The sequence below is a fragment of the Micromesistius poutassou genome (genome assembly GCF_964030765.1).
Source record: "Micromesistius poutassou genome assembly, chromosome: 1".
Lineage (NCBI taxonomy): Eukaryota > Metazoa > Chordata > Actinopteri > Gadiformes > Gadidae > Micromesistius > Micromesistius poutassou.
Genome location: NC_140271.1, coordinates 14,784,841 through 14,853,746, shown reverse-complemented (window position 1 = coordinate 14,853,746; position 68,906 = coordinate 14,784,841). Strand labels below are relative to the sequence as shown.

At 44.9% G+C, this 68,906-nt stretch overlaps 4 protein-coding genes across 7 annotated transcripts; 2 read left to right on the top strand and 2 right to left on the bottom strand.

The window, feature by feature from the left end:
* The first annotated feature begins 10,094 nt into the window (after window positions 1-10,094).
* LOC311378156 (somatostatin receptor type 2-like) lies at window positions 10,095-15,688 on the top strand. The gene is made up of 2 exons (XM_084488218.1): window positions 10,095-10,323; window positions 11,972-15,688. The coding sequence occupies exon 2, from the start codon at window positions 12,037-12,039 to the stop codon at window positions 13,147-13,149; it is 1,113 nt and encodes a 370-aa protein (XP_084344344.1). The 5' UTR covers window positions 10,095-10,323; window positions 11,972-12,036; the 3' UTR covers window positions 13,150-15,688.
* A 3,968-nt stretch (window positions 15,689-19,656) lies between these two features.
* Window positions 19,657-49,649, bottom strand: LOC311379481 (ubiquitin carboxyl-terminal hydrolase 22). 4 transcript variants are annotated; one of them, XM_084488320.1, is made up of 14 exons: window positions 49,250-49,649; window positions 48,322-48,354; window positions 33,233-33,365; window positions 31,245-31,358; window positions 30,308-30,412; window positions 29,360-29,526; window positions 27,561-27,720; window positions 26,663-26,768; window positions 25,376-25,534; window positions 23,438-23,564; window positions 21,186-21,277; window positions 20,500-20,562; window positions 19,893-20,042; window positions 19,657-19,788 (listed from the first exon to the last, which is right to left on the bottom strand). In XM_084488320.1, the coding sequence occupies exons 1-14, from the start codon at window positions 49,367-49,369 to the stop codon at window positions 19,746-19,748; spliced, it is 1,572 nt and encodes a 523-aa protein (XP_084344446.1). In that variant the 5' UTR covers window positions 49,370-49,649; the 3' UTR covers window positions 19,657-19,745. The 4 variants fall into 4 exon arrangements, with proteins under 4 accessions (XP_084344446.1, XP_084344447.1, XP_084344448.1 ...); XM_084488321.1 differs by having other exon boundaries at window positions 30,308-30,409; XM_084488322.1 differs by lacking the exon at window positions 48,322-48,354.
* A 4,463-nt stretch (window positions 49,650-54,112) lies between these two features.
* Window positions 54,113-54,826, top strand: med9 (mediator complex subunit 9). Its single transcript, XM_084487372.1, has 2 exons — window positions 54,113-54,212; window positions 54,408-54,826. The coding sequence occupies exons 1-2, from the start codon at window positions 54,133-54,135 to the stop codon at window positions 54,625-54,627; spliced, it is 300 nt and encodes a 99-aa protein (XP_084343498.1). The 5' UTR covers window positions 54,113-54,132; the 3' UTR covers window positions 54,628-54,826.
* Window positions 54,827-56,922: 2,096 nt separating this feature from the next.
* Window positions 56,923-57,854, bottom strand: LOC311408778 (dexamethasone-induced Ras-related protein 1-like; the record flags this gene model as incomplete). The annotated part of the gene is made up of 2 exons (XM_084488865.1): window positions 56,923-57,446; window positions 57,584-57,854. 2 exons carry the CDS (start codon window positions 57,852-57,854, stop codon window positions 56,923-56,925), a joined length of 795 nt encoding a protein of 264 aa, XP_084344991.1.
* Window positions 57,855-68,906: the final 11,052 nt, after the last annotated feature.

Sequence of the window (68,906 nt, the reverse complement as noted above, 5' to 3'; positions counted from 1 at the left end):
TCATGAAATGCATGTGGGTGTATGAATGAGAAGATCCATCATATCTATCATGCATACTTGGTTGTTTTTGTGATGAGAAATGCTTGTTCGTTCAAGTGCTCATAGTGACGAGAAAATGTAAAGAGGGGGAGGCAGAATGGACTTCATGCGTGGCATGCATTTTCCATCAAAGCTTTCTCTTTGACCTTACGAAATGACACGAAATCGGTGAAATTGACCTTACCTGCCGAGATGACGGATTTAGTAGGTTGTGTCCGCCATGTTCTCTGGTCAGCGTTTTATTATCATCTTTCTTCACTCCATCTCAGTGACATTTCTAGTGTTAGACAGAGTGAAGACTAGAACTTGGATTACAAAGAGTGCAATAAGGGAAATTATATATAAACATTAACTACACCACAACACTTAAAAAAAAAAATATATATATATTCCCATCAGAATTAACCCAAAAGGAGGACTTGTCAACTCACCAATTTTTGTATTTGTCACCGTGTCTCGGTTTGGACGTTATCTGAACACCAGGTTGGCGAATGGATGTTTCACACACTCCCCGAGATATTTCTGTTAGATTGAAACCCTCTCCAGCAAAACTCCTCAGAGAGCTTCAGGAGGATTTAATGAAGCCATAAAATCGAAGGCTTTTTAAGTGAACAGTGTCATCGTAGGGAGCTACAGTCAAAACAACGTTCTCCGGTTTCCGGTTTTAGTTTAGCATTCAAATCTACAAATCTACAGAATACAAATCTATGGGTAATAGAAGAAACGATGTTGTAAACAATGGAACGCACCCGGTCCACAGTGTGTGTGTGTGTGTGTGTGTGTGTGTGTGTTGGGGGGGGGGGTTGTTCCATTTGTGTATTATGTATTAATACTTTTAAATGTTTATGTGATAAAGTAAGAGTGTGGTTTTCGACTAAGAACACATTGCAGACAGAGGGGACACCAGCCTTTTGTGTGAGTCCTTGGTACGCTGTTAAGCCTGATTAACTTTTCTATTCACAGTCTGGCTTACAAATCAATGTTGAGATACAGAATATTGCAATAGGATTCCTAGTCGTGTCGTGCTGGCCTTGTGTTTATTATACAGGCTTTTTGTGTTGTGGCAGACATTGTATTGTAATTTAAACAATGAGCCAGACAATAAGCCAAATATGAATATAAACAACACTACTTAATGCACGTCACGTTTTGCGTGGAATGCTACAACATACATACAGACATACACACATCACATTGTGAATTCATGTATTTGGTTATGTTTTTCTCGATGAACAGCAGGCTCTCCACTTTAATTCAAATTGCAGGGAAGGGAAGCTGTTAACCTGGAGGTGTTTGCACAAATTAAATGTACACAGGCTGTCGAATTTCCTACACCAATTTGGCCACACAACTGAAAAATCCATTGTCTAGGGAAAGGATGTATGTTTGTTTGCATTTTGATTAAGTTGCAGCTGGAGACCAAAATGCCATTTGATCATTTAAAGGTCTCATTCCACCGTTTTTTTTATTAATTTTGCGGTGGTCACTAGTAGCAATAATGCCCTGTGAGTCGGTTTTGATGAAAATAATGCTGTGGTGCTCCTGTTTCACACTGTTCTAGTGTGGTAGTGGAGGTGGGCGGGGAAGAACGACCCGATTTTGGCTCTTATTCATGAGATGCAAATGTATCGCCTCTGATTGGCTAACAGCACTGTCCGTCACAGTAATAATACCAATTCAACTTACAGAGAGAGAAAGGGAGAACGAGAGAGAGACAGAGAGAGAGGGAGAAGGAGAGAGAGAGGGAGAAGGAGAACCACTGAGCTCTTTGTGGGTTTCTGGTTGATTGAATGCAGAGAGAAGCGCCGTCTCAGGGCACCGCGTCCGGGGGCTGGTCCCCGCGGTCGCCGTGCCCTGGTCGAGCTCCCGGACTCCGGCGGTGCACTCGCGCGGGCACGGGGATTGAATACAATACAACCGCCGCGGTGCCCCGAGGCGGCTTTTCTTTCTGTATTCAATCGCCGTGCCCGAGCCTCGTAAATGTTGAAATAGTGGTAATATCCGATCCAACCATTTGTTCCCCGACTCTTGTTTCTTGGTCAAGAGACGCAACGTTGCGTCTTGTTATAGCCACAAGTAGCACAGGCACAAAATCAATGCTGTCTTCCCGTGGGCCGTCGCAAGCAAGGGTTGTGCGAGGCCATGAACACTAATTCACGAACTGACGTCAGTTGGTGAGGCTTTTCGAATCCGCTCGTTTGTGCGTCTATTTTCTTACATTTGCTAATGCAGGCAATCGAGGTAGGAGAACGTTTTTACGTTCAGCATGCATATCTAACTCTGAGTGACCTATCGTATTTCAAAAGGAGAAACGGTTTTCGGTGGAATGAGACCTGCAGCAACTACGTAGCACTACATTAGCACTAGCTCAATCTCGACTCCTTCAGAATTTCTGTGGGTGGTTACGAACCAACCAAGTGGGCAGGCCCATGAATAACAATTTGACAAAGCTACGTAGCAGTGTCACCTTATCCAGATTGGCTCATTTTTTCTGCCTTTTTCCTTTCATTGGCTATTGCATACAGCAGACAAACTGCATAGATTTCAAACTTACCACAGGTCACAAAATTATTCTGACCTATGTTATTTAACAAACAATAGGAAAAATGGGATTTTAATGGCATGGGATCTTTAAAATAGTGTTCACTCTAAAACACGTCAATTAACGTGTACCAAAAACGTGGTACCGCCAAAAAAAAGGACAAAGAACCAGAAGAAAGGACAAAAATAAAAGGCAATGAAATTAAAAGCCCACTTAAAATAGAAGCGGTAATGGAAGGTTTTGCAGTATTCCGTGCCCTTTGAAGTGTCCTTACAACCAGGCATTGAGGTGCCATTTGTCCTCAAAGGTTTGTTATTGTAAGTGAGTTATTAACATGCAACCGACAATACTAGACTGCCAAGAATAGCCTGAGGGAAGGGCAGTAGTATCAGTCAGTATTTGAAAACAAAATAAACTTTTTATGATTCAATGTCTATTGGAAATGTGGTCAAATATGCATCTTATACACCCTGATAATTTTTCCTATGATTCATATTTAAAGGATTGTATATTTATGATGATACGATAGATACGTGGCCATCTGAAAATCAAAATAGTTCCCTGCAATTTGAACAAGAGTAAGTAGATTCAAGATTTTATAAAAAATGTACGATTTAAAAATACGATTTCAGCACGTGTGCGTCAATGCTTTGGTCCACAGTGTCAAAACGGGTTGGGGCTTTAAATGAAGCATGGTTTTCTTGAGGGGATTGTCAAAGCCAGTTACCAGACCTGAAACCATGCGTCCACTGACCCTGTTCCCCCTAATAAGCACACAGTCTACTGCAGACGTGTTGTGAGAGAGCTTATAAATGACTTGTGACAAGGTACAGTCCAGCGAGAGAGATTCCAGCCCCTCTCGGTCGAGACCAGCTGTCAACAATTATGCACCAACGAGCTTGGGTGATAGAGAGTGAAACGGTTGGCTGTGTGGCTCTCGGATTGTGTGTTTGTGACTGTTGTGTGTCTGTTTGTGTGTGTGTGTGTGTGTGTGTGTGTGTGTGTGTGTGCCTGTTTGTCTGTCTGTCTGTGTGTCTGGGTGTCTGTGTGCAAGTGTGTGCGCAAGTATCTGTGTGTGTGTGTGTGTGTGTGTGTGTGTAGATGTGAGAAATGTAAAGATTTTAGCGCTGCTCACACAAACAAAAAAAATTGACTTATTTTTGCAATAAACACAGAAAAATTGAATGACCACATCACTAATGTATGTGTTATGTATGCAACTAAATGGAGTACTGGAGTGGAGAAGCCTCAAGGCAATGTAATGTCTTTTAAAGAGCTCCCCTCAAAGGGCATTCGGAGTGCTTTGCATTGGCAGGAATCATATTTTCTACTTGATGCTGAGTGGGTACGATTAAAGATGTGTAAAGAGATAGCAGAGAAGAGATCAAGATTAAAAACTAAACATCAACAAAAAAATGTCTCTCCCGAGATGGATTAACCTGACCGATCCCACGATCCAGGAGCGGTCTAAAATCCAAATGGTCACACACAGAGGCAAGCCCACACAAACAGATGTTCTCACAGTACCACTTCACTCACTAGACCTGACAGATGGCGATGCAATTTGTAACAAATTACACAGTAAATTACAGTATATTTCTCAAATCTTTCCCACGGTACCTTTAAAGGAAGATATTATAAAAGACAATCTTTTAAAAAGAAAAAAAGTCAAATTAAATAAGTATAAGAATGCAAAAGTGGAATTCTCGAAGATCTGAGTTTCGTTCAAAACAGCAACGCGCTACACGCTGAAGAGCGAATCTGTGAGTCGAACGCAAGGAAGGAAAGTCGCCACCGGCACCCAGTTTGTAACATTCATAATACTGCGTAAGCAAGGGCTTTGTGGGGCCATTAGGCTTTAAAGGCATCAGTGGGCCATAGGCTCCAGCCCCATTCTGTCAACTCATTTGGCAATAGATAAGTCTTAACTGAAATTTATTAACAAGAAAACCTTTGAGCTAAGCACTTACTGCTTAGCTCAAATGTGCCAGTAGAAACATATATTTGAATAAAAAGCCGTGGCAAACAGACCGTTTGGAGCCCTGATTTGAAGGTATCGAGTGTTGAGGTGGGCCTCGGACGTTGTGGAAGGGTATTCTGTGACGTGTGGTGCATAACAACGGACCACTGGTTCACCGCGCACCACTGCGTCATCAGATAAACCCTGAGAACAGCGGGCAGGCCGGCCCCTGCTGTACTGGGCTCATGACGCAGAGGCAGAACAGAGATGTATTCTGGTCCTTAACTCTTAAGTGCTTTACATACAATTAGCCATATTTAGAACGAAACTCTCCGTCCAACAGGAAGCCGGTGCAGTGGTCCCAGCCTGAAAGCTAAACAAATATGACAAAGACAAAACTGTAGTCAACGATCCTGCCCGTGAACTGGATTAAGTTATGTCCGCGTATCAAACTGAAACGGACAGTTCATATCAACCCCCAATGGTTATCCCATTGCTCACCAGGGCCGCATTTGATGGAGCACAGCTGCATCGCATTCATTGCTTTATTTAATTTCACAGGGGACACGTCCTCAATATGTCACACTCGCTGGTGTGGTTCGACTGCGCTGAGTTCCCTTGGTGGAATGACACATATCATCCAGGGTCGCCACAGCCACTTCACAACTTTCCACCACAAACTCTTGTCGACCTGCTGTGAATATTTTCACCTGCAGCCAAAACATGTCAAAGCACTGCGGCACTTTTGATTTCAATATTACATCCTCCCCCCACAAGCTCACTCTAAGACATAATCCTGTTTTAATCAACTGGCAAAGTCATCTTTATTAATGCTTCATTAATTACCATCGTGTAAGCTGCTTTGCAGCATGTCATGGGTAAGGGATTTTTTTTTGTGTGTTTTTTTGTTATTAAGAAATATGTTCTTAATATGTTGTTATTGTACTTTATGTTGTTAAGGATCCCCTTGAAAACAAGATGGGTTCATCTCAAGGGGTTATTCCTAATAAAGAAACTTGAACAAATTTGGTAGTGCAGATTATCATTATTATTATCATTATCATATTATAGTTTTATTGATTGGCCAACTCTGATTGTCGGACCCCCAATGGTTATCCCATTCCTCATCAAGGGCCGCATTTGACAGAGCGCTGCTGTATCTCATTCATTGCTTTATTTCATCTCACAGGGGACACATCCTCAATATGTCACACTTGTTGGAGGGAGGCTGGTGTGATTCACCTGCGCTGAGTTGCCTTCGTGGAATGACACATATCATGCAGAGTCTCCCCGTCCACTTCACACTCTTGTTTCAGATGTGTCACTCAACAGGGCAGACACTCCACTACACTAGAGCCTAGGTTGGAGGGTATGACATGTCAAATGAACAGCTTTTGCTCTTGATAGAATTAATGTGTTTGATTTAATGTGTCGACCTCTCTCAAACATAATCACACGGTGCAGACAACAACTCACACCGCATGGGAAATAACATTGCTGTAAATGGGAAAGGGGAAAATTAAGTGTGATCATGCACTCAGAAAATTAGGATGGGTTATCCAGCGTTCATCACTTACAGAACTACTCAGGACTCCGGAGACACATTAACACCCCTGGCACGTTCAGACTGGCATCACAGAAAGACACACGGCACACACCACGGTCAGCCAGTGCGTTCCAGATGCAAAAATGAGCCCATCCGCTGTGTGTTTCCTTCTACCCTTCTCGGGAAGAGGTAGGCGCGCGATCAAAAGCTCGGTGCGCAGAATTATTTCACAGTTAAACACACAGCATTTGTCTCCACTAGAACAACACGAGGACTTCTGCAAACCCTCGGCAGACCCCAGCAACAGTTGAAGCATTTCAGGGCTTGCAAGCGCGTGGATTAGTGGCTTCACACAAGTCATTACACGATTGCCATAATAAAAGGCCAATGGGGGAAATAGGCAGTGGCTGGAGCAGCATATATCAAACGTGCACCCAAGGGAAACTTATTGATTAATTGTTTGTCAGTTCATCAGAGCCAGAAATAATCAATGCCCTCCATACCGGAGCCGGCAGTAGAAAGAGGTGCTCGATCACGGCCCCGTAATTAGAAAGCAGATGAAGGGGCATGGGCTTGCAGCTCCCAGCTGTCTCTCATGTGGGACGGCCTCATCAACTTAGAGGGCCCCTCCTGGTTGCCCCCCCCCCCCGGCCTTGAGGCCTGATTGCACGTTTCTATCGCCAGGCTTGTTTCACAACAGGATATTGATCACACCCCAAACCACGGGGTCCACGGGGGGTCCATGCCCTTGTATCCAAAATCATGAGCATTTAATGGAGAGATATGATCGTCATTAACGACGGTGTCAACGGTATTGATTTAGTAATCAGTTAGCTTAAAATAATGAAGTTATCGGCTAGATGATTTGTTGTGAGGCCATTTAATATTTAGTTATCGGCAACTTGAATGTCGATGATAACCTGGTAATGGGTGCCACGTGTGCCCGTTATGGACTCGGCGTCACTGAGTTCTTCATTATTATATTTATTAGCAGCAACTCAATTAGAAGCTGCCTGCTACCCACACAAAGACGTATGAGCTTACTGTTTGTGGTGGACTACATTACTGACCATGCATCATCAATATTTTCTATTTGCTGGACAGTGTTCACTCGAGGCCAGAAGTCATGATGATCCATGGAGATTAATACAATGTGGAGAAGATTTCACCAGACCCAGATAAAAATGTAATTAATTTTATTCCTTTATCGAAGTTATCGCAATTGCCATCGTCATTCACAGAGCAAAAACATTTTTGACAGGCAGACAGGATATAGTATGAAAGGTTTTTGAAAATGCCAAACCCCTATGCTCAATAAAGATTTCATAGCTGTAGATGTATCTGAATTCACCATGAGTTGCTTTGAATAAACCCTTCTGCTAAATAGTAAATAGCGAAGACAGCTTTACTTCACTTATCCATTTAGCTTCAGGCCTGGTGTGCTCCTTTAGTGCACTTAGGATTTAGCTGTCCAGTTTAGATTTAGCTGTCCAATTTAAAATCTTGCCTGAATGTAAACAACAATCCTTCTATTAAGGTTTTCACAAGTTAGGTGTGGAAGGAAACAGCTATGAATAAATTCTTCATGCAACCATAACTGTTTTGTGATTGGGCCGATCACGATAATATGTTTAAGAGTTTGACCCAAAGTGGGGAAATTTTGATGAAATTCTGCCGACTTACAATTAAAAACTTGGAGCCTTATTACATCACACATCACAATTATATATGTTAAGCACATTACACGTTACAATTTTGATCTTGTTAAAGCAGTAGGCCATAAGTGCATTTTGAAAGATAACTTTTTTTTGTAGATATTTAAGTAGTAGATATTTAATGTTGATACGACATTTCCATCTAAATAGATGCCATTGCCTGGGCCAAATTGTGTTCTTGTTTGCGTTTGCATCCAAAAACCTGTGTGTTTCAGACTCCTGGCCGACTGTAGACTGGGCTGCCGGTGATTTGAATTCGCCCTGCAGCGGGGTCTGGAGAGGAGCAATACATTTCTTTCTGCTTCCGATCCACTTTTACGGGAGCCAATCACCAAGCTGGCTTTTCCCCCTGGCGCGCTATTGGCTAGTTTTCCTATCACTCTAGTACGTCATTCGGATCGTTGGTCTGATTGGTTGAAGGACTATCCAATTGCGTACAGAGTCATTTGAACTACGCCCGTTGATCGCGCCTCTTGTGCTGAAGAAAATGACCGCAGCCTCCCCTAGGCCAACGTGCAATTCTATGAGTGAGCTTGGTCTGGCAATAGCCAAGCTAGGCCAACTGGGTTTTGTCCACGGCGTTTGCAGTCTGCCTGTAGTGCTGCTGGAGCAAGATGCCTTCCCCCTCACTACTGGTTGATGTATCAGACGTTACCAGGGCTCTCAAGTTTTGAAGACAGGCAAGAGTCCATCCCCCTACATGGCACTGACAATTCAACCAAATACAGTATTTATTCAATTTCTGCACATACGCACATGTTTGTGCGTATGTGTGTGTGAGATTGCGTTTGTGTTATAGCAGTCACAAACCCATATACTTTATTTTCATTGGTTGCTGCGTTAAACCGTACCCAGATACAATAGTGCTATTTTCTGATTGGCTATTGTGTAGCCCCTTTCTTTTTTTTTTTGGGCTGATAAGTGGCAGGCTCGACTAAGAAATCCTGGGAAGACGTGCTTGATTCCTCCATCGTGAGAGAAGCGCGGCCAGAGACATTTTCGGCGCTGCGGCATATTAAATATAGCCTGGCGAGAAATACAACGTGTGGCGGGAGTGCGCGACAAAAGAGCGAAATGAGTGACTGTCACGCTCAATGCGTGACACTCGAGAGCCCTGCGTCACCCCGATGCCCTGGATAAAACTCTGCTGAATGACATCGAAAATAAAAACGACGCGGCCTCCGTTCCCCTACCTTCATTCGGTAGCCTCTTCCGACGCAACATCTTCAGCTGACGCTTCCGCTGGCCCTAGAAGGAACAAGCTGTCTCGTTAGCCTCGGCTAACAGCGTGGCGGCGCTCGCTTGACCGGCGGCGCCGTGCCACCGCCGCCGGTGCCATCTGTTACCCCTGGCAGCCTGCACCTCCAACCCCCCCCCCCCCCCCCCCCACACCTACCTCCGCACCTCCGTCTGCCCGGCCGCGGTGCACCTCCACCTGGGGCTCGGCGAAGCGTTTAGGCTGAGTGCCCGCCGCACCGCGGGGAGCTCAAGAACACTGTGACAAAATGGTGGGCGGAGATGTGTGGTGGTTTTTTTTTGGAAGCAGGGATCTTGGTGTTCCTTGTTCAGACACTGATTACGGTATTTACAGCGCCTCTTGAAGTAAACGTTTCCAGGAGGCTCTGAGGAGTATTGGTGGCGGGTTTCCACACCTTTCTATCCAAATATGTTTGACGGCTTGTTAGTGAACATGGATGGCTGGAATAGGGAGTGTATGGGAGGATGTTGAATAAAGTCCCACTGAATAAACATTTGACATCAATAAAGGCCTTATTGTATTTTTTTGTTTGTGGGAATACGCCATTCATTTCAGGGTTATATTGTATTAAATAGCCGGTGGAAAGTACTTCCAACGTTTAAAAATAACCACCCGGTAACCACTATTTGATAGATACATTTGATAGGCTATAGGAGTAAATGACATTCTGAAGGTCCAACACTGTCCTATTTGTGGGGTTAATACGTCTTGTCAACGTTTTTTCCTAAATAAAGAACACTTTTTTGTATTCATTTGCAACATTTCGAGTACTTTTTATCTCCTTGTTTGTAGGGTTAGGGTTAGGGTAGGAGATGGTTGTCAAAACGAGGCAGACTGGGTGTATGTAGCCTAGTAGGATAGAAACTGTTGAGAGCCAGCCTCGCCCCACAGCCTCCCCCAACAGTCTCCCCCCACAGTCTCCCCTCACAGCCTCCCCTCACAGCCTCTCCATGCTGCGCGCTCACCTTTCATTCCACTGGGCTTTTGATCGCGCGCGTCACAGCAGCGCAGCAACGAGACGCACGCGACCCCCTCTTTGCATTTGAACCCGCGCGGTCGGCATGGTCTTTGGTCGTTCCATTGATGTCCATTGATGGAACGCAGTAACAGTCTATGGTTTTGGCGCAAAAAGTGAAAAACCCGCACTTAAGTTTAACTTGTGGATAAGGATGCTTTTTGGCGACGATGCGTTTCTCCTCAAGATTCGTGGTTCTTCTTCGTGGCAGACGCGTTTTACCGAATTAACACTTCGTCGTGTGAGAGGTAAGCAGCAACTGGTGTCTTCACAGTAGTACGTCTTTTTCAACCTAAATCTACATCTTCTTAGATCATTTATTGGATTAACTGTCGTGCAGATTCAGACATGTCAACTTTTACTTGATGAAATGCGTAATAACTCCATCCAGTCACCGTAGAATTGCGCGTAACGTTACTCACTTTTCCTGATGTCTTAGTTATCGCCTTACGTCGACTCATGAAGAACGGGCGATTATATCTTTAGGAGTCAAACAATCGGCATAATCATCTCCACATAGGTTTATTTGCGTTGCTAAAACTATTGGCAAGAGCAAATAATTGCATTCCTTACCTGACCTGCATGGATTTCCTTCTGTCAATAAGTCTGGTTTTGCGTGATCGACCAGAACAGCCCTAACCCTTTTTTTTGTTATCTTATGCGCCTTTGCTCCTCCGTTGTGCTGATCTTTACCCAATATAGCCATAATTATTTATTCAACTCTTTTAGGAAGGCAATAATAAAGTGTTAGTGTTACAATTATATTGTTCTGATGGACATTGGATTTGCTAACAAAGTGTTACCATATTCAATCTAATTATGGGAGAGAGAAAATGGAACTTGTTACATATAAAGCAATATAATATACGACTTAATGCTAAAGGCAAAGAATAAGTGTTCATCATATTGTATAATACCTCTTAATGTAGTTTTTGTAGACTGGTGAGATCAACATTTTTACAAAGCACAGTATTGTACCGATTCCCTGAAGATAATATTGATTCTGACCGTTACAAAGGTTGCACTGTGTTTGTTTATAGCATTCCTAGTTTTTCAGCGATGACAAGGTGCATTTGTACTGTAAAGCGCCCCGCACACTCAGTCAATAAATACCCTATATATACCACTATATTGAAAACCATTAAACTAAGACAGACTTTCAGACCACTCACAACACAAATGTAGGATCCAACCGTTCCAGTAAGGCTCATCACCTTGCTGTCACGGAGGAAATGACAAAGTGGCTTAATAAAACCTCTCTTGATATTAGACTGCTGGGCTGCCACTGTCAGCTTCCCGGGAGGGAATACAGTGATTTTCCTCATTCAATTACTTAGTCGTGCTTAATTTACATCACTGCCCACCCCCTAATAAACGTGTGGGGGCCGGGTTGGGTTGGGTTGGCTGTTGTTTATATTAATTATTCCTCCCCCCACCTCCCCCCTCCCCCTCTCCCACAGGAGGGATGCGTGTGAGTGATTACCAGCGGTCGGGATTCAGGGGAGAGATTTCCCTAGGTAGCCATGCAGCATCATGAAACTGGCCACGTATTCAGTGCAAATAAACTGAGAGTATGTATGTATAGACTGATCTGATCCAAGGAAATGGATAAATGTTAAGACTGACCGCACAGAAATGACTCCAATGCACATGGTCGATTTGTATTGCAAAGATTCATTACATAAAGGTCAATCATATGGACACCCTGACGTTAATGCGTCAGTGGCATCTCGACGGAGCGAGGAAGGGAAATAGAACAATCCTCGATCGATATGGACCGTTCGTTTGTCTCTCCTTAGGAACCTTATCACCGCTGCTTTTAGAAGGACTTCAGAGCAGGACCCTCAATGTAGCATATCAATATACATTATAAATCAATGTATCCCATGATTGCAGGTGGAATGCCTTAGTCCCTGCCAAACGGTTTCCCCAAGACAGCGACAGCGAGCCGCCGGTGAACCATGGACGCCTGGATCTTCCCGTCGTCGCCCCTCAACCTGACGGAGCCCCTGATGTACGAGAGCTTCATGCAGAGCAACGACTCGGAGGGCCGCGGCAACTACACGGACCCCAGCTTCGACCGCACCAGCACGGTGGTCCTCACCTGCCTGTACTTCCTGGTGTGCACGGTGGGCCTCTGTGGCAACGCGCTGGTCATCTACGTCATCCTGCGCTACGCCAAGATGAAGACCGTCACCAACATCTACATCCTCAACCTGGCCGTGGCCGACGTCCTGTTCATGCTGGGCCTGCCCTTCATCGCCATCCAGCTGGCGCTGGTCCACTGGCCCTTTGGCCTCGTGCTGTGCCGGGTGGTGATGACCGTGGACTCTCTGAACCAGTTCACCTCCATCTTCTGCCTGATGGTGATGAGCATCGACCGCTACCTGGCCGTGGTGCACCCCATCCGCTCCACCAAGTGGCGCAAGCCCCGCATGGCCAAGACCATCAACCTGACGGTGTGGGGCGTGTCGCTGCTGGTCAACCTGCCCATCGTCGTCTACAGCGGCCTGATCACCAAGCACGACGGCTGCTTCTGCAGCATCGTGTGGCCCGAGCCGCAGGAGGCGTACTACACGGCCTTCATGTTCTACACCTTCATCCTGGGCTTCTTCCTGCCGCTGATGGTCATCTGCATGTGCTACCTGCTCATCATCGTCAAGCTCAAGTCCTCGGGCCTCCGGGTGGGCTCCACCAAGAGGAAGCGGTCCGAGCGGAAGGTGACCCGCATGGTGTCCATCGTGGTGGCCGTGTTCGTCTTCTGCTGGCTGCCGTTCTACGTATTCAACGTCACCTCGGTGACGGGCACCATCAGCACCACGCCGGTGCTGCGGAGCACCTTTGCCTTCGTGGTGGTGCTGGGCTACGCCAACAGCTGCGCCAACCCCATCCTGTACGCCTTCCTGTCGGAGAACTTCAAGAAGAGCTTCCAGAACGTGCTGTGTCTGAAGAAGGTGGGCGGGCTGGACGAGATCGACCGCAGCGACAGCCGGCAGGACAAGTCGCGCATCATCAACGAGCCCACGGAGACCCAGAGCACGCTGCTCAACGGGGACCTGCAGACCAGCATCTGAGGAGACCACCGCCGCCAACGCCGCCGCCGCCGCCGCGGGGGGGAGAGGTGTTAGCAGTAGCATTAGCAACCGCATATGTCAAAAACAAATCGAATTGGGCCTGTGAACCACCCGGTTTGCATGTGTTGCACAAAGCCGCAGTTCGCATTTTGTTCAACACAAGCGTGTACAAAGTCACCCTCCGCTCCTCATCACAACACTACAGAGGATCTAGTGCTGGCACAATAACAGAGAGAAACAAGGGTGGTGGGTGTGTGTGGGGGGGTGGTGGTAGAAGAGAAACATGCCACATTATCAAAGTCATAGCCTGATTGAACATCAAATATGCCTAACAGAACAAATGTATCTTTTGTCCCCCCCCCTGCACTGCAAACACATTTCATTGAACCATGAAAGCCTCACCTCCCACGAATGTGTTTGCCCAACGTGTTTCTGCTGGGATCGTCCAGATTGCGTTATCGATAGAAAGCGCAGCCGACGACGGGTGAAAGTGCACCAAATCAGATGGTCAACAGGTCCCGGAGAGATATGGATTTTCCAACATGTGCCCATTTTGACTTCCCTTTAATGGAATAAGGATATGTGCTTAGCCTTTCAGCTGGGTGTGTGTGTGTGTGTGTGTGTGTGTGTGAGGGGGGGGGGGGATAAGGACTTTTACATACAGTATAACTGCCCCCCCTGCCCCTCTGTTGCAGGGCAGAGCGACGACCGACCAGGAAGATATTGGCTTTGTGTAATGTCTTCTTTCGCAGCATGTCGTTTCACAGGCCCGACGCAGTGCAGGGATTTGCTGGTGGGCGTATGAGAATCATCAATCAGTGGTTTGATGGCACACAACCGGAGGGAACAATTACACGGTCAACAAGTCCTACGCTGTTGGGGTAATGCCGTCTGGCTGGAATGAATTTAGGTGGCATCGCATTAGGATGTATTACCTGGAACTATAAACGACAGGTTCAATAATAGGGATTTCTCTTTGGGGGGTATGATTTTCATTCTGTGAGCGATATATGTTCTTGCATTTCTGTGGTATTATTGTATATATATATATATAAAGAATGATAGAAAGTGTCAATTATTATATACTATAGATTATATGTTTCCAGGTGACTCTATTTCATCTTGTAAGAGGGGTACGTACTCTTTAGTAATGGTAATAGATTGGTATTTACTTGTCCATCAACTAACCAAGTGCTGCTAAAGTGTAAAAAGTACGTTCATAATAATTCATTTGAAATTGTTGCTATTCAACCAATTTTTTTGTGATATACAGCTTGTCCCTATCTGCTTCTTGGTGGTCGATTGTTCAGTCAAACCACTTATGTTGCTGCTTGAAATTCAGCGTTGGGCTTTATAACCATCTGTGTCTACTATTTTTAGATCTGTGTCTCTTACAGAAACAAGAGACACTCCAAGTGTGTCTGTGCAGCGATTCTATGTGTTTTTCCTAGAAAAAAACCTAATACAAAATACTTAAAAAAAATACACAATCCAGTTGTTGCAGATGCTCTACCACACGTTTGGTTCGTCTGACGACCAGAACACAGGTAGGTATTATAATAAAGCTGTTTATTTGAGAGCGAGCTGGATGTTACAAGTCAGAGCAGGAGTTCAATGCTGACTGCTCTCTCTGAGTGTGTTGGCTGATCGCTGGCTTATCCTGTATGCCTTGATTACTCAATGCACCACAGGTGGGCAGCCCCACCCAGCCCAAGTTACCCTGACTCGCCCTGGGTGAGGCTGCTTAAGCCAGCCTTCAGCCACCAACTGTGTTTTGACAAACAATGACATCATTCCAGGTTTTTTAACCATGGAATTCACGTGAGCAGGTGGTGGGCCTAAGTCTCATTACCAGACCTGAACGTGTGCCACATGTGCGTGTGCGTATGTGTGTGTGTACGTGCGTGTGTGTGTGTGTGTGCTTGAATAGAGTGGAAACCAAAGGTCAGGTCTTGGGGTTGAGGTAGGTTGGAGGCGCCCCTGCTTTCTGAAACTTGAGAAGGGCTAGAACACAGACCCTGGACCGGTCTGTTGTTCCTTCGAACCATCGACCATGGTTTTACTGACAAACTTCGTCATCATTCTCTGATATCTTGTGCAGGCTCTGTCGTCAACAGTAAGTTGTTGCAACCTCTGTCTGTTTGCTATGTAAAACGTGTGTTTATTTAAGATTCAAGCCAGTGGGTACACTCATATCTAGCAGAGGATCAATTCTGACTCACTTCATGAATACGTATATATATATATATATAGAGAGTAAATCTATTTATTTGAAATGTTGCTTTTTAATGTAGATTGCACGTGCAAGACACTGTGGAGAATTAAATATTAACAAATAATTTGATTTCTAATAACTGGCCACAAAAGTGTACTGATTGTGACGTGCATGGTATGTGCTGCTTGGGCAAATATTGTAGACATTTGTTGATACATTAATTTGTATTATTACCAATGGATTGTCTGAGTCAAACTCTGTATGTAAGCCTATGTTTTGATTTGGATTTAACACAGCTGTATAACACCTAAATAAACCATTACAATACCCGGCCATATCGAATGTATCACACCCTACAACGTGAGACACAAAATACACATATAGCCTACAATTCTTAAAAGATGGGTTACCACCATGATAACGATTGAGAAGTGAGCATTGGAAAGGTAGGACATGTTATTATGGAACATATTTCTAAGTTTTGTAACTAAATGCAACTGATGCAATGTTCACCGTTTAACCGCAATGTCCACTATTATACTGTTCCGACCAAGTTATTTAATCGGATAAGAGGCATTTTATGAGTACTGATATAGAGTATAACATCACTAGAACTTTTAACTACACATGTAGGCTACATTTAAAAAAAAGGCTTCATTAAAAATAATAATAAAAATTATTATTATTATTATTATTAGTCCAGAACGTATTTCACTGGTTTCACAATAAATTGACAGAGACAAATACATCATAGGCCTACAATGCAGCTGACCCGCGGTAGTCCGACTCCAGACCTACACAAAGTAGAAGATGGAGAGCAGGAAGATGTGTGTTGCTTGGCAACAGTCCATACCCGGCTTAGTTGCTGTTTGAACTGTTTGTGTTGGCGGTACAAAATTAATGATTCAATAAACAAACAAATCATAATTGGTTGCGGCTTATTACCTCTAACCAACTACTAACACGGCGCTTGTAGAACCGTTAAAGTAATAACGCAGTCGAGGTCGTGCTGTAGGCTACTGAAGATCAGCATCGGCTGTGATTATCTTCTGTAGGCCTACTCGTACCTACGGACCACAGCTATTTAGAGAGCTATTTCTCAATGCATGTTTCTGCTACAGACGGATCACAGCCGTGCCGATATTCAGTATTACACTCACTCCCTCTCGTGTGATATTCTACTTGGCGTCGTCAACATGTGCTGCTGGGTTTCGACGCCTACTTTGTCCCCTTCTAGCACCAAACAACTTGATGGCAGAGGTTAAACACACGTAGGCCTATTTTGAAAAAAAGCTTGGATGAATTACATTTTTTTTCCTCAGACCATAGGTATGACCAGAGCCGTATAAAGAAATCTTATCTTATCTTTATACGGCTCTGGGTATGACTATATAGTCCTAGTACGTGGTTGGTTATTCACAAATAAATAGTAATATTCTCAACCTTTCCTATGTAGATGTATCAGAGATCATATCGCTTATTTTCCCAAAATACGTTTAATGCTAAATAGCCTCCGTTTGTAACGTTTTGTCCCTGCCAATAAAACCTACAATTATAATTTATATTCAGTGAAAAAAAAAACGGTAGCAGTTTACCATTCAGTAATACGTAGTTTACCCTCAAGGTGGCGCCAAATACAAAGTCCTGAATGGTATTAAACGCAGCAGAACGCAGCAGGTACCCTAGCTCGACAGAACTCGGGATCAGGTGAGCTAGAGCTGCCCTAGCTCGACAGAACTGACCCGGGATCAGGTGAGCTAGAGCTGCCCTAGCTCGACAGAACTGACCCGGGATCAGGTGATCTAGAGCTGCCCTAGCTCGACAGAACTGACCCGGGATCAGGTGAGCTAGAGCTGCCCTAGCTCGACAGAACTGACCCGGGATCAGGTGAGCTAGAGCTGCCCTAGCTCGACAGAACTGACCCGGGATCAGGTGAGCTAGTGCAGCCCTCAATTTATCATGCGGTATGGACTCGGATCAGTCCAAATATATTTGTAAACGGTCAACCCTTACATTTTCACCATTAATGTCTACATTTAGTTACCTATAACTCATGCCACATTATTTATCTTAAGTTGTGGCACCGGGGATTCGCCAGCAATTACGATTAAGGCCACTGACAAATAAAACACAATGCATTGCAGTTTTGTTCTGAGTTTAATCACTGAAACGGACAATGAAGCTATTTCTCTTCCTTTTTCGTTTCAGCCGCATCCCTGAATGTCCATTGTGCGGCATGATCTGTGCCGTGATACATCAACACTTTGGTGCAACCATTTAGCAAGTCCGTGATCACACTCCTCCCTCCTTTTGGCTCAGGGTTTGAGAGGTTCTGCAGCACACCAAAGATATGCACTTTGTTTTAATTACAGAGCAGCGAAACAACCCGAGTGGGCTGTGGCAATAACGTGATATTACTTTGTGATGGAGGGGAGGGGGGGGGGGGGCTCCTTTATATGCAAGTGATTTTTTTTTTCATCCTTTTACTTTTTCTTTTGTACATACACAATCTGTGAATATTTCAACATGAATACACCACAACAGCCTGGCGTGTATGTGCATCACCTCAAAAACAATCGGACTCCAAAGACAGCGTATTGATTGAGTAGAGGGCGAGGTTTACTGCACTGCGGAGGCGGAGACCGACACCACACCGCCAGCCTCACGGTTGCCATGGAGAAGGGACCACTGATAGATTCAGAGTCGGGCGTGTGGCCTGAGTGGTGGTGCCTATGTACGTGCAATTAGTTTTTGCCCTTCTGAATAGGCCTACATCCCCCCCTCCCTTCTTTATACAGTACGATAATCACGGAAACAGAGCCTCAAGACAGAACGCATCACCGCAGGGAGGCCGTCGAGGCGCTTGCAGGGCCCGCCTCCTCCCCGTCACATGCGGTGTTGAATGGGGCTTATTTATTTTTTTTAATTTTGGTGCGCAACAGCGATCGCTGCTGATCCAATGAGGACCACAGCATTCTCGAAAATACAAGGAGTCCCCGACCGAGGACAATGCATACAGTATCTTCACACCAGAATTGCCGCCCCCCACCCCCCACAGCTAACACATAACATACAATTAATCAACAGTTAACGTGAGCCAATTTAATCACCGTCGTCGTCATCATACCAACTATTCCACATGAAAAGTATACGTCCCAATTTTTTTTTCTTCAGTACCAGGACAGCAAAGGGACACTGCAACAAAAAATAAAAAAAATAAAAATAAAAATGAATATATTCACCGAAAGGAACAGTAAACAAAAACTCAAAATTCAATGAGTTGCTTATAAAAAGGGTATATTTCCTGCCCTCAACCAGAGTGAAAAACAGAACAAATAAAAAAAAAAACACAGAACAAGTGAGTATTAGGTATGCTTGCGTCCAAGTCCGTTTGGTTTCCATGGCAGCACTGCACCAGCAACTGGTATCTCATAAAAGATCGCCAACATAATTTCAATTCTCTTCAAAAATAGATATTTACTAGATTCATACAGTATTGGATAACTAAATTCACAAATGATACGAATCATAACCATACCTTTAAAACTGTTCTCACAAAACAGTTGATAATACCGTGATTTTGTGTAGTTTACGATAGTTTTTTTGTTAACATTTTTTTTTTCTTTTGCATTCCAAGTTCCATATGCATACAACAAAACAGTTTTTTTTTTTTGTAATCCACCGTGACTGACTCAGTTAAATGCTTGGTCGTTTGAAACAAGAGCACCATGGGAAGAGAAATGAGAGGGAAAGAAAAAAAAATAACATTTAGAATACAACACTGTAATAAATCGGTCCTTGTGTCCTCGTGCGCCCGGTCCACGTGGCTGACCTCTGACCTGCTTCCCGCCCCACCCCTGCAGCAGAGGGAGGGGGGTATGGAGGGGGAGGGGGGGTGAGGGGGAGTGAAAGTGTAAGGAGGGGGGGGGGAGGGGGGGAAACAAGACAACCATCAACCCTTCCTGTGCGTCCTATCCCTCATCTCCTCCGCTTGCGTTCGTCAAGTAGCTGGCGAGAAGTAGCTCAGTGCGTTGTTTTTTTTTTTTTGTAGTTTTTTTTTGTGTTTGTGTGTTTGTTTGTTTGTTTGTGGAGAGGTTGCATGATTTCAGAAGTCTTTGATTCTTTTATTGTATTTTTTTTTCTCGTCGACTCTCACTCTCTCGAGGTGAGCCGTGCGGGAGAGTAGAGAAGCGCTTCAGGTAGGTTTGTGTGTTTCCGACTCGTCCGTCTGGCCGTCCGTCCGTCCATCCGTCCGTCCGTCCGTCCTCTCTTTACCCCCCCCCCCCCCCCCCCCCCCCCCCGCGCCTCCGCCCCGGGATTCAGCAGCCATAAAGAGACGTCGTGTTCTCCACGCTGGGCAGCGTGACCCCGCGATAAGGCCCTACTCGTACTCCAGGAACTGCTTGTGGTAGAACAACAAATACCTGCAGAACCAAAAAGGAAAGAAAAAAAAAAACACAGACCCTTAATATACACACAAGAGGGGAAAGTCACGTTACCGCCGTGCGTCCATTGTGCGTCTCTCTACCCTTCGCTGTCCAGGACGTCCTTGATGGTCGCCTTTGTGATGATGGCGTCGTCACATTTGAACCACTGGTCCTTGTGTTGGCGGATGAAGCTCGTGTAGTGTCCGCTCTCTAGCGTCCCCTGGTGGTTGACCACCGCAAACAAGGCATACCTGTCCGCCACACACACACACACACACACACACACACACACACACACACAGAGAGAGAGAGAGAAGGCATACATCAGTCACGTAGGTGAGGAAATGCTACGGGAAGCCTATGAAGACAATTATAGAGCACTTTTGAGTTTCGGCCTCTTCAGCCCAGGGCCCCGAATAGCCAGAGCCATATATGGGCACATATTACCAATGTTATTTGCGAGCAACTTCCTGGCAAACGTTCTGGAAAATGAAAGCTGTTCTAAGCACCATGAATTAATACAATACACAACATTCTTGTCGACGGGATTAAATGGTTTTAGAGAAGACACAGCAGGGGGCATCCGTCACGAGACGCGGTGAAGCCACGCTGACTTAATGAATCCCGATGGACGACAATTGATTGTTGTTCCAACGGGAATGGCATTATTGCCCATGAGGATTCAGATCTTCAAGGGGTTGTACTTACTTATTGTCGTTGTTTAATACATCAACAGTTTGTTGGTACTGGCCGTTCATTCTGCTCTCTTTACTGCAGGGGACAGAGAGAGGGAGAGAAAGAGACGAACAAATTACATAAATAAAAAGGCTGTTTGGCTGGTAATAAACATGAGACATTCTGCTCATGCACGTCAGTACTCCGCGTCTCCACTAGGGGGCAGGCGTGTCTGTACAGGAGCTCTGCCTGTCCATTGATGGGGAGCCAGTATGCAGCTGGATAAAAGGCTCCTCCACCACCAGAGGGGTGGGGCACTACCACCACTGCTGCTGCTGCTGCTGCTGCTGCTGCATGCTCGACTGGCAGGGGGGAAAACGTGGAGCGGACTACACTGGGCTGACTACGGGCACGGAGGGGAGTCAGGGTTCGGTTCATTTGCATATCCCTTCATCTCCATTCTGGGTGCATGATTAAAAAAAAGGAAAATCTATATCTATATCCATAATCCCCAATCTAATGATGGGGGAAAAAAAATAATGAATTGATTGAATATAAAACATTCAGAATGGTATAACATTCTGAGTGATTCAAACATTTTCATGAGCTCATTGGGTTGGCGATGAAACCCAGTGAAAAGTCCCTTCTGTATGAGGGTCAGCGCTGGACTATTGGTGAATGTTCCTGCATGGGAGATCAGAAAGACTGTGGTGGCTCACCTGGAGGCCATGAAGGGCGTCATGTCCAGCTCCAGGGGGAAGGACACGTACGTGGTGATTTTCCTCCGCAGTTTGGCCGAGTGCTCGAACCTCTGCCGATGGGGAGAGGGAGAAGGGGGGAGGGAAGGATGGTGGCCAGGGGAGGAATCGAAGAGGGAACAGACAAAGAGGGAGAGAGCAGACGAAAGAAAATGAGGATGGGAGAGGATAAAGAAAAAGGGGAAATGTGTTTATGGCCAACAGGGAATGCCTCAAACCTCAGTCATTGCTTATGAAGTACAGGGAAAAGACTAGGGATGCACCGAAATTTCGGCCACCGAAAATTTTCGGCCGAAAATGGCCCAAAAGCGCATTTTCGGCTTTCGGCCGAAACACTTATCACCGAAACAACACGGCCGAAACAGGAAATTGTGATGACGCAAACAAAAACCGCGGCCAGCACACGCTTGTCTGGATAAGCGCCTCTGCGTCAACATGTCTGCGGTGTGGGCATATTTCCACATATCTGATCTATATCGGTTTTCGGCCTTGTTTTTTTTTTCCGGTGCATCCCTAAGTTCCATAGATCATCAGTGAAACATTGTGAAACAAATGACACCTCTAGCTAAATGTAGTAATCTAGAGAACCAGCTACAACCTTGTTTTCATCCAAACGAGCCGTCTTTAGTGACGGCTCGCTATGAGAGAGCTTCTATGAGCTGTCGGCTATCAGCCACGAGTTTAGGGACCGTCTGCAAAATGCAGACAGCTTCTATGAGCTGTCGGCGATCATCCGGAGCTTAGGGACCGTCTGCAAAGTGCAAAACGGAAAACGGTGTTGTTTTTTCAGTGCTAAATAAATATTTTTATAATTAATAATTGTAATTGATTTATTCTTTGAATTGCAATGCCTTGATTTTAGTGAGGTTAGTACACAGTCATAGCTATAAATGCAATTGTAGGCCTACTTATAATTGGCATAATAATTTATTTTGGTGTTTCGGTTTTCGGCCTTGGTTTCCTCATTTTCTCGTTTCGGCCAAGAAATTTCATTTCGGTGCATCCCTAGAAGAGACATTATGCATTTATGATGCAGGGTGTGAATTGTAGCACTTTCATACTCCAATGTAGCCTGGAAATCCAGACCCACATCTAGAAAGCTGTAGGGTCTGGCAACGAGTAATGAAAATGGCCCAACTCGAAGGGCGGCACCAAGCATGCATTTGAAAATATCACTGCATGCAATTGGATAACACTACGACCAATCAGAAGAATACAAGGGGTGACGTATCCAGACCAGCGGAGCTAACCAACAGATAAGACTCTTGCCGTATCCGGTCAGTAAAACAGCAATGCTTTTGGCCCGCCTATATCAGATACACCGATGTGATTGGTTAATGTTCTGGGCCAGGGGAATCGGGGAGTGAGTATATTCCTTTTCAAATTCAATTTCAAATTGTGCTCTCGCGAGAACTCTGGATTTCCAGGGTAACTCCAATGGTGAACGGGCTTGGATCAATGGAACAAGAATCCTCTTTGGTGCGCATGTTGGAAGGTTTTGCATGCGTCTGCCGTTTGTATCAAACTGAATGCATGGCATTTTGCAGCATCACAATCGTTGCACAATCGTACAACATAACGTTTGAATGGTTGCTTTAGAAAAGCATTGCAACAAAACACCACAGTTGAATCATATTCTCTCCATTTCCGAAACTCTTAACCCCTGAAACATTTAGCCTGCTCTCTCTAAATTGTACATTTTGTCTTTGGCTCTTGAAGGATGAGTGCCGAATAGAAAGCTGAATTCATTATGTCTTCAATGAGGACCTCTGGGATGTTTGTGTCAAAATGGATAAACCAGAATCCGTAGCTAGGGCCAGCAGGAGTAGACTCTACAGCACATGTCCCTCACACATGGCTGCTATTCACCATCAAGCTTGATACCAGCTATTCAAGATTATGAACCACATTTTTTACCAGTGAGAGTTTCATCAGGATGAATCCTGATGAAACTCTCACTGGTAAAAGATGTGGTTCAAATTCATCAGGATTCCCTATGAATTTGATGCATCATCTTGAGGATATTTTGGTTGCAATTATAAATAAACAATGTTCTGTCCCTCCTAGAAACCATATTCATTCCGTTATACATGTGCATAAGGGGGCAGCCATGAAAACCCTTAATCCCGTGTGAGTAGTGCAGTGTGTAGTGCAGTGGACGACATTGCGTCGACAGGCGATGCGTGGCATCATGCAACGACTGGCTGACTCACTTTCAGATGAAAACACGCCACAATGGGGAGCTTCTTCATCGTCAGCTGTTTGGTGGACTCCTGGTAGCTATGGCAACCACCGCATTTGATTTTGGCACTGCTTCCTAGATGCTCGGGCCGCGTAAACCTGCATGACGAGGAGCAGAATGGAGACGGATCCAGGGTGTGTGTGAGTGCGAGAGAGTGAGAGCGAGAGCGAGAGAGAGAGCGAGAGAGAGAGAGAGAGAACAGTATACAACAGACTGAGACAGAGAGACAATTGGAAACAGGCACGGAGGTTTCATTTCATCAGCACTCGGGGAAACCACTGAAGCAGATAGGTTGTCGTCGGCAACGCGTAAGGTCGTTCCCGCTCAATCACACGCGACCAGTGTGTGAACGGGGGAGGCGTGGCGTGTCAAACGATAATCTGTTAAGGGGTTGTTGTGCGGCGTCCTGAGAGCGATAACACGAGTCCGCCCCGCCACGTTTCTGGTGCAGTCATTCCGTTGATGAGGCCTCCATCACCACGGCAACAGCACCAACCGATCCTGCACCTTTAAGAGGTTTGCTGCAGCGACGGACTGGTGTGTGTGGGGGATGCAGTAAAGACTTAAGAACGGTGGGGGGGGGGGGGGGGGGGGAGAAGATAGAGAGAAAAAGAGAGCGAGACAGACAGAGAGAGAGAAAGAGAGAGAATGAGCAAGGGAGAAAGAGTAATAGTGCCAACGTATGGAGGCAGAGGGTAGGTTGTGAGAGGCAACACCTGTTCTGCAGACCCTGGGCTGATGAGATCCCGGGTATTCTGAACGGGAGAAGCCCCAGTGAGGGGGGGGAAGGGTGAGAGAGGGAGGGAGAGAGAAAGAGAGGGTACGAAAGAGAGAGAGAGCGCGCCCCGGGGGGTGGTTTCAGACCGCTGAAGCCTAACAGTTGGATGCTAGACTATAGGACTATGGGGGGAATGTATTGACATCCTATCAGAAGCAGCCGCAGCAGCAGCAGCAGCAGCAGCAGCAGCAGCAGCAGCAGCAGCAGCAGCAGCAGTCAATTCCCTTCCGTCTCTGGCCTCCTGGTGTGGCCGGAGCGGAGACGGATCAATCAGGGCACACGAGGGGCGTAGCGCTTCCCGTCCACAACCGTGAGCGATGGCATGAACGGCTCAGTGTGCAAACGGGGAAAAAAGGCGCCTGGTTTTAGCACATTTGGGAGTCACAGCCATGTCAATATCCAAGCAGCGAGACTTTATTTCAGCCAAAATATTATACTTTATTACGTGGCTTTGATGAAAACTCGATTCTGATTGGTAAATTACAGCATTCAGTTGTCTGTTGGTGCTGCATAGCTGACCGATGCAATGACTAACAGACTGTCGCTATGGAGGCTATTGCCAACCGTAGAATCTAACGGACCATTTCTATAAGCGGAAGCAATGAAATCATTGTTCAACTAAAATCTTCTCTCGTTCGATTTTGGTTCGAAATTATTGATTTCTACAGTGGAGTAGCAGTGTGATCAGGCTGATTCGAGGGCAATGCAGGACCATGACAGTAAGGGTCACAAGGAATCAATAGAGCCAAGGGAATTGACTCTGGCCGCTTGGGTATAGAATGTGTCAAAACCTTATATTCCTCTAGCATAGCATTCCAACTGGGTATTTTACGATAATGACCAGCTTGGCTGGACATAATCCCTTGCTTAACAGAGCCGGTAACATTGACGACTGCTGACACCGTCCGTGATTGCGGTCCGGGAGTGATCGCTGGTCAGTGGAGAACATAAAAGGCAGAGAATGCAGTGGTTGGATCCCCCCCAGCATCATTTACGTCGGGGAATATTAGACAGAGCGACAGAGACAGAGAGCACAACCCAAACGATTTCGCCCCCCAGCACCGGTAGAGACGAGGCAGTGAGCAGCGGCTGTGGGGACGGGGCGGACAGGGGAGGAGGAGGGAGTGGTACCTGCGTAGGCAGTCTGTGAGTGTGGTCGATCCTGACAGGTGGCTCTCGCCGTTGACCGCGCTGCCGTCCCCTCCTGGGCTCAGGGGCCAGAAAGGTGTGGACGAGCCGGGCAGGTCCAGGCTGATGTCCCAGAAGGGATCTATCGTCGTGGAAACGCCGCTGCATTGGGGGGGAAATGGAAGAGCCGGCGTACGCATTAGTATCAACGTCACCTGCGCGCGTGTCCATGCGTTTATGATGCAGGGGGTCTTGTGGCTACATGCAGCTGTTCCTTGTCTCTTTGCATACCCAAGGATGATTCGTCGCGTGTGTGCGTGTGTTCTCTCCCCTCCACTACAGCGCAATTGGCAATTCAGTAGCGATGCATCAGACAGAATGCCGTATTCTGAAGGGAGACTTTCACTTTGCGGAATTAACGCATGCTCCTATATGCATCTCCCGCTTGCTATACGGAGCCATCGGCAATAATGCACCATCACCCTTGATAAGATGAGTCATGCTGTGTAGTTTTCCGTTGGACCAATAGGGGGCTTCTACAGCCAAGGGGGTGAGGAGGACGGAGGCCATTAACCTTGCGGTGTGACGACAACGTAAAAGAAGGCCATACTTTTTATCCATCAGTAATACACCCACAAGTGAACCACACTGGTCACAGTTCACTGGTTGTTATTCGGCCCCATCCTATGTTGTATGAGGGTACTTCATACAAACACACGGCGTGAACCGCTCCTTGTTCACTCAGCTACAGGACAGGTCTTTCTCAAGACACCACAGTGTGTTAAGTGCTGTGGAGCGGATCGGGGGGGGGGGTGGTGTTCTGCCGTTAATGGAACAAGTAAGCAGGAGGCGGCACCGGGGTCTGTTGGTGTCTAGACACGCTGCCCCGTGATCGGCCTCCCTCTACAGTGCAGAGGCGAGAAGACAAAGGGGACACAAAAGGCCGGGGCTGAGCCCTCTAGGGAGGAGGGCTGGTGTCTTGATCGGAACAAGGTCCGTTATGAGCACGCCGGGAGGGGAGAGGCGGGGGAATATGATCTGGTGGATGGATGGATAAATGAGTAAACGGAGGTGTGGGCTGGAAGCAACTCGAGCAGTGTTGTGCAAGTGTATTTGATGCTTTGTCAAACCCACTGGCCATTGTCAAACGGTGGGATCTTTGCACACACACACACACACACACACACACACACACACACACACACACACACACACACACACACACACACACACACACACACACACACACACACACACACACACACACACACACACACACACACTTCTTACGTGCAAACTTGACACGTGACGTCTGATTGCAGGCCCCCAGTGAAGATTTGGTCTATGATGCAGTTACAGTGGTTTGGATTGTTGGCCTTCTTGCCGTTGTCATCTCCTAATGGAAAAAGAAAACATTGTTGGTTATAACGTTGGACACACACACACACACACCGACTTAAGACTGCATTCTCCCTTCTGCATGGCTGGGGGAGTGGCAGTGGGCTCTTCGCTTAGCGCCGCGCTTCCCCGCCATCCAATCACGGCGGGGCTTACTGCAGGCGGCGGCGGCGGGCGAGTCGGCGCAGTTCAGCGCGGCGCTGCAGGCACTGGGGTCTATTGACATTCCCTGCACTTCCCGCCGGCCCCGTCGGTACACACCATTGTCAGTCTCCTTCAGTACGTTTGGAATTGAAGCGAGGCGGGGAGCAGTGACTTGTGGGTAAGGAGTGTGATGAATAAGAAAACAAAAAAAGGCATGGCGCCGCATAGGGCAGAGCAGCATGTTCCTCCCCGCCTTGCTTCGCCGTCTTTGATTGGTCTATTTTGTAATGGGGTTGTTCACAAAACCTCAGTAAAATACCAGAGGTCTGCTACTTACAGCTAAAAATGCTTTTTGCAGAGTGCTAGTATTAATTGGATGCGCATCCCAGCTCATAAGAGTGTGACGTGCGTTTTGACCACGGCCCTCACGCACCCTCTTATAGAACCCCTGCGTCAGGATTTTCTGACACAGTGCTGAAACTTGTCAGGGGAAGTTCTCCTGCCAAACCGGGGGTTAGCTAGAGGTTAACATCTAAAATAGCTCATTTGAACAATAGGGAGGGGAACTAAATAATAGGGGGCAGGGTGTAAAACGACACGCTTGCGCTTGCGCGGTTGGGTTGGCGTGTGTGTGCGTTCGTCTTACGCGTGGTGTCCCCCTTGCAGTGCCGGTGCAGCACGTCCAGCGCGGCGATGAGGAACTCGTGTGCATCCTGCTGCTCGTAGCCGGCCAGGTGTTTGGCATGGGTCCACACCAGGTGCAGCAGCCGGAAGGGAATGTGGGGCGACCGGTGTCCGGAGTAGAACTGGCAGACACACAACACCAACACATCGGATGACAATCGTTCAGCTGAATCAAGGACTCAGTCATCCGACTGATTTCATTTCATAACGGGCTGCGGTGTCGCTTACCAAGTACCTGACATTAAGCGCAGAGCCACTTGTTTTAGAAGTCTGCTCAGGTGATGTTAATCATAATTAATTGCATTTCCAGAAATGATCCAAGAGATTTTTGTTGATTACTGAACAGCACTTGGTTATCAATCGGAAGGATAAATTGAGCAAACATTTAGGCTTTAAGAGGAAGTGTATTTTACGTATTTAGAGGGCAAACATTTAAAATACATAAAATACGGACAGTTGGTACCAAGGCACCATTCCAAGAGCAGGGTCCCTCGTCCCCGTTTGCTCCCTGGAGAATCTGCATATTTTGCTCGAAATTGCAGAGTGAGCAACAGCAGCAGCAGCAACAACAACAAATGTTTATTTTGATGCCTGAATTTCCCCGCTCTACCGCCTATCTCGGTAGATTGAAGCCAGACTAAAGCAGTGTCAGACTCTTACGGATGTCACATTCATAGATAAAAACCGGCAGTATAAACAAGCCGAGAACGGGACTAGGGAGAAGCAACAGCGGATTCGCGGGGGGGGGGGGGGGGGGTGGACAGACGGGGCAGAGTCGGGGGTGGCGTGGAGAGGACGGGAGAGCAGCCGTGCAGAGATGAAGGGCAGGCTGGGTACTGCCGCTAACCACCACTGCAGCACAGCATGTGCCCGTTCATTTCAGACTGTGGCTTTCATTTCTGTGGTAGTACAGGCAGAAGTACTGTGTACTCTGACTCTGACTTGCCTTTTAATCTCCCCGATTCCCTGCAAAGTCTGAGTGAGCCGTGCAGAGGGGAATAGGGGAGAAGAAACGTCCATTCAGACCGAGCTGAAGGTAGTTTGTTCCTCTGCGTCGGTTTGATGCGAGCTGACATGGCAGCGACAGTGTACAGAGAGGAACAAACAGGGAGGAATGAGGGGTTGATGAAAGCACAACAGACTTCCTTCTCTCTGCGATGTGAAAAAGTTGTTCAAGAGTGCGTGTGCTGCCGAGGAAAGCATAGACCCATGGGCTTCCCTCATAAGACTGGCTTGGAGTAAGCGACAGTCACTGTGCGTGCGTGTAAACAGTTTTTGAATAGCAGCCACAGCTACATCAGAGGCGCCATCACGGCGCCACAGTTCAAACCCTACTCGGCCGCTTGCCTACTCTGCATGAGGAATGGAGCTTTGTTGGGAGGGCTGTGGAATGGCGTATGGGAACTTCAGATATCACCAGTGTTGTCTCTCACACGCCATGTTTGGCACAATGCACCATCTGTAGACCCACACAGATGCATGTCACACTAAAAACACGTGGGTGCCATGAAAGGAGAAGATGGATGCAAAGCAGCGTGAGAACGGATAAATAGGGAAATAGGGAGTAGCAGACCTTGTGTAATACCCAAAGTTGATGATCCACAAACACAGGGAACTAATAGGAGTGCATACATGTACACATGCAGCCTTGGGCGGGGCATAGCAGTGAATTTGCAGGGACTTGAGTGGGAAACGGGACACCTTGCGTGGCCCTGCTACGAGTTCATCACATACTTTTAATAGCACGGGCACAGGACTTACCTCTTGAAAGAGCTGGGACATTTCACAGACCAGACAGGAGTTTGATTGCATCTCGCATTTGTGTCTGTCCGAGAGGAAGAAGTCTCGTAGCAGCGGTGTGTGCGTGAGTGCCTGAACAATGCAGTTCATGAAACACGTGTTGCCCAAGTTTATTAACCCTCGTAAACCTGCAAGAGAAGCCAAAGAGGGCGGTTTAGATGCATCAACATCACCACATCGGACAGTGGCTGGTAAATCAAACAGCCGTCAAGCTTAAGGGATGTATGGTCGTCTAGTACACTGGATATTTTGGTTTTAACCCTTTTGTCCAACAATCCTTCCTTAATTTGTGTCGAATTAATAATGACTCATTATTAATTAATTAATTTTTACAAATGTAGCCCAATTAGTAGAGAGTGGCATGAACGGCTTCAGGTTTCATTTACACTGAGGTCACCCAGGCTTAGAATATCACCATATCGCATTGTGCTTATAAGAAGCATCCATATATTGACTTCTACATTCTGGAGAAAATCCTCACAAATAAGACAAAAGATCAGAGACTCCAAAATGTTCAAGTTCAAAATGTGTGGTGCAATCCGATTTTCTGTTCTGGAAGACCGGTAAACTACACAGGCACGGAACTGAAGAACAAAACCGGGAAGGAACATAAATATGAGAAAAGGCATCAATAAATAAAGAGGAATAGTGCAAGCAAGAAAGAGAGAGAGAGAGAGCCTAGCACTGCGAGCGACACGCAGAGAGAATGATAGACCCACTGTGGCACAGATCTGTCAGAGAGGAATTTGATGTTAAGCACCCCAGTGTGGCTGCCCGCTCCTGGTTGACCTTAAAGGACCCTTGGCTGAATGACCTTAAGTGATACTTCAACGGGTGAGTGAGTCCAGATAGCTTTGAGACACGGTGACGGACGAACGCACGCACGGAGAACACTTGACGTTCGCCCACCTATGGTGCAGTTTGTAGTGATTTTCCTCCGCTTTGGATTGTGTCGTAGTAATTCTAGCTCCCGCTTGGTGGGCTCCCATGTTGTGTATTTCTCCCCAATACCTGCTGACACGGGAAAGGGAAACATTAATCCACCATTGATGGATGTGCACGACTCATCAGACTGATTATTCGTATTATACAAGACGAGTAAAACGTTGCTTCATTGGCTAGTCGACAGGGGGACATTTTATCAAACAGTTGTGCATATTGAAATAATTTCCACTAATACAATCTCTATAAAACAAGCATATGTTAGGACTACTAAGGTTAGTATTACATTTCTTAGGAAAGCCCGGCAGGCACCATGTTTATGTCAATACAATACAGTAAGTGATGGCAGGAGTTGACCAACTATATTATGTTTACCTTCTGCCAACACAAACTGTCAAAACACAAACGGCACAAAACAGGCACTCTAGTTTTTTGCGAACATAATAGTCCAAGGATCGATCTGTTAAGCAGAGACCTTTGTGGCTAAAAGCAGGTAAAAGGCCAACTGAAAAGATAGCATTACTTGTAGTTCTTGTTATTTCTGTGCCCATTTTAAAACCAGGTATGATTTTCTCAAGTACTCAACATACCGAAATCAAAGGTTTGTGAAAGCATGTGAAATGTAATGGCAAAAAGAAAACTTTAAATGTGCCACATTTTTCTTTACTGATGTCTAGGTTGACTTTTTCCGACTTGTCCGTTAAACACCAGGGAAATTAGTCATAAGAAACAACCCTAGCACTAACGCAATACCTGGCCAAGGTACACAATGCAGATCCTTATGGAGCGATCAAGCCATGCCATCACTTGACACCAGGTGTTGTGATCGGTTGGTGCTGCGCTGTGGCTCGAATATGGCGTTACAGAGTTTCAGACACGAGGACGGAAACAAAAATCGACATACCTTGCAATTTCCAGGCTTTTCTCTGTTCTTCTTTGGCAATCTGCTCCATTTCTTTGTCGTATATGTAGTCTTGACACACAAAACAATATATTCCACCATATAATAAGTCTACAGCTGGTGGAAAAAGAGAGAAAGCACAATAGTTAGAAATTGATTGTATTAAACAACACCCCTCAGATCTTGGTTTACCATCCCAACTGTGCTGGCCTCAAGGCGAGCTCCTACTCGTCTCTCTATTCTTCATTCACGCCTATTGATCGTGGGCCTTTAGAACGGCCACGGGCAATGCAGGGGGAGGTAGGGGTGTGTGTCATCCACCCCCACCTGTGCCTTCCAACAACCATCCCTTTTCATTCTCAAACACCACGGCAACAATGCCAGGGATCTGTTGCCGTGACAACCTATTTACAGCACTTCCGTTGTACCTCTACCGCCACTGTGCGCAATGGAGTCAATCAAAAAGGGTCATGGACAACGGTTCAATTAGGAAGAGGGGAGCGCTTGGCCACGCTTATTTCAGCCATGTCGTGACGCATGCTGGTGAATATCAAATCCTACAGCAGAGTGGTCGCTAGCCTATGATGCACATTAATGGCGCTCATTCGGTTTCGTCTTCGGTCATAATGGCATTGATGCGCAAGGAGCATGCAGAGTGCGGGGAGTGTCAATTTCACGTGGGGCTTTAATTCCTGCGCAAGCCAGCTGCACCGTTCCATAAATGTGGCCTGCTTCACTGCAGCGCAAATGTCTGCTGGAGGAAGGGAACGAAACGAAAAAGAGAGGAGACACGAGCATGGAGGTGTGGATGCTTGCGGTGCGGAGCAGGGATTCATTTGATTAGACGTGCACGGGAACAGAGTACTAATGCCTGTGAGGCCTCTGTGCAAAGCTCAAAGCTAATTACCGTTGTGAATCCCTGCGTGTGTGTGTGTGCGTGTGTCCATGAGGGAATGTGTGCGGAAGGATGGGGGGGTAGGGGGGATTAACCACAAGATGTGTGCATGTTGAGACAAAAGGGAATTATAAAGTGTACCCACATTGACTGATTCGAACACAGCGCAAGCAAAACCCAGGGACTTCGTTACAATCTCTCCCACTCAGGACAATAAGCATTACCTGACCCCTGCCACTATATTCCTTTCTCTCTGGTCTCCTTCATCCTCAGATCATATCAACCCTATGTGAATCATGCCCTCAACGCTAGGGCCGGGCTTCGTTTGTCCTCGTGTGGCTGTGCATTACCTAACGTCTAACCTGCCAGACAGCTGCAGCAGGGAGGAAAGAGAGGCTTAAAAAGGTGACACATTACACCACCAGGTGTGAGTGTGATTAGCCCTTACCGTTTAGAAAACCTGCGACTTCTGACATCACTAGTGGGCGTGTCCACCTAGATTTTCAAATCGGCTTCTAACTGCTAATAACACTCACACCTGGTGGCATAATATGTCCCCTTTAAACCTGTGTTGGACTGGCCTAACCACCACAAAGAATAGCAATGCACGGTGGTTGAAGGGTTCAACCTGGTGAGGTTGGCGCTCCTAGCGATGTTGCGACCCCCTGCTTGGGGGTGCTGACAGAATTGCAGGTGGTAGATGGTGTGGCAGTGATGCAGGTTGACTAGGCATAATTACGTTATGAACAATGTGATGGAACTAGACATAATTAACATTGAGACAGAAATGTCTATGTGTGGATTGTTTTGACTTTAAGACAAGGGCCAAAATCAGTCAAGCCCAAAGATTGTCAATGCAACGTCCAAAAGGGTAATAAACGTGTCATTACACGACCTCTGAATGGCCATCGAACAACCTGGCAACAATGTCCTACGTTTGATCGAGATGCCCAAATAGACGCAAGCCAATTTAATCTACATTAACTCATTAAGCATGCAATCAAAACGGGAGCAGGTGTTATAAACGGAGGGGAAGCATTTGTTCCAGAACCAGCACAACTCATCCATGGAGCTGGGGATTGGTCAGGCGACTTACCCAGGTTGTGTCGCTTGTTTTTGGCGTGATCGTGGATGTGTTTCTTGCTGAAGCAGCCGAAGAACACGCAGTAGAGACAGGAGTGGAGTCGGTTCAGGTGGGCCCCACAGATATGACAGATACACGACTTGGCCTGTGGGTCGGATGATGGACAAAAAGGAGGGGGACAAAGGATACGATCAGTATGGGGAAAAACTTTTATTAAAACAGGACAACTCTCCAGCAATTTGATTGGCGGAAGGGCATAAGTGGGAAGACTAGGGTAAAAGGCTGCCATTCTGTATCTAAATCTGCAGACAAGTATGTGACTCGCGGGCAAAGATAATCAAAGCAATCAAGGAGCCTAATGTGCTTGGACAGCTACCACATATTTCTATTTTCACTGTAATTATTTAAAGTCCACACACACACACACACACGAGAAGTAAATTGTGATGTCTCATTTGCAAGAGACCGACACGAGCTGGCTGTGAAGTGTGATATTTTGAGTGTCTTAAAGAGTCTTTTTTTTGGCATGTACACACATCAAATAAGCCCTCCAGACTTCTTTTTTCGTTGATAACCATTAATATAGCTCAAAAAAGCACCAAATCTCTGCAGTAGCATGATTAGTTTGCGTCTATTATACAAGTTACGATAGCCGGTAATCGACTTGTGTGGACTTCCTGGAAACATGGACCTACGGGTAATGCACAGACTTGGAAAACAGTCTTTTTAAATAAACTCCTGCTACGCTGAGTTGTTGATGCTTTGTTTTATGTGTAGGGACCCTAATCATGCTACTACAGAGGTTTGGTGCTATTTTGAGTTATATTCGTGGTTAAAAAATGCCAATTTGGAAGCGTTCCGCGCAGCCCGCGCTGCACTCAAATGCAATGTGGCACTTTATTATTTGGATTAAAAATGGATTGTTTTGTTTTAAATATCCGGAAGAGCAAAGAAATAAAATGATGAAATCATAATTAAGTGTTTTTTTGTGAGTTGATGTGAATGTAAGAGGTTGTGTTAAATGGGCATATGATGTCGTCTCATATCGATCGCATGCCCCTGAATCGAATTGAAATCGTATCACAGCAGACTTTTGATCGGCAAATATCGTATCGTTGTCCAATCAATCGATTTAATATTGTATCGTGTTGAAACCAGAGATTTACACCCCTAATGAAAGCCAAACATTGCGCCGGTTAAACTCTTATACTCGATTATAAACGAAAAAAGTGTCTGGAGGGCTCATTTGATGTGTGTACATACCAAAAAATAGACCCTGGGTTCAACGTTCTCCGGAATTACGCTTTAATTTCCATTTAAATTCCATTGTTTTTTTGCCAGTTTTCCCAAAACTGAGAATACATCTGCCACGAATGTCGGGCCATCAAAATGACGAAGAACAATACGTGTGTAAATGTGGACAAATATGGTTGAACACCCTTGTCGTACTACTGCAGTGGCTATCGATGACACGTTCAAACAAGGCCCACAAGCCACATCACCCCACACTGCGCAGGGGCATCCATTACATACGCAAAACATGACTGCAGTTTGGAAACACTTCTGAATTCCTGAAATGGACACCATGTTGGCCAACGATGGAGAAACACCCAAAACCCACCCCAGAGCTGTGAGTCTCATGTGGCACTTGAAAGAGACCACCGCCATTCTGCTGTGCAAGGTTGCATTTGGTCTTCTGCCAAGTTCATGCTGGAAAAAAATCTGCCAAGAAACTGGCAGATTTTAGCTTTTGTTTTGAAAATGAAAGGTATTCCTACACTTTTGACATTTACGGTTTGAGAATAAGAAAATTGAGGCAGCCATAATATACAAGTTAGCCCTTATGAAATCCCACATGCAGTACAGGCATGTCAGTAATGGAGATCGGGAGGCTGAAAGGATTATTTTGCGTCTACAACAGCCTATACCCTCCCCAGATGAGTTGCAATGGGCTCTCTAAACGGGAGTACAGAGAAAGAGGAGGGAAGGGGCGGGGAGATAAGAGAACGAACAGAGTACAGACGTGCTCTCAAAAGAAAGAACTGAGATTATGGCAGCCTTTCTTCTACTCGTGGAAAGAAACGTAAGGCGCTGACTGGCTGGTGCGTGCGTGCGTGCGTGCGTATCCATGTCTGTGTGCATGCATACGTGGATGCATGTGTGTAAGGGTGTATCCATGTGCGTGTTTTGTGTACATCATTCTGATGACCCAAAAAACAAACAGATATGCCTACACACGAGGTACGCAATAAATCTTTACTGTTAAACACACCAACAAAATCCCTCCAGTTCTGGCCGCCTGCCATTGTAAAGCCATCCACTCCAGCTAATGAACAGAGGAGCAGTCCAGTCCAGACAGACTGACAGACAGACACAGGCAGGCCGACTGTGGAGGGTGGGAGACAAACTAAATGGCCAATCGACTGTGGCGAGCAGGGGACAACTAGAGACTTCATTAGCGTGAAGCTTTTCCAAGATGGTGCTGTCAAGGCAGTGGATATGGACACGGGAAGGAGGCAGTCAGTTCCTTGTATATATGCCTTAGTCCAACCATAAACATAGTGAGTGAGTGAGTGCATTTGTGTGGACAGTCTTGACCGCACAAAGGGGACTTCTCCTTGCCGTAGGGCAAGAGCAGAGGGTACGTGTCATAGATGCCACTATCAAACAAAATACAGCACTACTCTTGCAGTGAGCCACACACACACACACACACACACACACACACACACACACACACACACACACACACACACACACACACACACACACACACACACACACACCTTGCGGCCTGACAACTGATTCGGTCACGATTGCTTGAGCCATGAATACGCCGGCGTGCAGTCCATTTCTGACAGGAGGCATCTGCATGTCGCTATGAGAGCTAGGAGAGAATAGACAAGGGTGAAGGTGGAGGGGGAAAAAAAAAAAAGAAGATAGGACGGAGATGGCGAATGGAAGCTCCAACTGAAGGGGGCCCGCCATGGTGAGTCACCCAGTGGGGGGGGGGGGGGGGGGGGGTGTGGAGGTGTGAAGCAAATGTCTCCATTTTCACTGCCGTTGTAGCTGCGACAAGTAGTTACAATAGTACACAGAACAACAGCCGCACGGACACACACACACCCGGAGCATACATCACACAGACACTCAGAGAGCCCTGTAAATTGAATCAAACAGCTCATGCTGAGCTGTCCATCTAGAACCGGCTGGCGAGGCCTAGGAAGACAATTGCACAACCTGATCCGATTGTGGGGCATTGTTCGCGTGGGTAACCGGAGGAGTCTCAGCGAGGCGGTCTCCCTGCCTTCTTCCCGCATGAAAAATCATAAAGATGAGGAAGAAACGCACAAAGGACCATGAGTCATGCGGGAAACACGCATTAGGTCCACACTAACTCTGATCCAGGAGCAAAGTCATAGCCGGGATTCAGTTGACCCTAAAGGCTGATGGACAGAGACGTCGTCGCAAAAGGACAACGTCCACAGAACCTACAACAGGCGCTGGTCTCATTGTGCTGTACAAGCACACAGGAGGGCCAGTCCCCCAACGCTGAGCTTTGTTTAGATCGGGCCTCAGTAGAAACAGACTGGACTGTGATGATGGGGCAGGAGGATAGGGTACATTTGTGCCTGCTAGTGGTGGGGGAGAAAGAAACACGAGAGAAAGAAAGACAAGTGTCTGACAGAGATTCTGACGCATATTTAGGTTATATCCAGGGTCACAAACCTTGCAAATGGAAACGCATGAAACAATGGATAGGAAAGGAAGGTCAAGAATGCAAAGAATATAAAACCCTTCCTGTCATTTGCATGACGACCAAATCCCTCTTTTGTTGACATCCGTCGCTGGGTGCCGTTGAACAGTAGGTGTTCAATATCATCAACCTCCTTTCGTATTGTCTTGGTCTTCCGAAGGCAGGAAAGGGAAAACTAAATAAAGGAAGGGTACATTTTAAAACCCATCCAGGAGTAAAATTGAATAAATCCACTTGAGGAATAAAACCAATTTCCCATATCTCGAAAGTAAAGATATGCTGGGGAACTCCCCCCCCCAAAAAAAAGAAAAAGAAAAATGTACACGACCATATAAAATGAAAACATGATTGTTCCGATATAACTGAATTAAGTAGTGCCCTGAATCCCATATTCCCCACATCCCTTAGTTCAGTACGTGTATCGCCACCATGCCTCCTCAATTATTCAAGTGGAGATGCCTTTGAATCGGACTCCTCCTGCATTGCACCAGGACCTCACTTTGAAAACAGGAGGGCTTGCCAATGCCACGCCCTTCCCTCTCCCATCACCTTCCCTGGTCCACACAGCCCCTGTCCCTCGGTAGACAATCCAACCACAAGCCACATCTGAAACAAAAGAAACCCCAGGTCCCATCTTCTTCGGTGTCAGCAGTCCGGTCTCTTAGCCCAGGGGCTGTTAATGTACTATTTAGTCAAGCTATCGATCAGCTGCTGCCGGCTCAGATGCGCGAACAGGTGTTGGGACAGGTAGCAAACTGCAAAAGCCGCCAACATAGGCCCCCACTCCATCCAGAAAGCACTGTGGTGGAGTCTAGCAATCATCAGCCGGATTATAGATCTCCGATATTGCTAGGGAGGGTGGACCAGATAGCATTACATGCTTGCTTGGCTGCGACGGTGCGGTGCTGCAGATAGTGATGACAATGCTCCGACGGAGCCCAGCGTAGATCTTGTTGCAGATTACACATTAACAAAGTAACAATATAGCATGACAGCATGGCTCGGCGTTGTATTTTTAAGTCAACTTCATCTGCTGTTCTTTCCGACCTTGTACCATTGCTCATCCCATGGCATTTGGACTAATGCATTCATACATCAAGGCAGGGGGGTGGGGGAAGTAAAATATGAAAGTAATATGCTAGAGCTCTGGCAGGGCAGATGTGTGTGGAGGGGAGGGTAGGGGCAAGGGAGGGGCGGTGAGGCTGAGGGGCTGACTGTGACCGCAGGTCTGGCTCAAGCTGAGCATGCTCCAGCAGCTACAAAACAAAGGGGAGATGGGGAATCAGAGTGCAGGGCTGCACTCCATACGGAGGCTGTGACTCATTGCGCCGCCTCCATCGGTACGCAGCGGTTGGCTGATGGATGAGCCGCACACGTGTTACATTATAAGCAATAAAATGTATTTCTTCCCCTCGCCCTCTCTCTCGTCTCTATTCACAACACACCTCGACAGCGAACACTGGGGAGGAGGCAGATCTGGAACCTTTAAGTATCATAATGGCAGTTAAAGTGTCAAATAAGAAGGTCTTGTGATGGATGTTTAGTATTATCGGATAGCATCCAGTCAGTTCTGGGCACTGAGATGCAATTTCTGATCCCTTACTTCATGCAATCCATGTATATGTCAGTTAACTGTACCCGGAGCAAAAAGAAGATAAGTGGAAACTACAACCACAAGAAGAACAAATATGTAGTTTCTTTGCTGCCGAATTTGACAAAGCAATATCCGAACCGTGTAACGGAAATGCACATCCAGTAGTACCAGCCTCGCTCATGTCACAATCTGCACATAGTACGTGTCCAATTCCAGGCGTTGTGTGCAACAGAAATGTCAACGGCGGGCGAAATTTGGAGCATATTCCTACAGGCACTGCATCTTAAATACATACCGAGCGAGCTGTGAGGTTTCACCATGTATAAGAAGGTAGCCCAAGAGACTCGATCCAAACTGCATAATGGGTCATAGCCTCATACATGTGCGCATACTCAAAGGGAATCTGCATACTCGACAGGGCAGGCAGCATCTGCCGTGTGGAGTATGCTCATGGGTGCAGACCTCCTGGTACACCTACACTCCTCTTTTCTATATTTAATGGAAACGAGCCTGGAGGAAGGCGGCTGGACAGGGATGCTCCAGAAACTAAGCTGCACACACTGACCCCCATGGGGGTAACGACGCCTGGTCTAGTCTTCCAGACTACCGCCACTGAGCCGCCAAACAAATACACACAATACCCCAAGTTCCTTCCATCTTCCCGAAGACACACGCAAGTGGGGTCCAGACGTCCCCTGTCAAGATAGTTTTGTTACACTTGTCATCTCAATGCAACTTGTATCATCTGCATCAACAACTCTCCCAGGAGGAAATCGGCCCTCCTACTCCTAGGAGTAAAGTTAAGGTTATCAATATTACAACATCCCAAGATTGCTCATAACTGAGAGCAGAGTAAGGAGTGCAGTTTGTTTAGAGAACCCATAGACGTTAATCTAGAAACATCCAGATACGGCCAAGCTTTCCCTCTTTAGGTGTGAGCATATAGTGACGTTAAAGTGTCATTGGTGGTAGCCGATATTGTGGCCATCGTCACAATATCAACCAGGACTTACTCATAGTAGTAGGTGTAGGTGTAGTAGTAGGTGTAAGAGCCTTGGGATCTCATAATGCCACTTTTAGTGCAGTTCCTAGGAGTCATTCTGAGGCTTGCTAACTATGGCCATCTTATCTTATTCACATCAGTGATCCAACCATTGGATAGTGATTGGATTTCAAATGGTGTTTGGACCGCAATCGGGGCACAATGTGAACAGATTATTGATGTAATTAAAAGCACACGTTATTCCCCCCAGATGGTGCATTAAAGAATTTGGTTGGAAACCCAAACTGCACCTCAAGTTTATAGCCTACGTTATCATGCAAACCCTAAAACCTCCACCGAACGGATCTGAGCTCAGAGTATCTGTAATGCTGTGTTCAAATGGGTGCTTGCCGCTGATGCACAACTCTGGACTGCGGGCCTAGGCTTGTGTCACTTCGTACCAAGGCAGTCACATTGACTGTCATTGATGTCTTGTGTGCATTTCCAAGTGGGAACTTCCTTTCATGATAGGAGAGATGGGCTTTCTTTTGATTTGCAGAGATCAAATGATCAAGACAGAGCAGCAAGGAAGGCTACCGACTCGAATAGTCTTTGCTTAATTGCATAGTATTGGAAGAAATACTACTGCACTCGTTCTTAGCTTTAAAATGACAACACAAAAGGATAACCTATGCCCCTATATAATCTCAAACACAGAGACTCAAACACAACCCAGGCATACAAATGGAGCTTCTGTCACTGGAGGTAGTGGTAGTAACGTAAACCACAAAAATACATTTATCCAATACAACAGAGGGTGGAATTAAAGGTCTGTGAACTGCAAATAGGAGGAGAAGTCTGGAGCAAACAAATAAGGGAAAAGGCTGATAAACTGCTGAAGACATGGGGCAGTCGGAGCCTGTGTTCATCTGTGTGGGCAGATGGTAAACAGTCGTCCCCTAGCCCAACAAAAGGCTGCAGAATCATTTGTCAAGTCTCAGAGTCACCAGATGCCGACAACCAAACCCTTCGGCTGAACAAACACACGCAGATAGATTACACACACACACACACACACACACACACACACACACACACACACACACACACACACACACACACACACACACACACACACACACACACACACACACACACACACACACACACACACACACACACACACACACACACACACACACAGCTCTGCCCCTAGTGTAGGGCTATTTGAGATGCCCCCTCAGATCGAAATATCCTAGCCAATCAGATCACATGACAGTTCCCTTTGATCGTATTCATCCCATGGCACCAATAGGAGCATATAGAGGAACAAATGACCTCCAGGCAAATCCATAAGCCTTACCTATGGATAGAGTAAAATGCACAAAAGCACCCCTTTAAAAGCCATTACACCCATGCATAGGGATTGTAATTAATCCTCCAAGTATACTTTTGTCCTTTTCCCCTTAAAAAGGGACGGTGACCCCCATACAGGCCTCCACAACAGCGTCCACACTGTGAGGGATGGAACGTCTCCAAGTTTCATGCCGGCGGATACCCCTAGAGAGTGATTGACAGCTCATTAGCCAGATGGCAACTTTAGAGGAGGGGCCGGGACTACAATGCATTGGCGCCCTGACAGGGGCCGTGACCAGAATGCATTTCAGTGATCCTCCGAGCCCTGAGGACAAGTACGGCTAAAGGTCCCACCTCTAGTGAAGGAAAAGGCCTGGATAGATAACGTTTAAGCTATGGCAAGCGGGAAGGATTGTAGTTCATTGGAGTGTCTCCGGCTTCAAAAGATGGCCAGGGGGAAGGGGGAAAGCCTGCTTCCAGGAATTGCCCCTCTGAGATACATTATTGGTGATTTAATTGAAAAAGGACTTGCAGATAACTAACTGGATGAATTTGTTCCATATTCAATATTATATAAAAATGCTGTATTGATAATTGCCAATCAGGGGAAATGTGTAACATATTGAATATTGAACTGTCAAGTGGGTTGTACCATTTTATTGCAATACTCCTTAATGCAATGCAATTTATTATCAAGTCTTTTTTTCTAGTATTTATCAGATTCAGTGCCATATAAGCCGATATTGCTGTGAGTGACCCCTTAAACAAGGTATTGCATACAGGCCTCAGGATAACGTCAAGTAGAAAGCCAAATCCAAAGCTTTCACACAAGCACCCTGCCTAGACTAGGGATAAAAGCAGTTATCACCAGCAAGCATACAGGTCAGAAGCAAGCCCCCACCCTAACCCCAGCATGCAAAGAGGAAAGACGTGGAGTAGCTATCTTCTCAGCCTTGTCCATGCATTTTTCATGAGACTCCCCTCAGTTGCCAGTATTGAGGTGCAATTTCAAACAATCCCATTATCAATCAACATACAATTTACTTCCTCTGTCACAAACACCATACTTCCATCTAAACGCTCATTATTCGAAACTTGACTGGCGGTGATGCACCTGGGTGGAAAGGATGTGCATGTACCGTCGCCTGGAAAAAGGCATGGGCTGTTATGAAGCCAAGCCTTTCTTCATTTATGGTCTCCCCACTCCGAATTGAAAACTATATTGAGAGAGGCAAGGGTTTGCGGAAAGAAAGATTCATCCTGTGTGGTCGGTGCAATCAGAAAACTGTCATGTACGTTACATCGTCGCCCTGCATCAACACGACAAGCCGTTGGGTACCCACTGCTCATTATAGCCCAGAGCAACATAAATAAAGAGCCGAAAATAGAAAGCGCAGGCGTGTTTGGTGCGTCATGTGACCCAAACTCAAAATGTTAAGAATAATGCATGAAGACACATGAATGAATTGAAAAACAATAGTTTATGTTATAATAAACCATACATTTATGGTCTTTGTACATCCAGCAGAACTACAGGGCCACTTGTTTGTCCTGAGTCACCCTGCCACAGCCATGCTGACCGACAGACTGACAGACAGACTGAAAGCCACAACAGACAGGGAATGGAAGCGAAAGGACGGGCCAGGAGAAATGGGTCTGGATGTTGGCCAGAAACCATTGTCTGACACCACCCATCCCTCTGAACTGTGCTGCACTGAGGGATGAAAGGGAAGCAAAGGAGAGGGTGGGGCAGAGGACCGACGGGAGAATTGGATTCCTAACCAGGCAATGACTAGAAAATGGGACACTTAGCACTGCAATTATAAAAACTTCAATCACAAACATTTAGCCAAGGTCGCACTCACCCCAAATTCCACGCATTCTGATGGAGAAAAAAAAAAGCTATTTACGGAATGGGCTTTGGATAAAAGCTTCTGCTGCACGGCATTAGGCATATAATTATGTTGCAATAAAATAGAAACAAGGGCTGCAACTTGCAAATTATTTTCAGCATTCGATTAATCGTTAGATTTTCCGACAATCATTTGGTCGACAAAATGTTGAATATATAATAATAGCATAATATAATAATAAGTGCTGTCACAAGATACAACCCAAAGGGATTTATAAGATGTACTTTATTTATCCAACTAGTATCAGCCAAGAAAAAGTCAATTATTCCTTCTTAAACGATTCATGAACCAAATATTTAAATTGAACTGCAACTTAAAGCAGCCCTAAACATCTGCCAACATCAGGGTCAAATGCACCTACTCCATGGACATAATGGTAAAATAATTACTTGATTACGTGTTTCTGTGCCAGGATGTCTTGGAGGCAATACTATCAACAGAGACTTTGGTTAGGATAAGCAAATGATTAGATACAGGTTTTTTGGATGGCATTAAATGGCAAAAATTGACTATCAAAGAATAACCAAAAACAGCAAAATCGTATACATGCATTGTTGACATTAACTAGTTTGCATAACCTGGACATACATAGAAAATGCTGATAGTGATAGTAATGTTGTCAATAAAGCCACATCCACTATAACTGATATATTGCACAAATAAAACCTCTTGGCCAGCCCTAGCTCTTTTACAAGAATATTACCATCGACACTTTCTAAACTCCTCCCACTATGCCAGCCAGCCGAGCTGGCTAGTTTGTGTCACACAGTTGCACAGCCAGTTAAGAGTGGACTAAACACGCTAACAGAGTTTATCTAATTCCTAAAGTCTCCTGCCTAGCAATTTGGAGGGGCTTAATCTTACACTGTGCGACTTTAATGTTTCTGCTTAAACCGCAGCTTTTTCAAAATTGCAGCTGGCCTTTGAAGATGTTATTTTACAAGATGGATGAAGTTGAATGGGATTGCATTTACAACGTGGAGACTGAAAAGGCAAAAAGAAAGCCGAATTGAGAACGAGCAGAAGTGAGGTCCATGGAGGGCCATCTAAGGTCTATGGAGGAGGCTGCAGAGGGGAGGAGGCTGCAGGGGATGAAGGCTGGCCGCCTCAGTATGCTGATGAGTCAGGGAGCAGCCCTGTGATGTGATGGAGGGTGATCAGAGACGGAGCTCTGCTCTCCCAGAGAAGGGCTCTGCCCACATGCAAGCGGGTACGAGTGCATGTGGGCGTGTGGAGAACAGGGGGGAGGAAAGAGAGAACATAAAAACGGCAGAAGAAAAGTGACTGAATGTGTCATCTGATCTGTGATAGAAACACATCAGCCTCTCCTAACAACACATTTCTACAGCAACAGACAACAGCTTCTACTGCTGCTCTCCTCATCAGACTCTCCCCAAGCTGGTTGTCATCCGGGACAATGTTAGGGTGAAAAAAAAAGGAAGGTTGGTTTGCTGGTCCTTTTTTTATTTCTCTTAAAGCAACCGTGAAGCCAACGCTGCCCTACCACGTTGCTCTGATCTAATGGTTTCCCCATGCGGTGAAAACTTGCCCATGCTATAGGACTTGTTCATATGAGGTTACGTCCCAATGAGGGTCCCCAATTTGGAAGCATAAGAGCATTGGAGCGTTATTCATGTTAGTAGAAAAAAGAAATTGGTTATTGTTTAGTAATTAATCTGGAGATGACTTGTCATTATGTGGAGAGATTGTTGCAAGTCTCATGGGAGACATGGCAACAGAAGTTTTAATTCATGTCGATTTATCCATATTGTGCAGTATCACCAAAAGAATATTAAAAAAAAACACTGTACATTGTCTTTCAATGTCCAAACCATTTGAAGACATTTTCCTTCCAAGCTCACCTTATATTGCCCATTATATATTGCCAGTGTGGTTGGTGTGATGGTTATACCACATTTCACGTAAGGAAAACAAACAACTCAACGTTTGCATACCATGTAAAATAAAAAGAAAATAAAACATCATTCTAGTGATTGTCCATCAACTACTGTTCATGACCACTAATGGTTTTCCGGCTCTCTTGGTCAGCAAACACTCACATTTAAGTATGTTGAATTGGTAGGGGTGGTGAAAAAAAATAAGGGGCATTCTCTTCTCTGGAACGCAACATTGGCCAACAAATTGTAAATGCACTGAGGCGTTCATACAGCTTAATAAAAGAGCAAACACAAATAAATAAGAGAACTCATGAATATTCAGACCCTCTCTTCGTCCATCCACACACTATAAATTATGAATAGCTCGAGGGGTTGACGGAGCCGAAGAGATTAAACTAAACAGGGAAAAACAAAGGCGGCCATCCGTCAGTGAGCTGGAATGGCAGGTGATGCACCGTGATAGAGTGGCACTGGCCCTTTAAACCCCAATTAAGAGAGAAAGCAAAGCACGACAATTGGGCTTGAGAAAAACACCATAAACACTTGCTTACCTCGACTAACGCAAAGAAACACCATGAGCAAAATCACAAACGTGACGTTAATGTAGGGTACCACAGACCTCATTCAGACAATGAAAATGAATAATGCAGAATAAATGACCCGATAAAACAAAAGATGGCGTGTGGGGAGCTGATATTCCACAGAAACCCCTAAAGGTATGAGGCATGTCCGATCTTAATCTTTGCAATAGCAGAATTATCTGCATATCAGACACACCTTAAACCAGAGCCTAATGTCTCATAATATCCGACACTGCACCAATAAGATAAGGGAACTGTATTTATAGAAGAGCCATTACCTTTTAATGTAGCTCTCATTAGTAAACGCAAATATGAAAATCAGTAGCAGCTACCTTTTTAATCCACTACTCTGTTAGCCTTATTAGGGAAATGTACATCTGTGCCACATCACACTGGATCCAAGGTTTTGTAAATACCAATTGTCTTTACACACAGAGGAAGGCAATAACGGTCAATGCTGAAAGGAGCCAATATACACGTCCCACTCCCTAGCATGAGACTTTGAACCTATATGCTAATCTAGAAATGTAATAATTTAAATGCACCTTAAGGTTGATGGAATGGGCGATATGCCATGTCTTACGCTGCATGAATACATTTATTCATTCCACTGTTTGTTCTCCACCTGGGATTTAGACTTTGCATGCAGAGCAGGTGACAGATTTTGCACCAATGTCCTTGCATATCGACTGGGAATTGCGCTTGGCTCAAGGCGGATGACAGGTTGCGGCTCAGTCCATGAACACATTGGATGAGAGAGAAAATAGGGACAGCAGAAAGGAGGCTCACAAATAGGGAGGGAAAAAAAGAGAAGGAAAGAAGGCAAGCATAGAATGAAGTCTGAATAAATAGCCAAAGCTCCCCTTTATACACCTCTGAAAAGGTGAAAGAGTTCATTTTCCCTCTATCCAGTTGTCAAATCTTTGCAACGCATACGCAGCAGCTGTTGTGCTACGCAGGACAAATATCCTGATACCCAATTTCTCCTTTCATCAAACAGTCCAAGATGACACAATCTACCACTCTGATACTGAGTGTTTGAGAAAGGCAGTCACGTCAAAAATGCTATGTAACTAAGTGCAGAGTCGGGTTCATTTTTTGGGGGGGGATTTATTTCAAGGTTACTTTATCCAACCTCTGCTGTCACTCAGTGCTCTCACGTCTCTCAAAACAGCCTCTCCAGATATCATAGCTTGGTTCAGTGAACCCCATGAAACATCCAGATGACCAGCCATTTTAAGAATGAAGAATGAACAGTTCAGAGTCCACATTTAGTGTCATATAGAATGCTTTCTCGTAAAATTGGGAATTGTGATTTTATTCATCACGTCGCTGGCATGTTGTTGGTGGCATGACACTTGCTACTAGGATAAAGGGTAGAATGTGCAGCACAAAGCTAGGATAATGTTATCTATTGTTTTTTGGAGTCCTGGTCAAGGAAGATTTTTTACAATGAGCAGATGCCTTTGTCAAAAGCAAAGTACAAGGGAGCCTATGGGTTACGTCAGCATGTCGAAGCTAAAATCAAGGGGCTTGTCGGTCACGCTGTGTGTCCAAAAACGTCTATGGAGAAACAGGGCACCACTTAGCTGGCCATACAGGCAATACCACACTGCTTTACTATTAGCATGGTATCTTTACAGGATGAATGCTGGGGTGGAGTTCTGACCGTCAGGAATACCATTGTCAAGGATGGAAAACCAGTAAATCTCCATTAAAACAGCACTACTTCCCGCTAACAATATGTTTGTGGGTGTACGGTCAGGTTGACCCTCAGGCCTCGGCCAGTACCGTTATACAAGTAATTATCGGAGTAGTTTATACACAAATAGGAATTCTCCAGACACTGATTCTCTGAAGCCTTATGAAAATAAGATAGCCAAAGCCATTCTGACACTGTTTTGACTAGTTGTTCAACCGACAAGGCACTGAAAACAAACCAACCCACTATAGTAGCTTCAATACCTTCTGGATTTACTTTTAACAATAAAATAAACCTATGGATTCAAGGAGCATGGATGTCATTCAGTTCATTTGTAAGGCTTACATTTAATCATAGGAAAGAATGAGCTCACTTCAGGCTGCAATTAAAGGGGCTAAACCTATGTCACTTGCACACAAATTTGCCTCCCTCTATCGTTTTGTTCTGTTTACAAAACAGACTTCTCCTTGGCCACGCAAATCATGGCTATAAACAAGACCCGCGTGAGATTTGTGGAAAATCGGTTAAGTAATGGTCATGTTAGAGAAGGCTGAACACACTAAATGTCAAACTCTACATACACATTCGACAGTACGGACAGTACAGTGTGGCCGCTGTATGTGCTTCCGCTATAGATGCTGTGGGCCTGGCGTTATGGGCAAGCCAGTGAAAAATTTCAATAGTTTGTTAAAAGTTAAGATGGTTTGACTTAATTTTACAGAGATGGATCCATTTAGACTAGTCAAAGATCATCATAGCCTTATTGTAGCGTCTTTCTTAGAACCTGAATCAAAACAGGGACAGGGGTCTTTTTGTATAGTATTAAGCAGGACACAAATGGCATGTCAGTTTTGCTCTATTGTACTTAATCAATTCTCCTTTGTATTTGGCTTACTAGGCCAAGTCCAAGTGCTAACCTGTTCCGGTTACATTTAGAGCAGGGATTCCCAACACGCGTTGCAGGAAGAGTCACTTAATTACTTTTGAATAAAATTAGAGAGTGCCCAACATCAAAGTTAATCACTACACATTGAAAGAGGGAGGGTGTATGAACCACCTGAAAATACTACAGTAAAACAAAAAAGTCATTGTCCATTCAGTGCAGAGTATTTCACAGGCGATATCACTGCAACGAAACAATGTTTAAGTGACTATCAAATTTCTGCCTCACTGTCACCAATCGATCTGGCTGACTGGAACAATCAAGGATATCAATATAATGGTAATGAATAACATAGGAGAGAAAGCCAGTTTTCAGTATACTCATCTGAGCTCTACTTTTGTCAGTGCAAGGAGGGGCGGTCCTGTATCAACTCACCAATGCTGTCCATCCCGCATCATTCTGAAGAACCTATTTCATCACAACAAAATAAACAAACAATGTATGACATATGCATGACGTGGTGGTGTTGTTGCCAGTGTGAATCTCAAATTAAAACTGCAATACCCAACCATGGGGAGTTCTTCAGTCCTAGCATTATTGACTACCATAAAAGGTTTGCGACTAAATACAGACATATTGAAAACTTACAGCACACGGAAACGCAACGGTATGATGCATCTCCACAACAGTAACATCACATAGTATGCATCTATGATAGGTGGCCACGTATCGAGTACAACACAATCATTGTCAAGAGCGAATAACGCAAAGGTGCCACAGCATCAGACATCACGAGGAAGTGGACGATAGCGATGAGGAACTAACCTTGCTTGCGAGGGGACCCCCACTTCACAATACAGAGGACAAGCGTGTGGCTGGGGGGGCGAGTGGGGGATGGAGGGAGGGGGCGTGTGTGGCGACACAATGGGCAAGTTTTCTCGGGAAATCACGATGCCCCTCGGTCTACGACTCATCCGTAGCCCGGGATCAGTCAATCAACAATAACGCAAGCCAGCTTCGTGATCCATTGACTTTCATAACAAAAATCAACCCCCCCCCCCCCCCCCGAGTCAAGTGAACGTCGGCTGTGGGCCACTGTGTGGGGTGGTCGTTTCGATAACCTATCCAACAATAACTATGCTCCATAACCACCCCAGGCTTCTCAGAAACAGTCGGCGCTACCGAGAATGAGCAGCCCCATCAGAGACAGCACCCGGGCGGCGGGTCGCGTGAGGAGCTTCACGTGGGGGCATCGCCTGCCCTCCCGTCATGTATATCGTGCAGTACATATCGGTTAAACATTCCTGTAGCTAACGTTACATTCATCGTTCCTGGTTCGTGTTGGGTTTTTTTTTTTTTTTACCTTTCGTCTTCGGGTCTCAGCGGTGCCACTCCAAACAAAGCATTGGTATATAACTCGTAGATTCTGTTTCCAGTTGTCCACCTTATAACCGTTCACATGGGAGCACCCGGCCGGACTCATGACAGATGCAACATTCAGTGCGACTCTAAAGCTGGTGATAAAAGAGCCGCTTTGATACTTTATTGATGTAGCTAGCTAGCACGAACTATCTGTACAGAAATTGTTTCCGTTTGGAAACGGGGACAGCCGAGGTAATATCCAAAATGCGACTCGGGACATCTGAAACACGCGTCCTTGAGTTGACTAGCTGTACGTCCGTCGTGGGGCGAGTTTAAACGAGTCGCACGTTCTTAATAACACAGTACAATGTTGGAAACAGTTTCCGTTCCTTTCACGTTAGCTCTACTCCCACTCTCACGGTTAGTTAGCATTCTTTTTGAAGCTAGCAGCGAGCCACGGGCTTCACAAAGCCCGCCCAACAGAAACCGTGATTTGCCAACACAAAGAGGTTACGTCATAACGCAGCCCTGGGAGTACTCTGGGTGCGCGTGTTTTGCTGCACGGCACGCGCCGTGATCACTGAGTTCGGAGTTCGCTATGGGCGAACGTTGGGCTGAACGACAAACACCTCCCAGTTAGGATGTTTTGGAAAACAAAATGATTCACCGTTTGTGTCACACTGCTCTGCAGCAAGAATTTGGTTATTATTGGTGCACTAATTTCTTATTTTTCAGTAAGTCAATCTGATAGCGAAATAGAGTGTGTTAATTGTTTGAATCTATGCCAGTCTTATCTTATTAGTATTTATTATATTTTGACGTTGTTTGTTCATTGTAAATTAATTCATTTTTTAACATGCTTTTTAGTAAGATAGCTTTAAAATGTTCAGTTTTTTTACATTTGCCAAACACAAAAGGGCCATGCATCTGGGCGTGGTCAGGTATGAAGATATGATATGTAGGCTAACCCTCAATGAGATTGGCTATAACAAATAGCCAGATAAAGCGTACCCTCTAGCGGTCATATTATGGATTGTACAACACAAATTCTGCTCGGGAGGGGCGGGGCATCATTAACTACCTAATGATGGTCAGGTAGGTAAATAACCCTAAAAGTTGCTAGGTAAATAACCCTGCCCGGATATTTATAAGCATTGTTTAATTCAGTATAGAAAAGGCAAGTAGTTCACCTAAACAGTAGATTTACATGAGACCCAGCCTATTCTAAAAATGCACTGTAAGAATAAAAAGAAAATTGCGAAAACACTGACGTATTATTTTTATCTAGATATAATATATTTAATAGAATATAATAATATTTCAGATTTTCTAATGCATGTCGGCCTATTGCATCTAGAAAACACTTATTATTCTTCATCCAACCACATCAGAACGCGTATCCCAGACTATAGCCTGTATCCTATAGCCCAATTAATGAGCAAAAGCGCACAGATAAAACACATTTTGGCAGGGAGAACCAATAAATAATAGCCTAGCCTATCTTAGTACAAAAAAAAAAAAAGGCTGCAGACTACTCTGCTTGTAAGCGTTTTTGGTCAAATCAGAAACATGAGATCTTATGTTCTCCCCTTTTCACTTGGGGGCAGTCGAGGGCAATTTACCGAAAGTATTTTACCTTTTCTTGTTTGACGTTGAATTTCAGCAGAAATTGGTTTCCTTTAAGCTGTATAAAGGTGTTCGTTATAGGTATTCATAGGAAATGTTAAACTTGGGCTATATAAGACGTTTTTTTTGTCAAAGTTATGGTTACGGTTAATTGTTGTTATTATTAATTAATTATAAATTATGAATTCATTAAACAAGTTATGTCGGTTGATGGCTGGTCAAAGCATGATTTAGTTCAAATAAAGAAATACACCTAAACATGTAATTTTCTATTCATAAAATGTAAAGTCTCCAAAGGTTACAAAATAATTATTGGAAGCTTATATTTGTGTCTACAAAACAAATTATATTAAATGGCTTAAGTGCTGTTGCTGCTTGCGCCAAATTGTTTTATGGTTTTATGAGAACCAAGGAAAACAATAATTTAATCAGTGTTGATATTCTGAGAAAACACTTTCTGTGAACAAGCTAACAACCATCTCTAACAATTAAACACACAAACACACACACTCACTCACCCAAGTGTTTATTGGTTTATTTGAACATTTATTTAATGCAGTGTTTGTTTAGGGCACAACTAACATCAGCTGAAGTGCAATTATAAATTCAATGACCAGAAAATGACAATAGACAATCATATGACTTAATCTTAACATCTGCAACAATCATAACATCTGTCCAATGCTGATTTACCTGGTCATTAGGTTATCTTAGGTGATCAACAACACATTATCTACTGCTAAAAGCTATTCCTGAGGATATCCATGTAGCCATGGTTAATGGACAATAAATTAAGACAAGGAGAAGTGATGGTCTTTGTAGGTGATACTCTGATACTACCATTCTTCATGCGTATGAAGTCCCGAGACAGAGGGCACTTAACCTCATTGCCGAGTAAATAGCCAAACGAAAATAGCAAAACAACAGAACCATAACGTCACAATTCAATCAGAAGACCGCCACAAGGTCACGAAATAGGTGTGACTCAGAAGCAGGTTTTAAATCAGTTAGAGACAACAGCAGAACCAATCGTATACTTGGTAAGAATGAGGAAACAACAACAAGGGAAGTAGCTTGTAGCCATAATCAAAGCTCTTAACTGCAATTTTTCAGCAATCTATCCCTCTCTGTCTTTGTCTCTCTGTCTCTGTCTTTGTCTCTGTCTGCCTCTCTCTCTCTCTCTCTCTCTCTCTCTCTCTCTCTCTCTCTCTCTCTCTCTCTCTCTCTCTCTCTCTCTCTCTAAACTCACTCCTATTGTCTATTATTGGTAAATGTATTGGATTAATGCAATAATACAATATTAACACACACACGAGTCAACAACATGCAATAATATGAAGCCAACTGCAATCCAATAACATGTCTTAACCCAATATCTCAGAAATATGGGCTACTCTTAATCATTCATTCATTTAATTTATAATCATTTATTTATCCTCATGCTGCTGAACTACTGAAAGTGTTAATCGATTCACTTGAAAATGTCAAACATGGTGCCATTTTTATGTTGAGTACCTGAACTCCAACACAAATTATTATTTAGTCACATGCTTTTATTCATAGTGGTTTGAGCTCAATGGTGACTGCAAGTTAGGCTTTTGACATTGGGGATTCAACCAGTATTTTTCTGGTGGGAGTCGGATACCCTTCCAGTCGAATCACTCTTCTGGGTCATGCTGTCGTCTCCTAGCAATGCTGGCTTACTCAGTTGTCCCTTTAATCCTCTTGATATGTGGTCGGTGTGTGTGTGTGTGTGTGTGCGTGTGTGTGTGTGTGTGTGTGTGTGTGTGTGTGTGTGTGTGTGTGTGTGTGTGTGTGTGTGTGTGTGTGTGCAGGGGCGTAGCACCAAATTCTGGGCCCTATATACAAGAAGTCCTGATGCCCCACTCTGCCTTGGGCCCCCCCAAGCCTGTCCCCCTTACACCCGCAGTCCGTCGGCTCTGTGTGTGTGTGTGTGTGTGTGTGTGTGTGTGTGTGTGTGTGTGTGTGTGTGTGTGTGTTTGCATGTGTGCAGGTGTGTGTGTGTGTGTGTGTGTGTGTGGGGGGGGGGGGGGGGGGGGGGCTGGGTCTGTGTCGTACCTGTAGGTTTGAACATGTACTGTCACTACTATTACTTCTACTACTGCTACAACTGCCATGCTACTACTACACTTATTTGCACTAGGCTACAGATTAAAAAGGGCTTAGTCCTCTTTTGCAGACATGTGATAAGAAACCACACGAGGCTCACCAACGTAATCTCAGGTTTACAATATTACACAGAATGACAATGTCAATGTGCAAACATTAATTTGACCACTTAAAGGAAGCTGTGTTTACGCTTCCAGGTCTTTGGGGTCAACAGTGAAGGCCAGTAGGATGAACACAGCTGTCGTATTGCAGAAATGTGGGTCAAGTGGACATATGGTGGTTGACACAATGTTGAGCAATATTGGTTCATATCCAGCTAATATTTATGCAGTATGTAAGTATCTCATTCATAGTCTTTCCACATGCAATGTATACATAAGATACATGTGCACTCATTTGTGGCAGAAGTCAACATGAACCGTCGGCAGAATATAGATCCTTTGGAGACTTGGCACCTCCACATGACCTGAATAAAGAGACATGGCGACATGACTCTGTATGACTCTGAGTGCACTTTAAGCCTACATATTACTTCTCATCCAATCAAATACAGGTAATGTTTGCACAAGGCTGTCCATGGAAACGTAGATATCAGAATAAATGCATTATATGTGATACATATATTTTCATCATCTTATTATTATCATCTTATTTTATACTATATTAGGTTATCAAAGATCAAGCACCTTGACATATAGGCCAACAGCATAATTAATACAACTGTGATTCCTTTACATGTAAATGCAGATGTTGCAATGGCTTTGCAATGGAATTGTATTGGGACACTTCATTGCATTCTCCATGTCTAAAATGTTGGCTTGCCGTTGATCAAGATTTAATGTGTCCGATGCTGACGTAACTTGTCACAATTGGCAAAACAAGCTTATTCACAAAAATGTGAAGCCTAAGTGCAACAATTCATTTAATTAATGTTGCGTTCTTCAACTACTTCAACCAGTTGAGAACAATGCAAGATTACAAGGTTAAAGAAAACATTCATCCACCAGTCCCGAAATAAACCCTCAAGAAAAAACGTCACTTGCAGTCAGTGGACTGCAAGTGACGCGCTTGCGGTGTAGGCGCTGAATGTCGATGACGCAAATCACATGCGCCTCGTTGAGGGAAGTAATGGCGGTGGTTCAAACAAAGCAAGAAAAAGAGAGCGAAGATTGCTCTTTGCTGCCTTTAGTCCATGATATTATCAAATGGTAAGACGCCAAATTGGATATATTATATATGCGTGTTTCAAATATGTGTGGATTTCCGAGTAGAGATCCCTGTTCTGTCATTTCACAGAGCATACGCATTTCCAAGTGTACACGCTTATTGTTAGGCTGCTGGTAACACATCACGTCGTAAGTTATAATTGTTTGGGGTTTTGTATTTGGTGTTTTTGCTCCCAGCATAGACAAAGAGAGTCAAGACATCCACCAGGAGCTGAACAAGCTGAGGACAAAGATCCAGGAGGCTCGGGAGCAGATCTCCAACATGCCGGGCATCGACACCAGCCCCGAGGAGCAACAGCAACAACTCGCCTCGTTAAGGGAGCAGGTGCGCACCAAGAACCAGCTGCTGCAGAAATACAAGAGCTTATGCATGTTCGAAGTTCCCAAAGCATCGTGAGGTCAAATGGACTTCGGACAATGATCGCTGATTGGGAAGAACAAGGATGGATTCTTCACCATCACCGTGGAGGAAAGACGACGTGTTTCATGCCCTGAACACTGCAGTCGTGTTTCATGTGTGCTCCAGTGTTCATAAATGTGTTATATTATGATGTAGTCGTTATTGTTGTGTAAATATATTAAAATGAGTTATGGCTTTCCTCAAATCTTCTTTTCTTCACTTCCTGGCTTAAGACAAACGTGATTTAGCATTTTGGATGGGATAAATTGTTTCATGTTTATTTAAGAATAGAACAATTGGACTCATGGCTCAATTATTACTTTTATTTATTTATTTATTTATATATATATATATATATATATATATATATACTGACATCACACTTGGGAGTCTCTACCCAAAAGGGGAGATTAGCCTACTTGATGATAGATTTATAAGATCCATCTTACCACTCTCCCTACCTACATCTCCAAATCGTCAAGGGGGGCTGACGATACATCAGGCTTCTCCCAGGAAAATAAGAGATTATTATAATCCATCATTAGACATATAGGTCACATAACAAATGTGATTGGTCATGAAGTCTGAAGGTGGTGCTTGTCCCAGATCAACAAAGGTCAGGGTCACCTATTATGTCATCGAGGCAGCTCAGCCCAGCCGCCGCTGTCCCCATTACAGGTGGCGTAGAGGAAGTTTGAGTGAGACTTGGCTCGCGGGCATTAGGAAAAACTTTTGGAACTGAGCCATTATGGTTTAATTAGGTGGGCTTTGCATAGATGTTCATTACTGCATTATTTAGGTGTAATAAAGAACACTTTGTAACATGATGCAAGTAGGGTGACAGCAGGAGAGAGTACATTGTGTTTGAGGTATTGGTTTTAAATGATTAAACATAAGTTACAAAAGTAGGCCTATGCGGTTTTATGTTCCAATGCTGAAAATTATTACCATGAGTATAAGGGCCAGTAAAAGTTGTTTTGTAAAAGTGTATTTTTCAGGACCACCTGCCCAGCTGGGCCTGGACCTTGATGATTCAGGTTTAAGCACTGCACTGAGAATAGGCTTAGTTTGGACCCCAGACACCGAACTACAACACTCGACCTCAATATTCTCCTACACTAAGGCAGTCAAGACCTTCATAATTGATTTGATTGTACGCAATCAAAGTGTGTACTTAAAATATTGGTCTTATTGATGTACATTACCTCATGAGTTGCAAAATCTGCAGATGTCCCACTTCTGGAGTAATGTGAATCGATTGTGAGTGGCACACATCAGAATAGATAATCCGTTACCATTAGGCCTACCTGCCAATTTATTAATTAAGTAAAAATTCTTCTCAAATCATTTTTTTTTCAAAATCATTTAAGTTGTAATGATATAGCGATCAACTTTGCTAGAATCATCTTTCAATAGCTGGTTCCCTTGCTAGAAACATGATTTTCTTTCAATAGCCGATTTCTGTTTCAAGCCTTTCAAAACAATTTCATAAGGAATCATGGAAACCCCGAGATGACTTGATCCAGTATCATGCCAGAATAATTGGCTATTATTGCCTTGCATCAATAACATATTTTATGTGTTTAATAGTGTACCGATTGCTATCAAAATGTGGTCGCTTAGATATGCATTTGTATGTTAGTGTGTTGTTAGTTGTAAATATATATAAATGGCACAATAGGGCCAACACAATTGAGCCTCCGACGGTGGTATAGAGAAATCAAGGCATCATTGGCTTAATATGGGTAAACTAATTAACCCTAACCCTAAAACCTATTGAATGGTGATTGTATTCTCATCCCATGTTGTGTGAGATGTCTTAATGTTCCATGCACATTGGTTAATTATTATTATGATTATAATTTCGTAGTAGTAGCAGCAGTGGTTGTAGCAGTAGGCATAGTAGAAGTAGGCCTACTCAGAACAGTATTTGTATTCGTTTAATCCTTTGAAAATGGGTGCAAATGAGGAATGATGATAAAAGTCATATACAGGAAATCGATTTAAAAAAGCATTTTATTTTCCTCAAGCAAATGCCGACATAATAAATATAGGCCAACAATCGAATTTGTTCATAATGCAACAAACATTCAAGTTTTTATAAAAATAGCAAAACGTAAACTGTTTTTCCCCTTCACCAAACGTCTGTCTGAGCTCTCCACGGGCCGATACGCAGCCCTTTAAACTACAACGCAGGGACCTTTGTGATTCTCCCATATTCTGGAGTCCCATCTTGCAGTCACAGTATTTTTCTACAGGTCTCATTTCGATCTGTCCGTTGAAAATAATTCCCTAGCATATGATGCATCCTTTGTCTTTCGTTTGGCTGGCTCCCACAGCCTTCTCCTTGATGTACATCAAGTCACTGTGCACGCTGGGTCTGCGCGCAAACGGCGCCACGATCCCGTACGCGTCGCCGTCCTTCACCTTCTTGCTCCTGGACGACTTTCTGTGCAGCACCTCGCAGTACTGCTGCGAGACTTTGCGGTGACGGTCGGGACTCATCTCGTTGGGTAACTTCGCCAGGGTGAACAGAGCGTTGAACATCTGGTCTACGTTAGTGTTTCTTTTCGCCGAGATTTCAAAGTACGCGCATTGCTCGTCCCCCGCCACCAGCTGCTCGATCTCCTCCTCCTGGACCTCGCGGTTAAAGTCCCGGTCGCACTTGTTGCCGCAGATGACCACCGGGGCGTCCGCGTTGTCCTTGGTTTTGTTTTTCAGGCATGACTTGGTCTCGTGGATCTGACGCTTGAGCCGCTGCACTTCCAGAAAGGACTCTCTGTTGTCCAGACTGAACACCAGGATGAACACATCACCTGCGAGAAAAACGAGGAGACATTGTACGTTAGTTCACCACTACCCATTTCGTCAAGCCATTGCAAAGATTGTAGCCTCATGCATGCTTTTTTAAACAAGGTGTCCATGTGCTGCAGAACCTCAAAGCCCAACTCACCAGTGAGAATAGACAGCCTCCTCATAGCAGGGAAGGGATGGTTTCCAGACGTGTCCAAAATGTCTAGTTTGTATAATTCTCCCCTGATGCTGTAGAACTTTCTGTGAAAGTCTTCGATAGTTGGCGTGTACTGGTCGTCGCATTTCTCGTTTAGAAACCTGGAGATGATGGCTGTTTTCCCGACTTTGGTCGAGCCCAGAATGACCATCCTCTGGCAGTTCTTGGCCGGGATATCAAACTCGTTATCGGATGGGGACATTTTCTTTATCATGACGCACCGATGGATGAATGTTGTGGTGCTTCACGCGGATCAGCTGGATAGAAATCCTTGTGAGATGCTGTTGTTGTTGCTGGCTATGAGTGCTGTGGTGCTGGTGGAACGCTGGAACCACCGATCTGGATACTTATAGGGGTCATTCTTTGGCCGCGCCTTCCCTGCGCGTCATGCATTACGCACCGCTCTGGGGACTGACCAGAGAGTGGAGGACGACGTCTGCTCCCGAGATTAGCGTCAGATCAGACATTGAACAATTTTGTTTGACATTGGTCATTTTTGTCTCCGATAATGAGGCTATTATTACACATGCGTTTATGCGTCAAGGAATGCAACACATGTAATAGGGAACAAATTTCATAGTGTAGGGCTCGGATGAATAGGTTGAAGCGCTCTTTGCATAAAATCAGAAGCAAACACAACCAATGACACAATCAAAGTCCCTTCCTCACTTTTAACCCGGCGAGTCGTCCGGTTCGGAGGATCCATTCGGGAACGGAGGCGGGCTCAGTGGCATACGCACATGTTTTGTTTTTTATAATTTAAATGGAATTTATTTTTCACAATAGTAACACAATAACAATACACGACAAATGACATGGGGAGAGAAAGGGGGGGGGGGGGGGGTACCTGCAGTTAAGTACATTTAAACATACACTAAGGTTCTCATAAAGTGCAAGGGGCCTTGCAGGACACTAGTCCTCTCCAGTGGATTGAGAGACAAGGTTCCATGGCAAGAATGTCTATAAAGTCATTTCACCAGTGATCTATACTGAAGCAGTTTTTGCATTCCTTCCAGTTGATAAGGATAGTCCTTTTTGCCACCAAGATAGCAAGTGAGAGGGTCACCACAACCATGCCAGCACATATTTGACACAGAGGGATACATTTTACTCATTGTTCCCGGGGTCATGTAAGCCCTATGAATTGTTTTCAACTACTTTTATATCTGATGCATTTTGAGATGGTTGTGCTATTTCTAAGTGCTGCATTCCATTGTGATTCGGAGATAGGCAGACCCATGTCACGTTCCAATTGACATTTAGATACAAAGTCTTGTTCCCTTAGTATAGAGTTATTAAATCTCCATTGTTTCGTTTTGTTATTAGTTACATTTGGAACAAAAAGAGCAGACAGGGGAGCATGGTCAGATAAAATAATAGAGTGGATTTTACAGTCAATTACATTGCCGAACAAACCTTGTAAAAATAAACTATAATCAATCCTTGAGTAGGCCTATGAGAGATGCAGAGATGAGTAAAAGGTGTATTCACGTATGTCAGGGTTAACTGTGTGCCATACATCCATTAATGCAAATGAACCTTGTAATTATTTCAGTGCACTAGACAAGGTTCCATCTACAGGAAGAGGGTGTCCAGACCTATCCACTACAGCGTTACTAACTAAAGTCCCCAGCCATAAGGATGGGATAGTCTGCAAATTCAGCCAGCAAAAGATTCAGTTTAGACGAAGTGTGCTTTTGTTGTGTTAGGAGCATAGATGTTACTAAAACACATTTTTCGTTTTGCATCAAACAAAACAGGATTAAGTATCTACTATCCTTATCAGATGTTTGTTTTCAAAATTGAAATTATATTCTCTTAGAAATCAAAGTCGATACTCCTGGAAGCGCCATTGCCTGGTGCCGAATAAACCTGGCCCACCCATCCTTGTCTCAAATTAGCTAATTCTAATGCGTTTGTGTGGGTCTCTTGGATCATCGCCAAGTCACATGACAAAGATTTCAAATGGAACAGGGTGCCATGTCTTTTAGCTTTATTGGAAACGTTCCATCTAATCAATTGGACACCATTAGAACCCATTATACCTGTGCAACTCAGCTAAATATTCCCTACTGCAGCTACATAAAAGGATAAGTGGGGAAGACACAAAATGCATAGGCTACAGACACCACAAATGCCATGAGAAAAAAGGCAATGGATACGAAGTCCTTCACCAGACGGTGAGCATAACAAGAGGGCATCGCTGTGTTCCTCAAAATCGAATGACTTGGGGAAAATCCGCTTTAACACCAGCGACATTGTTTATGAGGTTCTGTGTTCAGTTTAAAGGTCCCATGACATGCCACCAGGTGTGGTGTGATTAGAAGTTACAAGCCGTTTTGAAAATCGGTCTGTTATGACATCACAAGTGGCCACTTGTGATGTCATAACATATGTCATTTTCAACATAGATGTCAACCTAGATGTGTGACGGATAGATGAGCAACGTTTGCTACAGTCCACTGGGTAGGCTTGTAGACTGATCCATACCAGCCCCTAGGTAAGAAGTGTCCCAATAAGGGGTGGACACCTTGTCAGATAGCAGAACGGCAGAGCGATGATCATTTTAATGACACTTGTCTCGAAAAAGGCGTGCCGCATGCGTCTCCATCTTCCCCGCAGGTGCTCTGAAGATAGATGGGGGTGTTAAACGAGTCATCCACTTGACCACAGTATGAGTACTGAGTGAGCTCCTCAGAGGACCAGCTCAATGGTTTCAGCTGCAAGCGTACTGCAAAACGACGTTTTTCTGGAAGTCTTTGTTTTTGAGTGTTCTTTGAGAACCTCTTTTGTTCCTTAACACAAATACATAGTGTGACAGCCAGGGGGCCTCTGCCAGGGTGTCTGTGTGTGTGTGTGTGTGTGTGTGTGTTTGTGTGTTGTCTTGGTTGGAGTTATAGGTCGTCAGGGAATTGGGTTAGCAGCTGCGGGCATGGGTCTCAAGAATTGAGAGAGCTGGATCATAACAGGCATGTTCTCAGGACATATGTTGCTGTGAGGTAAAGTGCCGAATGGTGAACGCTGGCTTTTGGAATCTATATCCTAACTCACAGAAACATATAATTAGCGTAAAAAGCATTGCTTTTCATACGATTTGAAAAGCATGTTACAGATGCTCGGCTTTGTTTCTTTTTATTAGAAATGTGTGTTGATATCTAACTCGATCTGAAGTGGCAACTCCCATCTCGTCGTCCCGGCGACCTTTGAGCCAGCACACTTGGGGCCTGGGTGTGAAATGTGATATTCCTACGTAAGCCCCCCCCCCCCCCTCCCCCGGCCTCCTGTCCTCCCGCGCTGGGTTTGTGTACGATGGACGGACCGCTGCTTTGCGTTTGTCTACTGCTCCGTAATTAGATCGGTCTGTTCCCTGGTACGCTTACAAGACGTGAAGACACACACACACACACACACACACACACACACACACACACACACACACACACACACACACACACACACACATGTGCACAGGAGTCAGTGCAGGACGTTAAGAGACTGTGTAGAGAAACACAGAGCAGTGGGGGGTGAGTACATGGTGAGCACGGCACTCTCTTAATGAGCACCAATCCCGGAGTGTCGCGCTCGCTCGCTTGATCCGGTCAGACACACAACGGGCTATCAGTGACCTCGTCAGGTACGACAGTAAACAGGGACCTCTGCTGCGGAGCTGTCCTTTGAGGGCAAACTTGATAATGGCCCGGAGGCCATCGTATTGGGTATGAGGATAAAGGGACAAAATAAATAAAAAGAGGTCGATTTTAAGCCATGCACACAGAAAATACTATGACAACAATGCACACAAAAGGGACTTTTCTTAATCAATTGTCTTTATTATAAAGGTCAATATTCCTCTTCTAGATATGTTTAATAAGGTCTTTTTACCGCTAAGTTGTATATGAACCAACCCAGTATACAATGCTGAATATTGTTATCCATTAATACACACAACAAATGAATGAACATGGTCAGTAAAAACGTTGTTTACTGTCAACGATTCAAGGCTTTGACAAGAACAGTGACTTGTGGCATTTTTTGTTTATGTGTTTATTGTACTTATTATTAATAATTGATGTAAATATAATATAATATTTTTATCAACAGGATTGTTGTTTTGTTCATGGTCATACATTCACAACTCACTTTGTTGAATCTAGTTGGATGTAAACAACCCTGACATCCATAACTTGCATATAAATCCACACCCACTCACACACACACACACACACGCACACGCACACGCACGCACGCACGCACACGCACACACACACACACACACACACACACACACACACACACACAGACACACACACACACACACGCATACACACACACGCTCATACACACACACGCTCGCACGCACACACACACACACACACACACGCACACACACTGAAAACACACAAACACACACGTTCTCTCTCAAGAAAACAAGTATTGACCCACTTTGCTCACAACGTATTTATCTAAGTGATTGGGGTTTCTGTCTGTTAGGCCTTCATGCTGGGTAAACATGCCAAGTTCATGCGGACCAAGGCCCATCAAACACACGAGAACCGCCTTGATCCATCTCCACCTCAAGGTTGACGTCGACACATGAGTGAGATGAAGACAAGGCAAAGCAGGCGCTGAATGCAATGCACTCTGTTGTGAGACAACAGGTCAGATCCAACACGATGCGTTTATGCTCTCTCTTTTTATATGAGTGCAGTCGAGCCCTATTGCATTGAAACAATCCCCTCTTATTCATGAGTCACCTGAGGGCCAACACCCATAAAGAAGCCATATTTTGTGCGTTGGTGCGTTGTTTATCTTTATAAGCGCTCCGCTGTGTGTCGGACGGGGTGGTGACGCAGTTCATTGGTACGGCGGCCGCTGGGGGCGGGGATGGCGGGGCGGCCGTTTACACTGCGGTAACATCATGCCGGACAACTCTCCGGCGCGCAGACGGAATTGTAACATCTCTCAGACGGCCACTCGTCGCAGGGGGGGGCGGAGAGTGGCGCCGCTGACAGACGCAATTAACACAGAGGTGACGCTTCCAGGACAGAATCCATTCTGATCACGAGTCTGTTTGTCTGTCTGTCTGTCTGTATAGGAGGTGTTGGCACTCACAGCTGAAATACGCTTTTGAATGATTGGAATGACGGAACGATATACGTTTCCAATAAGGTTGGAATTATGTGTTCAAAACATGTTCAAGTGTTAATCGATCCATAAGTAGTTTTTATTTTGCACAAGGATTTAATTTCGTCATTTCCGATTTATTTCACAAAACCTTCTCGCTCATGGAAAAATAAAGGCGGTAGGCCATTTACCAGGCCGTGAGACCTTGCGTGAGAGAATAAGGTTCATGTTTTGGTTCGGTTGTCATGTATAGCGAAGCCTGGGCCCGTTGCGTGCAAGCGTTTATGGTTTGGAGATACACATTTCCGCGATAAACCGTTGAATAGAACACACACACACACACACCTCTTGTTTCCGATACAACGGTGTCAGGTTCCTCAGCCAATGGGACTCAGCCTCCATCAACGTTGGCTTGGCCCCATTGACCGTTTGATGTGATTTACCTTGTCAGAGCTGTCAACATCTTTTATCATACGTAGCCTATGACTGGGCGTGTGTGGGGTGCTTTATCCATTTTTTGCGATGTGTAGTTTACTCAAAGTCTTTGTGCGTGTGCGTGTGAGTGTGTGTGTGTGTGTGTGTGTGTGTGTGTGGGGGTGGGGGGGTGGTGTGTGTGTGGGTGTGGGTGTGGGTGTGGGTGTGCGTGTTTTGCAATGGTCCTGATGCTGCAGGCAGTAATTAGACTGAAATCCCCTGACAGTATAAACTCAATAACGGTGTTGATTTAATTATGTGGGGTGTCAAAGTAAACCAGATTTGGCCAGAGTCATCCACATGCAAAATAAATGCAAAAAACAACCAAAATATTTATTGACGTGTTTCCAAGATCACAGGTGGGATCATATTTTGTGATTTGATATTCTTTGGGATCTATTTTATTAATGCACCCGCAGCAGTATAGAAATGGTGGCCATTGAGTGCAAATGGCTGGGGGAATCTTCTTCTAACTAACTTTAGCAGCTGGTGGTCTAGAGTAGCTTGAAATTATCTTATGAACGCTCAGTGTCCAGCAGGCAAGATGCTACCGCTATGAGTCCCTTTTGCGTAACCCAGGAAACATCATTAGGTCATAGAGAAAGAGAGAGAGGGGCAGAAAAGGGCAATCAAGAGAGAAAGACAGATGAATACAGAGAACTCCTCTCACACAAGCCACTGACAAGACTGATGATAATGCTATATTCGCAATTCAACACATTTAAGATAACATATGACATATTACATAAAATAATACTCAAGTAGGGTAGATGTGTACAAATAAATTGCACAAAAGATTCAATAGGACATTTTTTCACTGGTAGAAATGGTTGACAGAATTACTTTTGTATTCAATAATATGAACATGATAAATAATAATGAAACCAGGAACCAAATTTCTATATGTTAATTCGTCGACCACAATTTCAAAAGGCAAAAATAAATATTATCAGTGGTTTCTGGCTGGGAGGCGTCATCACTGGCCTCCAAAATGGTGGATATAACACTCAATGAGTCCAAGTAAATGATCACAAACACACACCGGCACACACACACACACACACACACACACACACACACACACACACACACACACGCAGGCTCCCGCACTCTCCGCCTCTACTCATGTTCAATGTTTGTGTTGACATCTTCCCCGTCTACTCTCTGCTGTCTGTGTGGTTCTCATTTGGAGACTATTAGTTCCCACTGCTAGCGATCACGGCGCACGGCGCGTTCCGTCTCAACCGAGTAATCAGTCGAGAGGCTGCAGGGACACGCGCGCCGCGTTACTGCACTGGCCCCTCACGTTAACACGCAATACACACAGCCCGTAGAGGCTCGCTCATGGTGTGCGGTCCAGCGTGTGCGTGTCCGTTTCTGCCCTCGCTTTGTTTAGATATGGTTTGATTAAAAAAACAAAAACATTGTCATTTGTTCGTGTCTATTTTCGGTGGGAAGAACATATTTGACATGTAAACAAGTAATTTCAGAGGGACTCCGAAAATGGCTTCTGCATTATTGCATACTGCATTGCATTACTGCATTGCATTACTGCATTATTATAATCGTTTTTTAAAGACATGTTTTGGTTTATTGCCGTCCTTTGTAATAACTCATCTTAAAATGTTGGTTGGTTGCTGTAGTTGTTGATGATGATAGTGTTTACTGAGTTCATGAGCGGATGACTAATGTGTGTGAGGCGAGTTTAAATGAGTACACACAAGGGGCAGGTATGTGTTTCTCTGTCCATAATTTGATTTGTTCCTATGATGCCGTCTGAAGCTCAGGATTTGATTTATGGATGGGATGTGTGGGGGAAACACACACACACACACACACACACACACACACACACACACACACACACACACACACACCCCCACACACACACACACACAGAAACACACAGAAACACACACACACACACACACACACACACACACACACAGAAACATACAGAAACACACACACACACACACACACACGCACACACACACACACACACACACACACACACACACATGAACACACATAATCTCATCAAAGACACAAAAACAATGTGTCATAAGAGGATGTGACGAGATGTGACGAACTTTCAATATAAACGATGGAGTTGTTTCCTTTTGAGGTAATTGTATTGCTTGTTTTTTATTTATTTTTTTGTCTCATGTTTTTCACCATCTGCTTTCAACAGCCAGTCCCTTAAAAAGATGAAAAACGATTTGCCATATTTGCTTGCGTCTTCGCTTGCAACATGACCCATACACTGAACAAATTCTCCTTTGGCTCTGTCGCTATATAATGTCACGATGCGATTTCAAGTATTAGAACCAAACATCGAACATAAAACAATACGTTAAGTGAAAGCAATGCGCCAAAGCCTATAATCTGATACCTTCACTTCCTCGTATTTGGCCTGTTTTTTCGCAATCACAATCTTCTGCAGGTAACGACGTTATCCTCCCAGTGTACTCAAAAGATTTTCAAGGGGCGTGAATATTATGATCAGGTATCCAGCGGCCGGATGGTTTGGGGCAGGGCACCTGTGGTCACGTAGGGCTTGTGTTGTTTTGTAGGGCTAGCCCTGCATTAGCCTAATGAGCGCGGCAGTGATTCACTTGGGGGGATTTGCTGTCCCCGGAAGACACCCGGCAGATCCTCCCGCGAGGTCTCCTCTGACCTTGGGACGGGGGGCTTTCCGGCTATGTCCATAAAAGGGGCAACACGCCACACTTGGTGATGGGGTATAAGGTCCTCTTCCTGGGGTGAGTCTGAGGGGTGAGGGGGTACATGCGCCCGCCCCAGGGGTACACCAGGGGTACACCAGGGCTACACCAACCCGGGGGGTTCCACTCTATCCCAGGGGGTTCATGACCCCAGCGGGTACGCGCATCCACCCAAGGGGTTACACTCCCCCCACAGGGTTGCCAACTTTTGGTTTTTGGCTGAAGTGAGACTCTGTAAAATCTTATAATGCCAGGGTCCGCGGCTGGAATTGTTGACGGCGGGGGGGTGGGGGGGGGGGGACTTTACTTACTAACATCAAGGCGTATTTTTTTAAAACATTATACATTAATGTGTATTCCTTTATTAACTAAAATAATAATTTATTAAAGCAAAAAAGATGTGTGCGTGGGTCGATATATATAGACGTCCGTGCCCAGAGAGGATAATGGCCCTTCTACCTGTTTTAGATCAACTTGATTGCTGTACACCATCTCTACCCAACAACTTTAATCACTTTAATCAACTGTAAGGTTAAATGCGTCTGTTTTCCTGGTAAACATGAGCTACACAAAGAAAGAAAAAGGGAATAAAATGTTCGGAGAAGTAATGAGGATTATAAAAAAACCTCCTTTAAAAGGACAAATTATATTGGGAATTGGATGTTTTTATTACGCGAGGAGAGTCAGCCGCGATGGTTAAATCACCCAGATCGGTATTGTTGTGCAAAGTTTTAGCTTCTCGGGTAGGCCTACCACTGGACTTGTGACAACATCTTACGTGGTAGCACATCCTAAGAGTAATCATTAAATCATTGATTAATCATTAATTATAAGTAACCTAATCGTTTTTCTATATACTTTCTAAGTATATTTCAACAAACCCTTGCTGGAGTATAATATCAGTAAGTGGTCAATAATGCTGCGAGCCATAAATCAGAGGAAGTCCCACAGTAGGAAGAAGCTCCACATTTTCAAACACCTTAGCCGTTTCTCAATTCGTGTTCTCGTGTTTACTCGTGTACTTGCGTTCTCGTGAAACGTCATCAGTGGTAGCTCAAGTACTGTTCCAATTCCGAGTACGCGAGTACTGTCGTAAAACCCGGAAGTGTTCTCGATGCGTTCTCGATGAGGCCGTTCTACCGAGGATGCATCGGAGGTGACTCGTGTGGACTTGGGACCGTTAAATATCACAGGATGCATCATCGAGTCCGCTGCTGTTCCAATTGCAGGTGCGTACTCGCGTTCTCGGAAGTCTGTACTTATTTATAGCCAAGTACGTATTTCCAAGTCCACGAGTACATTCTGCGTACTTGGTATTGAGAAACGGCTCTTGTTCTCTTCAAGCAGCTGTCTGATTGGTCTGTATCCCAGGTGTGAGACTAGGGCCATACACAGGTGATTCACATGATATTAATTATGGGCACTGGCATGAAAGACCTACAGATAATTAACTTAATGAGCTACACCTGTTTTTGCCCCTGTACATTTTGACCTCTGTGGTAATGCTATATTATGCAATTTAGTAAACACCTCTTTTTAATTTCTTCACGGTTCCTTAAAGAGTACCTAAAGGTCCAGTGTGTAGTAGCATCATTTAGTGGTATCAGGTGATGTCGTCATCCCTCCCTGTACAGAGGGGTGTTCCACAAAGCCGGTTTTATCACTTACCCAGCTAAGTTAACCCAGGGTTAGCGGCAACCCTAGGTTTTCCGTTCCAAAATGACCACGGCATGTAAGTTGCTATGGAAACATATGCTCTCAATCAAACCTGGTCGGAGCAGGTTTTGCGCAGGTTAAGTTTGGAAGATAACCCGGTTTTGCTCAGAGTAGGCTATTTAAACCCACGTTTATCGCAGCTTTTACGTGTTCGCCTATTGATATCGGAGCGCAAATAATTTGTGCAATTCACAGAGAGATTAATTAGACCACGGCTCGACATATTGTCCTTTCCGGATGACTTTTTGCTGGAGAGATATAGTTTTTCACGTGATTCTTTGATATAGGCCTATTTAAATAGCCTTCTCCAACCCTACATTGCAAATGTTACCAATCGTGGATCTGCCCTCAGTTCACTACAAACAATTTGCATAGCTTTCCGTTTTTTTGCGACGGGTAGCTTTTTGTACAGTGTAGGAGATGCTGAGCACATAGGCAAAGCTACCGTCTGCCGCTCAGTGCGTCTGTCTTGCGCTGAAGCGGTTGTTGCGTAACTTCATGGAGTTTCACCAACTTGCAGGTCAGCATTATCTACTTTAAGTGTTCCCAAATGGCTCCGAAATTATCCTTGTTGACTTTTCATCTGGGTGTTATATTTCAGGATTTCCTAATGTAATTGGGTGCATTGATGGCACACATCCAATGTGAGCAATACATTTCAACAGGGTGCGTTGCATTATGAACATATCATAGACCTCATATAATTGTTGTGCTTGTGCAAGATAGCTCAAAGTTTGTATTTGATCGCAGGGCAATTCGATGGGGATCTCCTAGGAGATCGAGGGTATCAATGCCTCCCGACGCTCATCACCCCGTACCCTAATCCCGCTCCTGGACCACAGACAACATTTAACCTGGCACACAGCAGAACCCGCGTTAAGATTGAAAATACATTCTGGATATTGAAGTCCAGATTCCAATGCCTACGTGGACTAAGAGTTTGTCCGGAACGGGCATGCGATGTAATTGTTGCATGCGCCGTCCTCCACAATAGCCACTCTGCGCAAAGAGATGCCTCCCCACTTTACCCGTTCCTCGAGGAGGAACACATTCGCAAATGTTTGTAAGGGCTGACAAAGGATGCGAGACCACATTTGCAGAAATCATTTAAATTAAAAAAAACACTTTTCTTCCATCATTTTTATTCTTTAGTTGCTGAGGGAGGAAAAAGAATAATTAGTACCTTGATCGGTAAAATATGCGGCCCGTTTCGCCATTTTGATCAG

Excerpts from the sequence above, each read along its gene's own strand:
- med9 (XM_084487372.1), top strand. The coding sequence starts at position 54,133 with ATGGCGGTGGTTCAAACAAAGCAAGAAAAAGAGAGCGAAGATTGCTCT. Across the intron at positions 54,213-54,407 it reads GTCCATGATATTATCAAATG|CATAGACAAAGAGAGTCAAG; the intron begins GTAAGACGCCAA and ends TTTTGCTCCCAG.
- LOC311379481 (XM_084488320.1), bottom strand. The coding sequence starts at position 49,369 with ATGAGTCCGGCCGGGTGCTCCCATGTGAACGGTTATAAGGTGGACAAC. Across the intron at positions 20,563-21,185 it reads ACGCCCTTCATGGCCTCCAG|TAAAGAGAGCAGAATGAACG; the intron begins GTGAGCCACCAC and ends TGTCCCCTGCAG. Across the intron at positions 20,043-20,499 it reads GTATTAAACAACGACAATAA|GTATGCCTTGTTTGCGGTGG; the intron begins GTAAGTACAACC and ends TGTGGCGGACAG.
- LOC311378156 (XM_084488218.1), top strand. The coding sequence starts at position 12,037 with ATGGACGCCTGGATCTTCCCGTCGTCGCCCCTCAACCTGACGGAGCCC.